General features: G+C 38.5%; 1 protein-coding gene across 2 annotated transcripts; it reads right to left on the bottom strand.

Annotated features, from left to right (window-relative positions):
- Positions 1-34339: 34339 nt before the first annotated feature.
- On the bottom strand, positions 34340-61063 carry LOC139755519 (U8 snoRNA-decapping enzyme-like). Of its 2 annotated transcripts, none has more exons than XM_071673906.1 (6): positions 60949-61063; positions 57070-57360; positions 55132-55287; positions 50386-50541; positions 43160-43270; positions 34340-37206 (listed from the first exon to the last, which is right to left on the bottom strand). In XM_071673906.1, exons 2-6 carry the CDS (start codon positions 57124-57126, stop codon positions 37003-37005), a joined length of 684 nt encoding a protein of 227 aa, XP_071530007.1. In that variant the 5' UTR covers positions 57127-57360; positions 60949-61063; the 3' UTR covers positions 34340-37002. The 2 variants fall into 2 exon arrangements, with proteins under 2 accessions (XP_071530007.1, XP_071530008.1); XM_071673907.1 differs by lacking the exon at positions 60949-61063 and adding an exon at positions 60358-60553.
- Positions 61064-72089: the final 11026 nt, after the last annotated feature.

Below are 72089 nucleotides of genomic sequence, written 5' to 3'. Positions count from 1 at the left end.
GCAATTAAGCAGACACTTGATGGTTGGCATAATTGTGTGTCAGTAATGAAAAAGAGCAATCTTTTTATTCTTTTAAACATTTCTAATGTTTATCCCATAAACTTTTTCATTCACTTTCATCTATTCACTTTATCTCTTCATTGAGGATTTTTATAAAATTTCCCACTTAAAAGTAAAACAATAGATTATGCTTAGCATCTCCCCTACTTTGTTTCTCCAAAAAATGAGAGCTGCTCTTGACTGACTGGTCTGCCAGTGAGTTTATTTGTAGTATTGATTATCTTCATCCACTACCATTAACAGTGCATAGTCATATTTCTCCCCAAACCCTGTTCCAAACATGCATTACTCCTTCCAAACAACATGCTCTTAGGAAGATGCAAAGAAAGAGTGAAAAGAAGTCACAGTAGGAAATTAAGCAAAAATCTTGATAGTGAAGTTTTACAATAGTAATGCAGTGGTGAAGGCATAGAATAAGTGATGAGGCTGTCAATGGAAACACTATATAGGAGTTTTAAAAGTTGTTTGATAAAGAAAGTTTAAGAGATGGGCCCCACAAATGTAGGCCTTTCCTTTCCTAGTAGTGTACAAATATATAAATACAGTCATGGTCCAGCAGTCCACCAGCACTGAAGCCTCAAGCACTTGGGGATTTACCAGGTCTCCAAAGAGCAAAAGTCCTTTTTAGTATATAACATGTAAGTATTTATCTGGAAAAACTGAGAAAATAGTGCATTGGAACCATATAACACATTTTAGTACAATTTGTCAAAAATTTATTAAAATCTTGCTGTTCATATGTTGTATGGAGATTCAAATGACTTTTCACTTTTTGTTTCTCAGGCCCATGTCTACAATACTTTGGAAGAAAGGGCAAGATATTTACCGAAGGAGTTAGTTTTTATTCATTTAAGTCCATATGTAAAGGCACTAAAAGGAAAGTGTTCCATCTTTCAAGGCTGTTGTTGTTGGCTTACTGAAGAGACTCGCAAGTTTTCTGTGAGAACTGAACTTACAGGTTTGAAATTAGCAGTACTAGGTTAAAGATCTCCAGTCCAGTTTCTTTAGGACATTACATTTTTCTCTCCATTTTTTAAGATGCCAATCTCTACTCGTGAGTTTTTTGAGGTATTTATATACCACTCTTTACGTTATTTGTGTGTAACATATGTAAATATATAATGTATAAAACAATTAGCATTTATTGTTGTTACTAAAACTTTTTCCTTGTCTATGCTTCAAACAAGTGTAATGTGAACTACATTTGAGTTTTGTAATATTTAGATGATATGCTGGGGTTTTGACACTTGTTGGATGCCATTATAAGGGCAGAACAAAGGTAAGAAACACAGAAATGATGGAGGAAAAAACTTGTAAGCCAAAATAGCATGGAATCTTAAATCTGCAGTATTTTGGATTTTGCATTCCTTTGGACTATGGATATTCAGACTGGAGATCTTATACCTGTATTAAGGGGGATTCTATCTAGCAATGTAAGTTTGGAGGTACAACTGACAGTACTTGCTTAAATCACTGATATACTTCTAATAAGTAAGAGCACTATTCAAAAACAAAGAAACCTCTCTAATTCAGTTCAACGTAAACTTATCTGAGTGAAAAGTAGATTTCATTATATACCTAATGTAATGATTTAAGTAAATAGGTATGTTTGCATGTAGTAAATGATACCCTAACACCTTAGTGTGCAAAATAAGTTTACAAGCTTAACTGGCTAGAATTTAAAGTTCACATTTCCAGAATTATTGTCCAATTATTCATAAAATCATATATAGAAATCTTCATTGAAAGAAAATATTATCACCTTATTTTCAGGAAGATTTTGTATTTTATGGTATTCGAACTACATGCGCCAGCTTCAAGAATCTAGACTAATTAGCTTTCTATTCAAACTTTTATACCATGTTTGTAAAATGTCATCTTTAGTAAATTATATCCAACACCCAACAACATGGATAACAGCAACTCAGCTAGCTATAATTAGAAGAGTTAGACTGTATCATCTCAGAAACTTTTGCTCAAAGTGTTTTCATAAAACTTAGTCATCAAAAAATCTATTCAAAGCCTAGTGGTTCAGTACACCTTATTTTTTCTTTTAAATGTTAATTTTGTAATGAAGTTTTTATGCCAGAATGAGCTCCTGTACAGACTTATATAGCATGTTTGTGCAAAATAAACCTTGGTTAATAAACAGTGTTACTTCCTATGTCCAAAAGTAGAAACTAAGAAAATTAGAACTAAAATTGGCTGAATCCCCTTTATCATTAAACTGCATTAATAAATTTCTAAAGAAATCTTTACCAAGAGAAGATATCTAGGTCCCTCTAACAGAACTGAATGTGCTTTGAAAGAGATCCTGAAATTTGATTCCTTCTTGAGCCAGCATTTACTTGCTTGTAAAAATTCTGAAGTGCCATTTATAATGAACCAAATGGTTTTGAAATGGACACTATGATTTTGCCATGTTAACCCAGATCCCAGCAGCAACCATCCCCTGGTCACACCCATTCATCAACTACATTTAAAAATTGATTAGTACATGTTCTGATTTGTTATTTTTCACACCTGTGTTGCAGTTTGAGGAGATTTTCATGTATATTACTTGTCTAGGAGTTTTATGAAATGTTTTCAACCTATAGGTTTTAACCAAGACCACAAAAAGAGGAGAGGAGCAAGCAAAGAGTTGGGGATAAGATGGTTGCTGATGCCAGCCTGATGGGTGTACTGCAGTGGACTAGTAATTCTACACATAAGAAATTGAAGGATACATGCATGAAAAATATACCACAATAAATATGCATCTTCTTAACCAACTGTATAAAAGTAGATATACACTTATTTTTGAATGTTTTAGAACTCAGACAACCACTTACATAGCTGCTGACTGGGAATAATTGTCAGCAGCACCATCAAGGTCATTCATCAAAAGTGGATCATTGTCAAAATCATATTAAGTACTGATAAAATTCAGCATAATACAATCTCATTACATTCAGAAACAGTGTTTTACTATATTTTTTTTTTTCAAACTATTCGCCATTTCCCGCATCAGCAAGGTAGCGTTAAGAACAGAGGACTGGGCCTCTGAGGGAACATCCTCACCTGGCCCCCTTCTCTGTTCCTTCTTTTGGAAAAATTAAAAAAAAAAACAAGAGGGGAGGATTTCCAGCCCCCCGCTCCCTCCCCTTTTAGTCGCCTTCTACGACACGCAGGGAATACGTGGGAAGTATTCTTTCTCCCCTATCCCCAGGGATAAACTATATTTACTATATTATGGAATAACATATCCATTATGCCACCTATTGTCAAAGTAAAATACCAACAACCTCACTGATTTGTAGCTAACATACATTAGGTGACTTCAGGTTTCAGTATCAATAGTTTTCTAAATCATAGTGACCATTCAAATTGATATGATAATACTGTTGTCCATTATTCCTTAGCGACTGCCTCAAACCCAACTGATTTTACAACACATAACTCTTGCACACATTTAAGAAAATGCACACTTTCCACACCAATTCAGCCCCCACACCTGAAGCACTCCTGATCCATGCCATCCCTTCTACGAAAGACCAAACAAACGTCTTGTGAGAGACTGCTCAAAAGTCAGCTACAAACAACTTCACACCTAAGCAAGAAAATTATGAAAATCCTACAGAAGGCCAGCAGAAACAATAGCCCAATCACCCTTTACTCCACTATACAGCATATGATACCAAAAAAATTTACATTTTATTGAATTACACTAAATCATGGGATCCATTTCCAGATAAATATGTATTGAGGGACTGTGGGGAATTTTTTTCTCATACGTAATCGCCATTTCCCACAGTAGCGAAGTAGCACCAAGAACAGATAAAGAAAGGCCACGTCCACTTGCATCCATTCATTAGTTGCCATGTATAACACCAAAGCCACAGCTTCTTATTCACAACCAGGCCCCACAGACCTTTCCATGGTCTACACCAGGTGCTTCACATGCCCTGGTTCAGTCCCTTGACAGCACAATGACCCTAGTATACCACATCATTCCAGTGCACTATATCCCAGGCATGTCTTACACCCTCCTGTATGTTCAGGATCACTCAAAATCCTCTTCACTCCATTCTTCCAGCTCCAGTTTGATCTCCCTGTTCTTGTTCCTTCAACTTTTGACACATATGCCCTCATTGTTAACCTTTCCCCACTCATACGCTCTGTCCAAACCATTTCAAAACCCTCTTCTGCTCTCTCAACCACACTCTTTTTATTACCACACATCTCTCTTACCTTTTAATTACTCAGTCAAACCACCTTACCTCATATTGTCCTCAAACATTTCATTTTCAAAGCATCCACACTCCACACACACTAGCATATGCTTTGCATCCATATAATACTGTTTGGACTACTATTTCTTCAAACATACCCATTTTTGCCCTCACAAAAATGTGTGGATCAGGTGTTTGATTTGAAGAATGTATATGAGAAATACTTAGAAATGCAGATGGATTTGTATGTAGCATTTATGGATCTGGAGAAGGCATATGATGAGAGTTGATAGAGATGCTCTGTAGAAGGTGTTAAAAGTATATGGTGTGGGAGGTAAGTTGCTAAAAGCAGTGAAAAGTTTTTATTGAGGATCTAAGGCATGTGCATGCATAGGAAGAGAGGAAAAAGAGGGGTTCCCAGTGAATGTCACTTTGCGGCAGGGATGCGTGATGTCTCCATGGTTGTTTAATTTGTTTATGGATAGGGTTGTTAGGGAGGTGAATGCAAGAGTTTTGGAGAGAGGGGCAAGTAGGCAGTCTGTTATGGATGAGAGGGTTTGGGAAGTGAGTCAGTTGTTGTTTGCTGATGATACAGCACTGGTGGCTGATTCAGGTGAGAAACTGCAGAAGTTGGTGACTGAGTTTGGTAAAGTGTGTGAAAGAAGAAAGCTGAGAGTAAATGTGAATAAGAGCAAGGTTATTAGGTTCAGTAGGGTAGAGGGAAAAGTAAATTGGAAGGTAAGTTTGAATGGAGAAAAACTGGAGGAAGTGAAGTGTTTTAGATATCTGGGAGTGGATTTGGCAGTGGATGGAACCGTGGAAGCAGAAGTGAGTCACACGATGGGGTAGGGGGCAAAGGTTCTGGGAGCATTGAAGTATGTGTGGAAGGCGAGAACGTTATCTCAGAGACCAAAAGTGGGTATGTTTCAAGGAATAGTGGTTCCAACAATGTTATATGGTTGTGAGGCATGGGCAATAGATAGGGTTGTGCAGAGGAGGGTGGATGTGTTGGAAATGAGATGTTTGAGGACAATATGTGGTGTGAGGTGGTTTGATCGAGTAGGTAATGAAAAGGTAAGAGAGATGTGTGGTAATAAAAAGAGTGTGATTGAGAGAGCAGAAGGGTAAGAGAGATGTGTGGTAATAAAAAGAATGTGGTTGAGGGAGCAGAAGAGGGTGTATTGAAATGGTTTGGTCACATGGAGAGAATGAGTGAGGAAAGATTCACAAAGAGGATATATGTGTTGGAGGTGGAGGGAACGAGGAGAAGTGGGAGACCAAATTGGAGGTGGAAAAATGGAGTGAAAAAGATTTTGAGCAATCAGGGCATGAACATACAGGAGGGTGAAAGACGTGCAAGAAATAGAGTGAATTGGAACAACGTGGTATGCGGGGGTCGACGTGCTGTCAGTGGATTGAACCAGGGCATGTGAAGCGTCTGGGGTAAACCATGGAAAGTTTTGTGGGGCCTGGATGTGGAAAGGGAGCAGTGGTTTCGGGGCATTACACATGACAGCTAGACTGAGTGTGAACAAATGAGGCCTTTGCTGTCGTTTCCTGGCACTACCTTGCGTGCATGTGGGGGTAGGGGGGTGTCATTTCTTGTGTGGCGGGGTGACAGCAGGAGTGGATGAAGGCAGCATGTACGAATATGTACATGTGTATATATGTATATGTATGTATACGTTGAAATGTATAGGTATGTATGTGGGCATTTATGTATATACATGTGTATGTGGGTGGGTTGGGCCATTCTTTCGTCAGTTTCCTTGTGCTACCTTGCTAATGCAGGAGACAGCATCAAAGTATAATATATATATATATATATATATATATATATATATATATATATATATATATATATATATATATATCTTTCTTTCAAACTATTCGCCATATATATATATATATATATATATATATATTTTTTTTTTTTTTTTTCCATACTATTCGCCATTTCCCGCGATAGCGAGGTAGCGTTAAGAACAGAGGACTGGGCCTTTGAGGGAATATCCTCACCTAGCCCTCTTCTCTGTTCCTTCTTTTGGAAAATTAAAAAAAAAACGAGAGGGGAGGATTTCCAGCCCCCCGCTCCCTTCCCTTTTAGTTGCCTTCTACAACACGCAGGGAATAGGTGGGAAGTATTCTTTCTCCCCTATCCCCAGGGAATATATATATATATATATATATATATATATATATATATATATATATATATATATATATATATATATATATATTTATTTGCTTTGTCGCTGTCTCCCGCATTTGCAAGGTAGCGCAAGGAAACAGAAGAAAGAAATGGCCCAACCCACCCACATACACATGTATATACACACACGTCCACACACGCAAATATACATACCTATACATCTCAATGTACACATATATATACACACACAGACACATACATATATACCCATGCACACAATTCACACTGTCTGCCTTTATTCATTCCCATCGCCACCTCGCCACACATGGAATACCATCCCCCTCCCCCCTCATGTGTGCGAGGTAGCACTAGGAAAAGACAACAAAGGCCCCATTCGTTTACACTCAGTCTCCAGCTGTCATGCAATAATGCCCAAAACCACAGCTCCCTTTCCACATCCAGGCACCACACAACCTTCCATGGTTTACCCCAGACGCTTCACATGCCCTGATTCAATCCACTGACAGCACGTCAACCCCAGTATACCACACCGATCCAATTCACTCTATTCCTTGCCCGCCTTTCACCCTCCTGCATGTCCAGGCCCCGATCACTCAAAATCTTTTTCACTCCATCTTTCCACCTCCAATTTGGTCTCCCACTTCTCCTCGTTCCCTCCACCTCCGACACATATATCCTCTTGGTCAATCTTTCCTCACTCATTCTCTCCATGTGCCCAAACCATTTCAAAACACCCTCTTCTACTCTCTCAACCACGCTCTTTTTATTTCCACACATCTCTCTTACCCTTACATTACTTACTCGATCAAACCACCTCACACTACACACTGTCCTCAAACATCTCATTTCCAGCACATCCACCCTCCTGCGCACAACTCTATTCATAGCCCACGCCTCGCAACCATACAACATTGTTAGAACCACTATTCCTTCAAACATACCCATTTTTGCTTTCCGAGATAATGTTCTCGACTTCCACACATTCTTCAATGCTCCCAGAATTTTCGCCCCCTCCCCCACCCTATGATTCACTTCCGCTTCCATGGTTCCATCCGCTGCCAGATCCACTCCCAGATATCTAAAACACTTTACTTCCTCCAGTTTTTCTCCATTCAAACTTACCTCCCAATTGACTTGACCCTCAACCCTACTGTACCTAATAACCTTGCTCTTATTCACATTTACTCTTAACTTTCTTCTTTCACACACTTTACCAAACTCAGTCACCAGCTTCTGCAGTTTCTCACATGAATCAGCCACCAGCGCTGTATCATCAGCGAACAACTGACTCACTTCCCAAGCTCTCTCATCCACAACAGACTTCATACTTGCCCCTCTTTCCAAAACTCTTGCATTCACCTCCCTAACAACCCCACCCATAAACAAATTAAACAACCATGGAGACATCACACACCCCTGCCACAAACCTACATTCACTGAGAACCAATCACTTTCCTCTCCTCCTACACGTACACATGCCTTACATCCTCGATAAAAACTTTTCACTGCTTCTAACAACTTGCCTCCCACACCATATATTCTTAATACCTTCCACAGAGCATCTCTATCAACTCTATCATATGCCTTCTCCAGATCCATAAATGCTACATACAAATCCATTTGCTTTTCTAAGTATTTCTCACATACATTCTTCAAAGCAAACACCTGATCCACACATCCTCTACCACTTCTGAAACCACACTGCTCTTCCCCAATCTGATGCTCTGTACATGCCTTCACCCTCTCAATCAATACCCTCCCATATAATTTACCAGGAATACTCAACAAACTTATACCTCTGTAATTTGAGCACTCACTCTTATCCCCTTTGCCTCTGTACAATGGCACTATGCAGGCATTCCGCCAATCCTCAGGCACCTCACCATGAGTCATACATACATTAAATAACCTTACCAACCAGTCAACAATACAGTCACCCCCTTTATATATGTATATTTATCTATATTTATTTTGCTCTGTCGCTGTCTCCTGCATTAGCGAGGTAGCGCAAGGAAACAGACGAAAGAATGACACAACCCACCCACATACACATGTATATACATACACGTCCACACACGCAAATATACATACCTATACATCTCAATGTATACATATATATACACACACAGTACATAATACACATGTACATAATTCATACTGTCTGCCTTTATTTATTCCCATCGCCACCTCACCACACATGTAATAACATATATATATATATATATTTTTTTTTTTTTTTTTTTTGCTTTGTCGCTGTCTCCCGCGTTTGCGAGGTAGCGCAAGGAAACAGACGAAAGAAATGGCCCAACCCACCCCCATACACATGTATATACATACGTCCACACACGCAAATATACATACCTACACAGCTTTCCATGGTTTACCCCAGACGCTTCACATGCCCCGATTCAATCCACTGACAGCACGTCAACCCCGGTATACCACATCGCTCCAATTCACTCTATTCCTTGCCCTCCTTTCACCCTCCTGCATGTTCAGGCCCCGATCACACAAAATCTTTTTCACTCCATCTTTCCACCTCCAATTTGTTCTCCCTCTTCTCGTTCCCTCCACCTCCGACATATATATCCTCTTGGTCAATCTTTCCTCACTCATTCTCTCCATGTGCCCAAACCATTTCAAGACACCCTCTTCTGCTCTCTCAACCACACTCTTTTTATTTCCACACATCTCTCTTACCCTTACGTTACTTACTCGATCAAACCACCTCACACCACACATTGTCCTCAAACATCTCATTTCCAGCACATCCATCCTCCTGCGCACAACTCTATCCATAGCCCACGCCTCGCAACCATACAACATTGTTGGAACCACTACTCCTTCAAACATACCCATTTTTGCTTTCCGAGATAATGTTCTCGACTTCCACACATTCTTCAAGGCTCCCAGAATTTTCGCCCCCTCCCCCACCCTATGATCCACTTCCGCTTCCATATATATATATATATATATATATATATATATATATATATATATATATATATATATATATATATATATATATATATATATATATATATCTTTCTTTCATACTATTCGCCATTTCCCGCATTAGCGAGGTAGCGTTAAGAACACAGGACTGAGCCTTTGAGGGAATATCCTCGCCTGGCCCCCTTCCCCTTCTCTGTTCCTTCTTTTGGGGAAAAAAAAAAATGAGAGGGGAGGATTTCCAGCCCCCCGCTCCATTCCCTTTTAGTTGCCTTCTACGACATGCAGGAAATACGTGGGAATTATTTTTTCTCCCCTATCCCCACGGATAATATATATATATATATATATATATATATATATATATATATATATATATATATATGGTTTGGGCACATAGAGAGAATGAGTGAGGAAAGATTGACCCTCCCACATACACATGTATATACATACACGTCCACACACGCACATATACATATCATACATCTCAACGTATACATATAAATACACACACAGACATATACATATAAACACATGTACATAATTCATACTGTCTGCCCTTATTCATTCCCGTCGCCACCCCGCCATACATGAAATAACAACCCCTTCCCCCCGCATGTGCATTAGGTAGCGCTAGGAAAAGACAACAAAGGCCACATTCGTTCACACTCAGTCTCTAGCTGTCATGTGTCATGCACCAAAACCACAGCTCCCTTTCCACATCCAGGCCCTACAAAACTTTCCATGGTTTACCCCAGATGCTTCACATGCCCTAGTTCAATCCATTGAGGGCCCATCGACCCTGGTATACCACATCATTCCACTTCACTCTGTTCCTTGCACTCCTTTCATCCTCCTGTATGTTCAGGTCCCGATCACTCAAAATCTTTTTCACTCCATCCTTCCACCTCCAATTTGGTCTCCCACTTCTCCTCGTTCCTTCCACCTCTGACACATATATCGTTTTTGTCAATCTTTCCTCTCTCATTCTCTCCATGTGACCAAACCATTTCAATACACCCTCTTCTGCTCTCTCAATCACACTCTTTTTATTACCAAACATCTCTCTTACCCTTTCATTACTTACTCAATCAAACCACCTCACACCACATATTGACCATATCAATACACCCTCTTCTGCTTTCTCAATCACACACTTTTTTTTAACACACATCTCTCTTTCCTTTCATTACTTACTCGAGCAAACCACCTCACACCACATATTGTCCTCAAACACTTCATTTCCAACACATCAACCCTCGTCCACACAACCCTATCTATAGTCCATGCCTCGCAACCATATAACATTGTTGGAACAACTATTCCTTCAAACACACCCATTTTTGCTCTCCGAGATAACGTTCTTGCCTTCCACACATTCTTCACTGCTCCCAGAACCTTCACCCCCACCCTGTGACTCACTTCCACTTCCAAGGTTCCATCCGCTGCTAAATCCACTCCCAGATATCTAAAACACTTCATTTCCTCCAGTTTTTTGCATTCAAACTTACCTTCCAATTAACTTGTCTCTCAACCCTACTGAACCTATTATAATTACCTTGCATTTATTCACATTTACTCAAAGGTATTTCATGTATGGCGGGATGGCGATGGGAATGGATAAAGGCAGCAAGTATGAATATGTGCATGTGTATATATATGTATATGTCTGTGTATGTATATGTATATGTACATTGAAATATATAGGTATGTATATGTGCGTGTGTAGTCGTTTATATATATACATGTGTGTGGGTTGGGCCATTCTTTCTCCTCTGAAGATGTAAAACATAAAAGTGTGATTGAGGCTTAGTATGTTTCACAAGGGCTTATCAGTAATAAGGAATGATTGCCTCTCCTTTTTGCAGCCAAGAAAAAATGACACATTTCATTTCCACTGTATATCAGTGTGGATGTAAGTTGTTTGTATGTTATATCAAGCCTGGATACCTGAATTTAGAGTCTCATAAATGAAATGGTAAAATTCCTTGGGATACCTGAAATTTAGATAAGTGTGGAACATGCCTTATAATGTTTATTTGAAAGAATAAAGTTACCACAGATTACTTCCTTAATTAGTTTTTGAAAACTATAGTCTAGGTAATAGAAAATTACGAAATTCAATGTACAAATCCCAATTAATCCTTGTCCAGATTATTCGTGTGTATGTAAATGCCAGAGGCAACTGGGAATTGTAAAGCCGACAGTATCAGGACTTTCTGTATGAAATGTTAAAATCCAGAATATTTCGCAGGTAATGTGCTGTTTTGGAATTAAAATTTCAGTCTGTATTTATGAGCATACCACCACTAAAGCTGTGTTCAAGGTTTTTGATAACCACATTTCAAAACTGACAGGGTTCGTTTATGGTAGAATAGTACATCTTGGAACTCAAAATGGTTGGGATAACCTGCTAACAAATCTTCAAACATTAATATATCTTGTTAGAGAGTAAAAGATGACTAAGAGCTGTGAATATCTTGCATTTAAACAACACTTACAGAAGAAAAGAGTACAGACTTATGCCTCTTGCATGGTGATGCATGCATAATCCGCACATACATTTAGGCTCCTATCACCACAACTGCCTGTGTTAAGGGCACAATAGAAGTGTATAAATCTTAGCTAATCATTCCTGAATTTTGGTTTGGCTGTCTCTGAAGAGAACTATTTTCTATATGCTTGGCCCAGGAAGAATGAAATGTACACGTAACAACAGTAGGTTCAATAAATGCACACAAGGTAAATTATTACAAAAGATCCCCAGTCCAAATTCCTTGTAACCAAACAGTGTTTGAATTTCAGGGTTTTTTCATATTGTGGATGCCAATTTTCATGGTATGGTTTTCTGACTTTTTTAATACCAGGACTCTTTCCAAGAAAGAGGTCATGGGGTAATTATGAATAAATGAATTTTTAAGTATATCATTTATTTATAATCACCCCAAGAACAATAGTTCTGGTGGTACCCTTTACATTTCTAAAGGCTGCAGTGTTTTCTGAGTCAGCAAGGAAGTGCCAGGAACAGATGAAGAAAGGCCCCAAGTGCTCATATCCATCCTCTAGCTGTCAAGTGTAATGCATCAAAACCACAGCCCCCTATCCACAACCAGACCCAACAAACCTTTCCATGGGTTCTCCTGCTGCTTCTTAAGCCCTAGTTCAGGCCATCGACAGCACATTGCCTACCGTATACCATATCACTCCAGTTCACTCTATCCCTGTATGCCTTTCACCCATCTGCATGTTCAGGGCCAGCACTCATGATGTTTTTCACGCCATCCTTCCAATCCCCTCCACATCAGACAAATATATCCTCTTTATCAACCTCTCTTAACTAATTTCTGTCATATATCCAAAGCATTTCAGTACACCCCTTCAGTTCTTTCAACCACACTCTTTTTATTATCATACCTCTCTCATTCTTTTAATGCATATGTTATCAAACCACCTCACACCATATACTGTCGAACATTCATTTCCAATACATCCATCCTCCACATAATCTAATATACAGCCAATGTCTCAAATCCATACATCACTGGGACTATCATACCTTCAACAGTTCTCATTTGCACCCTCCTAGATAATGACCACTCTTTCCACACAGTCCTTAGTGCTCCTTGAACCTTCACCCCATCACCTACCATAAGACTCGCTTCCTCTTTCATGGTTTCATTCACTGCCATGTCCACTCCAAGGTACCTAAAACACTCAACTTCCTTTACATTTTCTCCTTTCAAACTCACACCCCAACTAAACTGTCCCTCTTTACTGCTAAACCCAGTAACCTTGCTCTTATTCACATTTACTCTCAACTTCCCCCTTTCACAAACACCCACTTCTGGAGTCTCTCACTTGAATCTGTTACCAGTGCTGTGTCATCAACAACCAAAAAATCCACCGTGGATGATTAAACAACAACCTTGAAAATTTTTCTTTGTTCTGTTTTTACACTGGAAAACATGAAATTTGAGGTGGTGCTAAACAGCACACATATGATACCAAAATTTACTGTCATGTTTATAAAAGTACTACGACTACCAGATAGATAAGATGAAGTGTATGAAAATCCAGATCCTAATTGTTCCTATCCATGAGTAATTACAAACATCAAACAAGAAATTGCCAAACCATTAACCTATATTTTCAATAAATCTCTCCCAGAGGGAATAGTACTACAGGACTGGAGACTGGCAGATGTTACTCCTATGGTCAAAAATGGAACCCGTGAAATTCTTGGCAATTAGCCACACATCAATTTTATGTAAATTTCCAGAGTCGATATATAGAGAAAAAATCATAGTCTACCTTAAACAGCATCATCTAAACTATAATACACAATATGGATTTAGAAGGCAGAAATTGTGCCATACAAACCTCCCTCAATTCTATCATAAATTATTCAATACGTGACTAAAGCTACAGATATTATACTTCTAGACTTCCAAAAAAATTTCAACAAAGTTCCCCACAATAAACTGATGCTTTAAGACGAGGCCTTGGGGATTACTGGTCGCACAGAAAACCAGATAAAAGCTTAGTTATGTAACAGGAAGTCATAATAAATGGTGAATCATCATCAAGGTCCTCCATTAGTAATGAGGCCCCCCAGGAAGCCTTCCTGGGACCTATACCTTTCATTATCTATATTAATGACATTGATGTAAGGCTGAGTAGCTTTAGTGTCCAAATCTGCAAGTGACATAAAGATAAGCAATGCCATATTAACAGAAAAAGATAGGTAAAGAGTACAAAAGGATCTAGATAAAGTACCTGATTGATCAAGAAAATGGCAAATGTCAGCTGTTGCACATACAAAACCTCAACAAAAAATTAAATCTTAAACTAATTAGACACAAAATAGAGGACACCCCTTGTGTGAGGGATCTAGTACCCAATTTGAATATGTAGTGCATGCCCCCCCCCCCCCAAAAAAAAAAAAAAAAAAAAAAAGTACAGATACTCTTAAACAGGAAGCAGTGCTGCAAGTGTGATGTTGGGATTTAAATAACTTTCTTAAGTACCGGCACTGATGAAGTGGATTGTCTCTACGAAACATGTCGTGCCACATGTATAGAAAAATTACATTAAATAAAATTGTATGAACTCCAACTGAAGTGTGATTTCACCTTCATATATATATATATATATATATATATATATATATATATATATATATATATATATATATATATATATATATATTATATTTATATATTTTTTTTTTATTTTGCTTTGTCGCTGTCTCGCGCGTTTGCGAGGTAGCGCAAGGAAGCAGACAAAAGAAATGGCCCAACCCACCCACATACACAATGTATATACATACACGTCCACACACGCAAATATACATACCTATACATCTCAATGTATACATATATATACACACACAGACATATACATATATACCCATGCACACAATTCACACAGTCTGCCTTTATTCATTCCCATCACCACCTCGCCACACATGGAATACCATCCCCCTCCCCCCTCATGTGTGCGAGGTAGCGCTAGGAAAAGACAACAAAGGCCCCATTCGTTGACACTCAGTCTCTAGCTGTCATGCAATAATGCCCAAAACCACAGCTTCCTTTACACATCCAGGCCCCACACAACTTTCCATGGTTTACCCCAGACGCTTCACATGCCCTGACTCAATCCACTGACAGCACGTCAACCCCAGTATACCACATCGATCCAATTCACTCTATTCCTTGCCCGCCTTTCACCCTCCTGCATGTTCAGGCCCCGATCACTCAAAATCTTTTTCACTCCATCTTTCCACCTCCAATTTGGTCTCCCACTTCTCGTTCCCTCCACCTCCGACACATGTATCCTCTTGGTCAATCTTTCCTCACTCATTCTCTCCATGTGCCCAAACCATTTCAAAACACCCTCTTCTGCTCTCTCAACCACGCTCTTTTTATTTCCACACATCTCTCTTACTCTTACATTACTTACTCGATCAAACCACCTCACACCACACATTGTCCTCAAAGATATCATTTCCAGCACATCCACCCTCATGCACACAACTCTATCCATAACCCACGCCTCGCAACCATACAACATTGTTGGAACCACTATTTCTTCAAACATACCCATTTTTGCTTTCCGAGATAATGTTCTCGACTTCCACACATTCTTCAAGGCTCCCAGGATTTTTGCCCCCTCCCCCACCCTATGATTCACTTCCGCTTCCATGGTTCCATCCGCTGCCAGATCCACTCCCAGATATCTAAAACACTTTACTTCCTCCAGTTTTTCTCCATTCAAACTTACCTCCCAATTGACTTGACCCTCAACCCTACTGTACCTAATAACCTCGCTCTTATTCACATTTACTCTTAACTTTCTTCTTTCACACACTTTACCAAACTCAGTCACAGCTTCTGCAGTTTCTCACATGAATCAGCCACCAGCGCTGTATCATCAGCGAACAACAACTGACTCACTTCCCAAGCTCTCTCATCCACAACAGACTTCATACTTGCCCCTTTTTCCAAAACTCTTGCATTCACCTCCCTAACAACCCCATCCATAAACAAATGAAACAACCATGGAGACATCCTCCCCTCTCATTTTTTAAATTTTCCAAAAGAGGAACAGAGAAGGGGGCCAAGTAAGGATATTTCCTCAAAGGCCCAATCCTCTGTTCTTAACGCTACCTCACTAAAGCGGGAAATGGCGAACAGTATAATACAATATATATATATATATATATATATATATATATATATATATATATATATATATATATATATATATAATCATCCCTGGGGATAGGAGAGAAAGAATACTTCCCACGTATTCCCTGCGTGTCGTAGAAGGCGACTGAAAGGGAACGGAGCGGGGGGCTGGAAATCCTCCCCTCTCGTTTTTTTTTTTTTAATTTTCCAAAAGAAGGAACAGAGAAGAGGGCCAGGTGAGGATATTCCCTCAAAGGCCCAGTCCTCTGTTCTTAACGCTACCTCGCTATCGCGAGAAATGGCGAATAGTATGAAAAAAAAAAGAAAAAATATATATATATTTCTTTCTTTCGTACTATTCGCCATTTCCCACGTCAGCGAGGTAGCGTTAAGAACAGAGGAATGGGCCTTTAAGGGAACATCCTCACCTGGCCCCCTTCTCTGTTCCTTCTTTTGGAAAATTGAAAAAAACGGGAGGGGAGGATTTCCAGCCACCCGCTCCCTCCCCTTTTAGTCGCCTTCTACGACACGCAGGGAATACGTGGGAAGTATTCTTTCTCCCTATCCCCAGGGATGATATATATATATATATATATATATATATATATATATATATATATATATATATATATATATATATTGTATTATACTGTTCGCCATTTCCCGCTTTAGTGAGGTAGCGTTAAGAACAGAGGATTGGGTCTTTGAGGAAATATCCTTACTTGGCCCCCTTCTCTGTTCCTCTTTTGGAAAATTTAAAAAATGAGAGGGGAGGATTTCCAGCCCCCCACTCCCATATATATATATATATATATATATATATATATATATATATATATATATATATATATATATATATATATTTTTATCTATTATTAATTTTGCTTTGTCGCTGTCTCCTGCGTTACCGAGGTAGCGCAAGGAAACAGACGAAAGAATGGCCCAACCCACCCACATACACATGTATATACATACACATCCACACACACAAATATACATACCTATACATCTCAATGTATACATATGTATACACACAAACATATACAGATGTACGTAATTCATACTGTCTGCCTTTATTCATTCCCATTGCCACCTCACCATACATGAAATAACAACCCCCTCCCCCCTCATGCGTGCGAGGTAGCACTAGGAAAAGACAACAAAGGCCCCATTCGTTCACACTCAGTCTCTAGCTGTCATGTAATAATGCACCGAAACCACAGCTCCCTTTCCACATCCAGGCCCCACAGAACTTTCCATGGTTTACCCCAGATGCTTCACATGCCCTGATTCAATCCATTGACAGCACGTCGACCCCGGTATACCACATCGTTCCAATTCACTCTATTTCTTGCATGCCTTTCACCCTCCTGCACGTTCAGGCCCTGATCACTCAAAATCTTTTTCGCTCCATCTTTCCATCTCCAATTTGGTCTCCCACTTCTCCTCATTCCCTCCACCTCTGACAAATATATCCTCTTGGTCAATATTTCCTCACTCATTCTCTGCATGTGACCATACCATTTCAAAACACCCTCTTCTGCTCCCTCAACCACACTCTTTTTATTACCACACATCTCTCTTACCCTTACATTACTTACTCGATCAAACCACCTCACACCACATATTGTCCTCACACATCTCATTTTCAGCACATCCATCCTCCTGCGCACAACTCTATCTATAGCCCACGCCTCGCAACCATACAACATTGTTGGAACCACTATTCCTTCAAACATACCCATTTTTGCTATCCGAGATAATGTTCTCAACTTCCACACATTCTTCAAGGTTCCCAGAATTTTCACCCCCTCCCCCACCCTTTGATTCACTTCCGCTTCCATGGTTCCATCCACTGCCAAATCCACTCCCAGATATCTAAAACACTTCACTTCCTCCAGTTTTTCTCCATTCAAACTTACCTCCCAATGGACTTGACCCTCAACCCTACTGTACCTAATAACCTTGCTCTTTTTCACATTTACTCTCAACTTTCTTCTTTCACTCACTTTACCATACTCAGTCACCAGCTTCTGCAGTTTCTCACATGAGTCAGCCACCAGCGCTGTATCACCAGCGAACAACAACTGACTCACTTCCCAAGCTCTCTCATCCACAACAGACTGCATACTTGCCCCTCTTTCCAAAACTCTTGCATTCACCTCCCTAACAACCCCATCTATATACAAATTAAGCAACCATGGAGATATCACACACCCCTGCTGCAAACCTACATTCACTGAGAACCAATCCGTTTCCTCTCTTCCTACACGTGCACATGCCTTACATCAATAAAAACTTTTCACTGCTACTAACAACTTGCCTCCCACACCATATATTCTTAATACCTTCCACAGAGCATCTCTATCAACTCTTATCATATGCCTTCTCCAGATCCAAAAATGCTACATACAAATCCATTTGCTTTTCTAAGTATTTCTCACATACATTCTTCAAAGCAAAAACCTGATCCACACATCCTCTACCACTTCTGAAACCACACTGCTCTTCCCCAGTCTGATGCTCTGTACATGCCTTCACCCTCTCAATCAATACCCTCCCATATAATTTCCCAGGAATACTCAACAAACTTAAACCTCTGTAATTTGAGCACTCACCTTTGTCCTCTTTGCCTTTGTACAATGGCACTAAGCAAGCATTCCGCCAATCCTCAGGCACCTCACCATGAATCATACATACATTAAATAACCTTACCAACCAGTCAACAATACAGTCACCCCCCTTTTTTAATAAATTCCACTGCAATACCATCCAAACCCGCTGCCTCGCCAGCTTTCATCTTCCGCAAAGCTTTTACTACCTCTTCTTTGTTTACCAAATCATTTTCCCTAACCCTCTCACTTTGCACACCACCTCGACCAAAACACCCTATATCTGCCACTCTATCATCAAACACATTCAACAAACCTTCAAAATACTCACTCCATCTCCTTCTCACATCACCACTACTTGTTATCATCTCCCCATTAGCCCCTTGTCTTACGCACTTTATTTACCTCCTTCCAAAACATCTTTTTATTCTCCCTAAAATTTAATGATACTCTCTCACCCCAACTCCCATTTGCCCTCTTTTTCACCTCTTGCACCTTTCTCTTGACCTTCTGCCTCTTTCTTTTATACATCTCCCACTCATTTGCTTTATTTCCCTGCAAAAATCGTCCAAATGCCTCTCTCTTCTCTTTCACTAATAATCTTACTTCTTCATCCCACCACTCACTACCCTTTCTAATCTGCCCACCTCCCACGCTTCTCATGCCACAAGCATCTTTTGCGCAAGCCATTACTGCTTCCCTAAATACATCCCATTCCTATCCCACTCCCCTTACCTCCTTTATTCTCACCTTTTTCCATTCTGAACTCAGTCTCTCCTAGTACTTCCTCACACATGTCTCCTTCCCAAGCTCACTTACTCTCACCACTCTCTTCACCCCAACATTCTCTCTTCTTTTCTGAAAACCTCCACAAATTTTCACCTTCGCCTCCACAAGATAATGATCAGACATCCCTCCAGTTGCACCTATCAGCACATTAATGTCCAAAAGTCTCTCTTTCGCATGCCTATCAATTAACACAATCCAATAATGCTCTCTGGCCATCTCTCCTACTTACATACATATACTTATGTTCTTTTTTTTTTTTTATACTTCGTCGCTGTCTCCCGCATTTGCGAGGTAGCGCAAGGAAACAGACAAAAGAAATGGTCCAACCCCCCCCCATACACATGTATATACATACATCCACACACGCAAATATACATACCTACACAGCTTTCCATGGTTTACCCCAGACGCTTCACATGCCTTGATTCAATCCACTGACAGCACGTCAACCCCGGTATACCACATCGCTCCAATTCACTCTATTCCTTGCCCTCCTTTCACCCTCCTGCATGTTCAGGCCCCGATCACACAAAATCTTTTTCACTCCATCTTTCCACCTCCAATTTGGTCTCCCTCTTCTCCTCGTTCCCTCCACCTCCGACACATATATCCTCTTGGTCAATCTTTCCTCACTCATTCTCTCCATGTGCCCAAACCACTTCAAAACACCCTCTTCTGCTCTCTCAACCATGCTCTTTTTATTTCCACACATCTCTCTTACCCTTACGTTACTCACTCGATCAAACCACCTCACACCACACATTGTCCTCAAACATCTCATTTCCAGCACATCCATCCTCCTGCGCACAACTCTATCCATAGCCCACGCCTCGCAACCATACAACATTGTTGGAACCACTATTCCTTCAAACATACCCATTTTTGCTTTCCGAGATAATGTTCTCGACTTCCACACATTCTTCAAGGCCCCCAGAATTTTCGCCCCCTCCCCCACCCTATGATCCACTTCCGCTTCCATGGTTCCATCCGCTGCCAGATCCACTCCCAGATATCTAAAACACTTCACTTCCTCCAGTTTTTCTCCATTCAAACTCACCTCCCAATTGACTTGACCCTCAACCCTACTGTACCTAATAACCTTGCTCTTATTCACATTTACTCTTAACTTTCTTCTTTCACACACTTTACCAAACTCAGTCACCAGCTTCTGCAGTTTCTCACATGAATCAGCCACCAGCGCTGTATCATCAGCGAACAACAACTGACTCACTTCCCAAGCTCTCTCATCCCCAACAGACATCATACTTGCCCCTCTTTCCAAAACTCTTGCATTTACCTCCTTAACAACCCCATCCATAAACAAATTAAACAACCATGGAGACATCACACACCCCTGTCGCAAACCTACATTCACTGAGAACCAATCACTTTCCTCTCTTCCTACACGTACACATGCCTTACATCCTCGATAAAAACTTTTCACTGCTTCTAACAACTTTCCTCCCACACCATATATTCTTAATACCTTCCACAGAGCATCTCTATCAACTCTATCATATGCCTTCTCCAGATCCATAAATGCTACATACAAATCCATTTGCTTTTCTAAGTATTTCTCACATACATTCTTCAAAGCAAACACCTGATCCACACATCCTCTACCACTTCTGAAACCACACTGCTCTTCCCCAATCTGATGCTCTGTACATGCCTTCACCCTCTCAATCAATACCCTCCCATATAATTTACCAGGAATACTCAACAAACTTATACCTCTGTAATTTGAGCACTCACTCTTATCCCCTTTGCCTTTGTACAATGGCACTATGCACGCATTCTGCCAATCCTCAGGCACCTCACCATGAGTCATACATACATTAAATAACCTTACCAACCAGTCAACAATACAGTCACCCCCTTTTTTAATAAATTCCACTGCAATACCATCCAATCCTGCTGCCTTGCCGGCTTTCATCTTCCGCAAAGCTTTCACTACCTCTTCTCTGTTTACCAACTCATTTTCCCTAACCCTCTCACTTTGCACACCACCTCGACCAAAACACCCTATATCTGCCACTCTATCATCAAACACATTCAACAAACCTTCAAAATACTCACTCCATCTCCTTCTCACATCACCACTACTTGTTATCACCTCCCCATTTGCGCCCTTCACTGAAGTTCCCATTTGCTCCCTTGTCTTACGCACTTTATTTACCTCCTTCCAGAACATCTTTTTATTCTCCCTAAAATTTAATGATACTCTCTCACCCCAACTCTCATTTGCCCTTTTTTTCACCTCTTGCACCTTTCTCTTGACCTCCTGTCTCTTTCTTTTATACATCTCCCACTCAATTGCATTTTTTCCCTGCAAAAATCGTCCAAATGCCTCTCTCTTCTCTTTCACTAATACTCTTACTTCTTCATCCCACCACTCACTACCCTTTCTAATCAACCCACCTCCCACTCTTCTCATGCCACAAGCATCTTTTGCGCAATCCATCACTGATTCCCTAAATACATCCCATTCCTCCCCCACTCCCCTTGCTTCCATTGTTCTCACCTTTTTCCATTCTGTACTCAGTCTCTCCTGGTACTTCCTCACACAGGTCTCCTTCTCAAGCTCACTTACTCTAACCACCCTCTTCACCCCAACATTCACTCTTCTTTTCTGAAAACCCATACAAATCTTCACCTTAGCCTCCACAAGATAATGATCAGACATCCCTCCAGTTGCACCTCTCAGCACATTAACATCCAAAAGTCTCTCTTTCGCAGGCCTGTCAATTAACACGTAATCCAATAACTCTCTCTGGCCATCTCTCCTACTTACATAAGTATACTTATGTATATCTCGCTTTTTAAACCAGGTATTCCCAATCATCAGTCCTTTTTCAGCACATAAATCTACAAGCTCTTCACAATTTCCATTTACAACACTGAACACCCCATGTATACCAATTATTCCCTCAACTGCCACATTACTCACCTTTGCATTCAAATCACCCATCACTATAACCCGGTCTCGTGCATCAAAACCACTAACACACTCATTCAGCTGCTCCCAAAACACTTGCCTCTCTTGATCTTTCTTCTCATGCCCAGGTGCATATGCATTCTCCTCACACATGTCTCCTTCCCAAGCTCACTTACTCTCACCACTCTCTTCACCCCAACATTCTCTCTTCTTTTCTGAAAACCTCCACAAATCTTCACCTTCGCCTCCACAAGATAATGATCAGACATCCCTCCAGTTGCACCTCTCAGCACATTAATGTCCAAAAGTCTCTCTTTCGCATGCCTATCAATTAACACAATCCAATAATGCTCTCTGGCCATCTCTCCTACTTACATACATATACTTATGTATATCTCTCTTTTTAAACCAGGTATTCCCAATCACCAGTCCTTTTTCAGCACATAAATCTACAAGCTCTTCACCATTTCCATTTACAACACTGAACACCCCATGTATACCAATTATTCCCTCAACTGCCACATTACTCACCTTTGCATTCAAATCACCCATCACTATAACCTGGTCTCGTGCATCAAAACCACTAACACACTCATTCAGCTGCTCCCAAAACACTTGCCTCTCATGATCTTTCTTCTCATGCCCAGGTGCATATGCACCAATAATCACCCATCTCTCTCCATCAACTTTCAGTTTTACCCATATCAATCTAGGAGTTTACTTTCTTACACTCTATCACATACTCCCACCACTCCTGTTTCAGGAGTAGTGCTACTCCTTCCCTTGCTCTTGTCCTCTCACTAACCCCTGACTTTACTCCCAAGACATTCCCAAACCAGTCTTCCCCTTTACCCTTGAGCTTCATTTCACTCAGAGCCAAAACATTCAGGTTCCTTTCCTCAAACATACTACCTATCTCTCCTTTTTTCTCATCTTGGTTACATCCACACACATTTAGACACCCCAATCTGAGCCTTCGAGGAGGAAGAGCACTCCCTGCGTGACTCCTTCTTCTGTTTCCCCTTTTAGAAAGTTAAAATACAAGGAGGGGAGGGTTTCTAGCCCCCTGCTCCCATCCCCTTTAGTCGCCTTCTATGACATGTGAGGAATGCATGGGAAGTATTCTTTCTCCCCTATCCCCAGGGAAATATACATATATATATATATATATATATATATATATATATGTGATGGATTGCGCAAAAGATGCTTGTGGCATGAGAAGAGTGGGAGGTGGGCTGTTTAGAAAGGGTAGTGAGTGGTGGGATGAAGAAGTAAGAGTATTAGTGAAAGAGAAGAGAGAGGCATTTGGACGATTTTTGCAGGGAAAAAATGCAATTGAGTGGGAGAAGTATAAAAGAAAGAGACAGGAGGTCAAGAGAAAGGTGCAAGAGGTGAAAAAAAGGGCAAATGAGAGTTGGGGTGAGAGACTATCAGTAAATTTTAGGGAGAATAAAAAGATGTTCTGGAAGGAGGTAAATAGGGTGCGTAAGACAAGGGAGCAAATGGGAACTTCAGTGAAGGGCGTAAATGGGGAGGTGATAACAAGTAGTGGTGATGTGAGAAGGAGATGGAATGAGTATTTTGAAGGTTTGTTGAATGTGTCTGATGACAGAGTGGCAGATATAGGGTGTTTTGGTCGAGGTGGTGTGCAAAGTGAGAGGGTTAGGGAAAATGATTTGGTAAACAGAGAAGAGGTAGTAAAAGCTTTGCGGAAGATGAAAGCCGGCAAGGCAGCAGGTTTGGATGGTATTGCAGTGGAATTTATTAAAAAAGGGGGTGACTGTATTGTTGACTGGTTGGTAAGGTTATTTAATGTATGTATGACTCATGGTGAGGTGCCTGAGGATTGGCGGAATGCGTGCATAGTGCCATTGTACAAAGGCAAAGGGGATAAGAGTGAGTGCTCAAATTACAGAGGTATAAGTTTGTTGAGTATTCCTGGTAAACTATATGGGAGGGTATTGATTGAGAGGGTGAAGGCATGTACAGAGCATCAGATTGGGGAAGAGCAGTGCGGTTTCAGAAGTGGTAGAGGATGTGTGGATCAGGTGTTTGCTTTGAAGAATGTATGTGAGAAATACTTAGAAAAGCAAATGGATTTGTATGTAGCATTTATGGATCTGGAGAAGGCATATGATAGAGTTGATAGAGATGCTCTGTGGAAGGTATTAAGAATATATGGTGTGGGAGGCAAGTTGTTAGAAGCAGTGAAAAGTTTTTATCGAGGATGTAAGGCATGTGTACGTGTAGGAAGAGAGGAAAGTGATTGGTTCTCAGTGAATGTAGGTTTGCGGCAGGGGTGTGTGATGTCTCCATGGTTGTTTAATTTGTTTATGGATGGGGTTGTTAGGGAGGTAAATGCAAGAGTCCTGGAAAGAGGGGCAAGTATGAAGTCTGTTGGGGATGAGAGAGCTTGGGAAGTGAGTCAGTTGTTGTTCGCTGATGATACAGCGCTGGTGGCTGATTCATGTGAGAAACTGCAGAAGCTGGTGACTGAGTTTGGTAAAGTGTGTGGAAGAAGAAAGTTAAGAGTAAATGTGAATAAGAGCAAGGTTATTAGGTACAGTAGGGTTGAGGGTCAAGTCAATTGGGAGGTGAGTTTGAATGGAGAAAAACTGGAGGAAGTGAAGTGTTTTAGATATCTGGGAGTGGATCTGTCAGCGGATGGAACCATGGAAGCGGAAGTGGATCATAGGGTGGGGGAGGGGGCGAAAATTTTGGGAGCCTTGAAAAATGTGTGGAAGTCGAGAACATTATCTCGGAAAGCAAAAATGGGTATGTTTGAAGGAATAGTGGTTCCAACAATGTTGTATGGTTGCGAGGCGTGGGCTATGGATAGAGTTGTGCGCAGGAGGATGGATGTGCTGGAAATGAGATGTTTGAGGACAATGTGTGGTGTGAGGTGGTTTGATCGAGTAAGTAACGTAAGGGTAAGAGAGATGTGTGGAAATAAAAAGAGCGTGGTTGAGAGAGCAGAAGAGGGTGTTTTGAAATGGTTTGGGCACATGGAGAGAATGAGTGAGGAAAGATTGACCAAGAGGATATATGTGTCGGAGGTGGAGGGAACGAGGAGAAGAGGGAGACCAAATTGGAGGTGGAAAGATGGAGTGAAAAAGATTTTGTGTGATCGGGGCCTGAACATGCAGGAGGGTGAAAGGAGGGCAAGGAATAGAGTGAATTGGAGCGATGTGGTATACAGGGGTTGACGTGCTGTCAGTGGATTGAATCAAGGCATGTGAAGCGTCTGGGGTAAACCATGGAAAGCTGTGTAGGTATGTATATTTGCGTGTGTGGACGTGTGTATGTACGTGTGTATGGGGGTTGGGCCATTTCTTTCGTCTGTTTCCTCGCGCTAATTCGCAAACGCGGGAGACAGCGACAAAGTATAAAAAAAAAAAAAAAAAAAAAAAAATATATATATATATATACATATATATATATATATATTTCCCTGGGGATAGGGGAGAAAGAATACTTCCCACGTATTCCCTGCGTGTCGTAGAAGGCGACTAAAAGGGAAGGGAGCGGGGGGCTGGAAATCCTCCCCTCAGTTTTTTTTTAATTTTCTAAAAGAAAGAACAGAGAAGGGGGCCAGGTGAGGATATTCCCTCAAAGGTCCAGTCCTCTGTTCTTAACGCTACCTTGCTAATGCAGGAAATGGAGAATAGTGCGAAAAATATATATATATATATATATATATATATATATATATATATATATATATATATGTAGGAAGAGAGGAAAGTGATTGGTTCTCAGTGAATGTAGGTTTGCAGCAGGGGTGTGTGATGTCTCCATGGTTGTTTAATTTGTTTATGGATGGGGTTGTTAGGGAGGTAAATGCAAGAGTTTTGGAAAGAGGGGCAAGTATGAAGTCTGTTGGGGATGATAGAGCTTGGGAAGTCAGTTGTTGTTCGCTGATGATACAGCGCTGGTGGCTGATTCATGTGAGAAACTGCAGAAGCTGGTGACTGAGTTTGGTAAAGTGTGTGGAAGAAGAAAGTTAAGAGTAAATGTGAATAAGAGCAAGGTTATTAGGTACAGTAGGGTTGAGGGTCAAGTCAATTGGGCGGTGAGTTTGAATGGAGAAAAACTGGAGGAAGTGAAGTGTTTTAGATATCTGGGAGTGGATCTGGCAGCGGATGGAACCATGGAAGCGGAAGTGGATCATAGGGTGGGGGAGGGGGCGAAAATTCTGGGGGCCTTGAAGAATGTGTGGAAGTCGAGAACATTATCTCAGAAAGCAAAAATGGGTATGTTTGAAGGAATAGTGGTTCCAACAATGTTGTATGGTTGCGAGGCGTGGGCTATGGATAGAGTTGTGCGCAGGAGGATGGATGTGCTGGAAATGAGATGTTTGAGGACAATGTGTGGTGTGAGGTGGTTTGATCGAGTGAGTAACGTAAGGGTAAGAGAGATGTGTGGAAATAAAAAGAGCGTGGTTGAGAGAGCAGAAGAGGGTGTTTTGAAGTGGTTTGGGCACATGGAGAGGATGAGTGAGGAAAGATTGACCAAGAGGATATATGTGTCGGAGGTGGAGGGAACAAGGAGAAGAGGGAGACCAAATTGGAGGTGGAAAGATGGAGTGAAAAAGATTTTGTGTGATCGGGGCCTGAACATGCAGGAGGGTGAGAGGAGGGCAAGGAATAGAGTGAATTGGAGCGATGTGGTATACTGGGGTTGACGTGCTGTCAGTGGATTGAATCAAGGCATGGAAAGCTGTGTAGGTATGTATATTTGCGTGTGTGGACGTATGTATATACATGTGTATGGGGGGGGTTGGGCCATTTCTTTCGTCTGTTTCCTTGCGCTACCTCGCAAACGCGGGAGACAGCGACAAAGTATAATAAAAAAAAAATAATATATATATATTTTTCTGTCAAACTATTCGCCATTTCCCGCGTTAGCGAGGTAGCGTTAAGAACAGAGGACTGGGCCTTTGAGGGAATATCCTCACCTGGCCCCCTTCTCTGTTCCTTCTTTTGGAAAATTAAAAAAAAAATGATGAGAGGGGAGCTGTGGTTTCGGGCATTATTACATGACAGCTGGAGACTGAGTGTGAACGAATGGGGCCTTTGTTGTCTTTTCCTAGCGCTACCTCGCGCACATGCGGGGAAAGGGGGTTGTCATTTCATGTGTGGCCGGGTGACGACGGAAATGAATAAGGGCAGACAGTATGAATTACATACATGTGTATATATGTATATGTCTGTGTATGTATATATATGTATACGATGAAATGTATAGGTATGTATAAGTGCATGTGTGGACGTGTATGTGGGTGGGTTGGGCCATTCTTTCGTCTGTTTCCTTGCGCTGCCTCGCTAACGCGGGAGACAGCGACAAAGTGTAATAAATAAATAAAATAAATAAATAAATAATACACACACACACACACACACATATATATATATATATATATATATATATATATATATATATATATATATATATATATATATATATATATATATTTCTTTTTTTCTTTTAAACTATTCGCCATTTCCCGCGTTAGCGAGGTAGCATTAAGAACAGAGGACTGGGCCTTTGAGGGAATACAATCACCTGGCCCAATTCTCTGTTCCTTCTTTTGGAAAATTAAAAAAAAAACGAGAGGAGAGGATTTCCAGCCCCCCGCTCCCTCCCCTTTTAGTCGCCTTCTACGACACGCAGGGAATACATGGGAAGTATTCTTAATCCCCTATCCCCAGGGATGATATATATATATATATATATATATATATATATATATATATATATATATATATATATATATATATATATATATATATATTATCCCTGGGGATAGGGGAGAAAGAATACTTCCCACTTATTCCCTGCGTGTCGTAGAAGGCGACTAAAAGGGAAGGGAGCGGGAGGCTGGAAATCCTCCCCTCTCGTTTTTTTTTTTTTTTCCAAAAGAAGGAACAGAGAAGAGGGCCAGGTGAGGATATTCCCTCAAAGACCCAGTCCTCTGTTCTTAACGCTACCTCGCTATCGCGGGAAATGGCAAATAGTATGAAGAGAGCTTGGGAAGTGAGTCAGTTGTTGTTCGCTGATGATACAGCGCTGGTGGCTGATTCATGTGAGAAACTGCAGAAGCTGGTGACTGAGTTTGGTAAAGTGTGTGGAAGAAGAAAGTTGAGAGTAAATGTGAATAAGAGCAAGGTTATTAGGTACAGTAGGGGTGAGGGTCAAGTCAATTGGGAGGTGAGTTTGAATGGAGAAAAACTGGAGGAAGTGAAGTGTTTTAGATATCTGGGAGTGGATCTGTCAGCGGATGGAACCATGGAAGCGGAAGTGGATCATAGGGTGGGGGAGGGGGCGAAAATTTTGGGAGCCTTGAAAAATGTGTGGAAGTCGAGAACATTATCTCGGAAAGCAAAAATGGGTATGTTTGAGGGAATAGTGGTTCCAACAATGTTGTATGGTTGCGAGGCGTGGGCTATGGATAGAGATGTGCGCAGGAGGATGGATGTGCTGGAAATGAGATGTTTGAGGACAATGTGTGGTGTGAGGTGGTTTGATCGAGTAAGTAACGTAAGGGTAAGAGAGATGTGTGGAAATAAAAAGAGCGTGGTTGAGAGAGCAGAAGAGGGTGTTTTGAAATGGTTTGGGCACATGGAGAGAATGAGTGAGGAGAGATTGACCAAGAGGATATATGTGTCGGAGGTGGAGGGAACGAGGAGAAGAGGGAGACCAAATTGGAGGTGGAAAGATGGAGTGAAAAAGATTTTGTGTGATCGGGGCCTGAACATGCAGGAGGGTGAAAGGAGGGCAAGGAATAGAGTGAATTGGAGTCATGTGGTATACAGGGGTTGACGTGCTGTCAGTGGATTGAATCAAGGCATGTGAAGCGTCTGGGGTAAACCATGGAAAGCTGTGTAGGTATGTATATTTGCGTGTGTGGACGTGTGTATGTACATGTGTATGGGGGGGGGGGGGTTGGGCCATTTCTTTCGTCTGTTTCCTTGCGCTACCTCGCAAACGCGGGAGACAGCGACAAAGTATAAAAAAAAAAAAAAAAAAAATATATATATATATATATATATATATATATATATATATATATATATATATATATATATATAAAATCTATGTAGAAGTTCCTTGCAACCTCTGGCGATATGTTCTGGACAACCCTGTGGTTAACAAAATCATGATTGGCAAGATACTGGCATAATGGGAAAAGGGGAGGTTAGGGTTAGTGACCTTTAAGAACATATCTTAGGTACTACAATGAACAAATCAGGATTAAAAGTCAGCATGTTTAACTTCAAAACATGCTTATTCCATGAAAATACAAAGAAATGATATACAAACCAACATGATGAAAGCAGTCACCAGTGATGTCATGCCTCCTTACTCCCACAGAGCAGCTAGTTACTCTGCACAAAAGGCTACCTTGTCTCACATCAACACCAGCTGGTTTTGACACCACCTGCTTAAAATTGTGGTCTGCTTGTGGCCTACACAAGCAGACCCCAGCCATGAGACATTTGCCTAAATGCATGGATAATATTCTGGGGGGTGCAATGGAAAACTGTGGACACTCAAAACTAGATCCTGTGGTTGGTAAAATGGTATAAATTATTCTTACCAGGTATACTAAAAAATGTGATAGGTAAGGGACCTCTGTATATCTTTTCTTTTTTTCATGACTGTCCATCATTTCCTGCAGAGTGAGGTAGTGCCAGGAACAGATGAGAAAGAGTCTTAATTTGCTTATATACAAACTATTATCAGTAACAAATAATGTACTGAACACAAAGCACTCTATCATAGCACAATCAAGCCCCAAAGATCGTTCTGAATTATATGTAATGTAAAAAGGAAGGAAGTATTACACTTGTGGAGCCAAATCTCTTGAACATTCTCTACTGTCACAGAACTTTTTAAATATATGTATGCTTTCTGCATTATCCATATCCTTAGTCATCTTATTCCATTCCTCCACCACTCTCATACTATAAAAGTACTTCTCTCCATTGCTCTATCCCTACTTCTCTCAAGTAACCATTGACTGTCTATGTCATCGATCTGTTTTAAAAACTTAAGAGATTGTGATCAGGTCCCCACTTACTCTTCTTTCTCCCAAGAGAGCCAAATTTAAAGTTTCCATCCTTTCCCTGTAACTCGACTCTTTTACTTCTGATACCATCTTTGCTGTTCATTGTTTGACCTTCAATATCAATTTTCTGTGCTCCTTTAGGTGCAGTGACCAAACTTGAGAAGCACAGTATAGTTTTAGCCTTATGTACAATGTGAACAGCTTGCTAAATATTTCCTTATCTGTATTGTTGAAAGCTATTCTAATTATCATTTTCTTCAATCATAAATCTAATCTTCTTTTGAATGTTTCTGTAGTCATTCCATTTCAATTTTTCAGACCATCTGGTAACACATTAAACAGGTGTTCCAACTTCTTTGCTGGCATGCATGTCTATCTATCTATCTATATCTCTGATGCCCGTTCCCTCTGAGAACTCCCATCAAGGGGGAGGCCACAGCAAAAAAGTCTCCACCTATACCTATCCTTCCATGCTTACCTTGTACACACCATTCCACACATTCTTCCACCATTGCTATTGCTCTTCCTCTAGTACCCTTCCATTTCCCCATGTCATACGTGGTCTTCATCTCAAACTAACCCTTTTAATTCTATTAAAATCTCTAATTATACACTCACAGTCTAGCATTCTTTCCACATGCCCTACCCACCTCAAAGCATTACAATTCACCCACTCTACCACTACACAATTGATTTCCTTTGTATTCCCTGCCATACCACATCCTTATACACCACCTCATTTCTTTCTTCATTCCATCTAATTATACCACATGTCCATGTCTTGGTTGCATAGGTCAGGGTCAAAAGGATTATGATATCCCTTAATTCTTTCTTCAATTCCACACTTACACCTCTATTCTAGTAAAAGATCCAATGACTCTTCTACCTGGTAAAGCTTCCCCCATTATCTTTCCTGCCTTCTCACCAAACTTACCTAAGATAGCTCCTAGATACTTAAATTCTCTCAACTCCTCTAGCCTTTCTCCCTCCACATCTATAACACAGTTTAGAACACTTTCTTCTTTCACTTTATAAGGTTTTGCAAAATCTATACTTTCACTGTATCTTTTCAAACACCATCATTTTACATTTACTCACACTTACTTTCAATCACCTAAGCTTACACACATCAGAAAACACACTTACAACCTTCTGCTATTTCTCTTCACTTTCTGCAAACAACACAGAATTATCCACAAACAGGCTTGTCACCACACTCAATCTCTGCACTGCCTTTTCCTAGTTTGCTTTCACTTCTATCATTCCATGCATATATATATGTTAAAATGCCACACTGACATCACACAGCCCTGCTTCACATCCATATATATACCAAAACTTTTACTCAACTCTCTATCCACTCGCCCTTCCCCATATAGCCTTTACACATCACATAAAGCATTCCACTCGACTCTGTCATAAACTTTCTCCAGAACCATGATGGCTGCATACAGATTCTCACCTTTCATTAGATACTTTTCCACAGTCATTTTCAACAAAAGGATCTGCTCCACACATTCTCTACCATTCCTAAAACCCTCTTGCTCCTCAAATATTCTGCGTTCAGTCACTTCCATCACTCTATCAATTAATATTTGAAAACTTTTTTCCTGGTATACTTAATAGACTTATTCCCCTATAAATGCTACACTTATCCTTTGCACCTTTTCCGCTAAGTAAAGAAACAATATTTCACCCAACCCTTAAGCACAACTTTCTGTTTCCATGCTAATTTACTTATCAAATGCATCCACTCTATCTTCCGAACTTCAGCATTTCAGGTGTAATCCCATCCACTATTCCTTTTCTATCTTCAGCCTCATTACTGCCCTTTTTACACCCCTCCTTCCAATAAGCCCCTGCATTTTTATCCTCTTCCTTCCATCCTTCATACCCATGTACATAGCAAGTCTGTCTCACCTTCACCCACATTTGTTAGTTCAGAATGAATGAAATAACATGAAATAACAACCCCCTCCCCACTCCTGTGCACGAGGTAGTGTTAGGAAGACAACAAAGGCCCCATTCGTTCACACTCAGTCTCTAGCTGTCATGTAATAATGCACTGAAACCACAGCTCCCTTTCTACATCCAGGCCCCCCCGAACTTTCCATGGTTCACCCCAGACGCTTCACATGCCCTGGTTCAATCCATTGACAGCACGTCGACCCCGGTATACCACATCGTTCCAATTCACTCTATTCCTTGCACGCCTTTCACCCTCCTGCATGTTCAGGCCCCGATCACTCAGTCTTTTTCACTCCATCTTTCCACCTCCAATTAGGTCTCTCACTTCTCCTCGTTCCCTCCACCTCTGACACATGTATCCTCTTGGTCAATCTTTCCTCACTCATTCTCTCCATATGACCAAACCATTTCAAAACACCCTCTTCTGCTCTCTCAACCACACTCTTTTTATTACCACACATTTCTCTTACCCTTACATTACTTACTCAATCAAACCACCTCACACCACATATTGTCCTCAAACATCTCATTTCCAGCACATCCACCCTCCTCCGCACAACTCTATCCATAGCCCACGCCTCGCAACCATACAACATTGTTGGAACCACTATTCCTTCAAACATACCCATTTTTGCTTTCCGAGATAATGTTCTCGACTTCTACACATTCTTCAAGGCTCCAAGAATTTTTGCACCCTCCCCCACCCTATGATTCACTTCTGCTTCCATGGTTCCATCCACTGCCAAATCCACTCCCAGATATCTAAAACACTTCACTTCCTCCAGTTTTTCTCCATTCAAACTTACCTCCCAATGGACTTGACCCTCAACCCTATTGTACCTACTAGCCTTGCTCTTGTTCACATTAAATCTCAACTTTCTTCTTTCACACACTGTACCAAACTCATTCACCAGCTTCTGCAGTTTCTCACATGAATCAGCCACCAGCGCTGTATCATCAGTTAACAACTGACTCACTTCCCAAGCTCCCTCATCCCCAACAGACTGCATACTTGCCCCTCTTTCCAAAACTCTTGCATTCACCTCCCTAACAACCCCATCCATAAACAAATTAAACAATCATGGAGACATCACACACCCCTGCCGCAAACCTACATTCACTGAGAACCAATTGCTTTCCTCTCTTCCTACATGTACACGTGCCTTACATCCTCGATAAAAACTTTTCACTGCTTCTAACAACTTGCCTCCCACACTATATATTCTTAATACCTTCCACAGAGCATCTCATTTATTATAAGTACTTTGACAAGCTTTTAATGTTTTCCATCACTCTCTGTCAAATGTAAAAATGTTTCTTCTCTTCAAATGTATTTTAGTCGTGCACAACTGCAAATCCTAGTCAGTATAAAGCAATCTTGAAAAGTATCTAGTAAATCATTATGAAGTAAGTATGAACAAGGGAGACCAGCATATTTATAGTTTCATGGGTAGTCCAACAACAAAAATTTGAATTATGAATAACTAAGCTGATCGTACAACAATTCACATCTGTAGAGAATGACATTATCTATTCTTAAAAATTTCACCCCATTTCCTTCCAAAGCATTCCTTCAAATTTTCATCTCTGTTCACCCCCTTTTCTTCCTCTATCATTCAAAGCCTTATTAGCTTTGGTTACTGAATTCCATTCCTTAAGAGTTACTTGGAGCTTTACCTTCTTAAAATTTCTTCTTGTTACCTGTCCTTCTTTCACCATCATCATACACATATGTAAAAATTGTTGGTTGAGGCATTTGCATATGTATGTGGAAATTTATGGATGAAATGTTGGAAGAAAAGTGTACAATGATGGTGAAAGGACAGGTAACTTCATCTTGTACCATTATGTTGGGGGGGAAAAAAAAACGATGACCTCAAAACTTAGCTTTTTGGAAATCACATCTTACATTTTAACTCTGTATCTTTTCAACTTTTATTCTCAATGCTTATCATTTATGGTCCATGATCTTACCACAGGGAACATATCACTAGCATACATGTCATCTGGCTGTAAAAGATAACATCTAGTCTTCTAACAGACCTTACATCCTGTTTTTTCATGAAATCTAATCCTCTCACAAACCTTATATCCTGCTGTTCTCACATTCTAACAAAACCCTTACATAATGCTCATTCTTAGTCTTATTATATGATGTGAATTATGTTTATCTTTGTTCTTCATATTCATCAGTAACATGTTTTGGTAATAAATACTAACAATTCTTCTATCAACTGGTACACCAAGTGTATATTTTTTCACCTTTATAACCTTTTTGGTCACCGATTCTTACAAGAGATCCTTTTTTACACCCTACCCGTCATATCATATTATCCATCCAAATTAGCTAATCATTCAGTAAACCTTAGATTCACTAAAGAGTACTTCCTTAATCTCATTCTCTTATCCATGAGTCATAAAATTCTAAACTTTAGATTTTGCAAATAGCAGTCGCCAACTGATCTACAATCAACAAATTCCATCATGCATATTTCATAAGCAGGGCAAAGCCTCAAGCACTTCCATTTTCATTTTCATTAGCATCAAACTGAAACTTTATTTCAAACAAAAGCTTCTGCATCTTTCATCATTCTCATATGCAGCTCATCCATTTACAAACTCTATGACCCTTTAAACTTCATTTATCATCAGACTCCACTCAGCTTTCCAACTCACAAAGCTTGCTGTAAGCAGTTGTGAGTTCTGCTCAGCTCCACTTTTAGTCACCTTTTACAAAGCACAAAGATGCTATGGATACATTCATTTTTTGTCCAATCCTCGTACAGATGGGAAATCAAAATATAATGTTAATCCGAATGGTTAAAAATAAGGTGTCAATCACTCTAGATACTTAGCTATAATAAAATAGTGTAAAACCAAAATTGGAGCACCCGTTAATGCATGGAAGAGCTAAAGAGGTTTTCCGAGACTTGGTAAATTCATTGTAAAGTGTAAAGCCTCCACGAAGGACATACTTATTCCAGCTCTTCTGCATAGATGTGAACCACAAATTTCCAAAGGAGAAACAGATAAGGTATTAAAGTAACAGTAACTAATAGCAAAACCAAAATTGGAGCACCCGTCAATGCATGGAAGAGCTACAGAGGCTTTCTAAGACTCGGTAAATTAATTGTAAAGTGTAAAGCCTCCATGAAGGACATACTTATTCCAGCTCTTCTGCATAAATGTGAAACACAAATTTCCATAGAAGAAATAGATAAGATATTAAAGTAACAGTAACTAATAGCAAAAAAACAGTATTACAATTACAAGAATTCAAAGAGCAGATTATATGAAAAATGAGCATAAAAGAAACATGTGAAGATTGAAGTCATCATTATTCAAATGGGTGGAAGTATGCAAAGATGACACAGATATGCAGGACATAAGAGGTGAGAGACTGATGGAAATAGCAAATCAGTTAAACAAAAAAAAAATCAGGTAAGTGTTGGGAAAAAGGTAAAGAATACAAAGGTATGGGTTCAGTGAATAAGGTGATTTGGTCAACAGGTATAAGATTACATATGCTATAAGAGGGATGATTACTCACTACCCACTTGAAATTGTGAAGCTAACTTAGAGGAGGAACAGACAAACATTTCAGTGATGAGTAGACATCAACAAAAACTGAGTAATTAAGAAAGATAAGATATATGAAAGGCATCATCAGGGTATAGACGGTTTTTGTTTTCATTTCAGCTTTATATTCAATTACCAAATATATTCTTTTTGTTAATGTTTACTTAAATGTGGTTACCTTTTGAGCATTTACTCTACTATATATGGGAACAGAATAGGACAACTGTTTACTGTTGACAAATCTAAATTTCTCCTTAAACAGACTCAAATCCAAATGCTGTTGTTGAATAGCCATGGGGTTAAGATTAAAACTGTCTCCGTTATTCTTCAGGTCTAAATCAAAATTACTAACATTACTTTGTTTCTAACATATTGCCTACATACTAATGATGCTCACACAGATTAGAAACATTCGTGCACATCTTACAAACTGATAATATTTAATAAAACTGTTACAAATCTTCAACATAAATAGATATATTTTTACCTTTAATGTGGGTTGAACACATTCATTTCAAACAAGTTTTCCTAATTTAGAATTAGGAAAGCTAACTAAACATTGCTCACATGAACTTTGTTCTCCTCACCCAAAATGAAGTTTGAACACAAACATTCAATGATTTACTTCTACTTTTCTTGTCACCGTCAAAATGATATTCTGAAATGTATCAACAATAATCCTAAATTTCCAATTGTGTTAGCTTTGAAATCACCAAGTTATCGATAAACAGCAGCTGATTTTTGATACCGATACTAGTTTCTAAATCGACAGGATGACATCTTCAAAACAATGAAATGAAACCTTAGTCAGATAATCTGAATTACTGGAAATAGAAAAAAGTTTGGTTGTCTTCACTATAAGAGCCCAAACTGTCTAATTCATGAAAAAAATGCAATATTACATATGGACAATCTTTGCCTAAAAACTGTAAAATTTGAAATAATATCAACTACATCCTAAAATCTACTTGGACCTAATTTAAGATTCTGACTTTTGTAAATAACATCATTAATTTCAGCTTCAGTCAAAATATTTGTATGATACATAGCTAAAAGTAGCTGCTGCTTTGCTGTGCCAATAAACTTGTTGTTCAGGAATGCTGGTAGTCCACTGTACATATTCCGCATTGTGTACAATGGTACACGCACTGTACCAAACACCTGCAAATTAAAGTATGTGTGAATTTTCAAACATCAACCCACTGACTACTATCCTAATATGGGATATTCCATCTCCAGGAGCTGACTGCAAGTATCTCATTTCTAAAATGTCCATGCATGACCACAGGTGTCAATTATTCAGAATTCACTTACTGGCACCTCAAACAGAATTTCCATACATTTGACCAAATTTTTTTTCCGCTTGAGTGGACAGCAACTATCACAATGCTGAAGTATACGATAGACCAACTTCACTTCGCAAAAGCCATATCAGAAAACCCAAATTATTACATGGACTTATTACACATGCTTGAGTTAGACAACTTAGAGAAGGGTGATAGTGGACCGGTGGTAGTGGACCAAGTGCAATTACTTTACACGAAGATGTAGAAGAGCAAAGATAGGAGGAAGAAGTGCATGATAATGACAGAAGCGGTGTGAAGATAATCCTCGTCACAGTGTGAAAAAGGGAGGTGATCTGTCACGTTTGCCATTTGCCTCATGAGCATGGACAGGGGTTGCCAACTTCACTCTTACATAATTTTATTTAGATAGAGGTCTTTGTTCTGTCATTAAGAATTGTGAGGAGCTGGACTATTCATTAGAGAATGTTGCTTGTGATTTGATAAGCATGATAGTGACAGATACAAATCAGTATGATGGTTTTGAGAAGGAAAGACAACCGACATCTCCAAGCAGAAAGCTGTCCAACTTCAGTGATACTACATGAGATGAAATTTTTGTGATGTAAAAAGTGATTAACTAATGATTTTATAATATATACTGAAAAAGAGACTGAAATTGAGAGTGATGAGGAATCAGGTGTTTTTCAGGATTCACGTTTTGAGGCATACAGTTCAACAAGCAATTACTGAAAATAAAAGAATGTAGTGTATAGAGACATTTTATAACAAAGGATGTGTTCTTGAGGAATGTCTGTTAAGCAAAAATTCCATGAAAAAGCGTTCATTATACACGGTACAGTACTTATGGAGGTGCGTCCCTGACAGTGTTAATTCTTACACTAATAAGTGCCATAAAAAGGCTTCCTTCAGTAACAGTATTGGCTCTGCAGATATCATTTTGTCTTTTTATAGATGAAAGAAAGACAATATAAATATCATATGAAATTAAATTCAAACAACATTCACAAGTTTGTATGAGTCTGCAATGTTGTTGATCATGGTTGCTGTGCTCTGACGGAACACTTACGCCTTCATGGCCTGCTTTCCATAGTCTTCAGTGTCACAATGTTATTAAGTATCATCTTAATGATACAGGAAGCTAAACTAAACAACTGATCCGCATGTGCATAACATTCACCAGCCTCAATCTTGCATATCACTTGCAATTTAAGTCTATATCAAGCTCTTTCCTGGGGACCTTGGATGCTTTACCTATACTTGCACTTGCAGGTTGTTTTCTAAAAATCATGAATTCAAAATGTTTTCAAAATACACATGGGAGATTGCTAAAAAAAAAAAAAAAAAAGAGCAACCAAGACTAAACTGATGCCAATTATGGTATCCTGTACACAAGTGGCTTGGAGAATGTAAACAAAGATAGTTGTGGACACATTCCCTGGTTCTTTTTCTTCTACATCTAATGGATTTTCTTCATTTTTGTTTATTAGTGATTATCATATAGTCTACTTTATTACATAAATATTTTTTCAAGTCTGTTAAAAAAATTTCTGTTATATGAGGCTATGTTAAAAGAGGTTTCTCTGTATGTTATTAAATGTACATATATGGTACATATCAAAACATCACTCACTTGCAACAGAAGAAATACCAATATTTTGTAGACAACATGTATATAAGTGTAAGGAAACTATAACATTCATGCAAGGGCGTATATATATTGTGTTGCACAGTGAGGAATGCACTATACATCTGGAGGAGTCAGCTATGGCAACGATCTTAACTTGCCAGCAAATATTCATATGTGACCCTTGTAATATGAGGACAGATCTATCATACTGTCTAAAAGATTAGGTGTTTTGGATAAAAGATCTCATTCTACAGCATCAAACAACAAAACAGTGGGGTATACATAACATACAGGGCTGCTGCAGTCAGTAGGTTAAAGGTAGAATAATAAATGAGTGTGAAACTGTAAAGGAGTATATTATTCATACATTCAAATTTAGGCATAAGTAGGAAGTAATCAGGCATTGGATGAAAACAGAAATGTGATCAATATAACTGAAACAAGCAGTTTCCTGAAAAAAAGAAAGAAAAAGGAAAGGTATTTGTATGGAGCCTTTATGGACCTGGAGAAAGCATATGATGGAATTAAGTAATATCTCATGGAAGGTGTTGTCAATATATGGTCTGGGAGGAAAGCCATTACATGCAAGGAGAAATGTTTACTAAGAGAGTAAGGCATGCATGCAAGGAGGAAGGGAGGGTGAGATGTTTCAAGTGAAGGTGGGTTTGTGTCACAGGTGTTTTGTCACCATGGCTGTTTAATTTGTTCACAAATGGGATGGTGAGGGAGTACAGTATACTGCAGGTGATGGCCTGTAAAGTATATCACCTGCTGTTTCCAAATGATATAACTCTGGTGGCAGATAACATGTGTATGAGAGTATGATTAAAAGGGTTGGCGAGAGAGGAAGATCACCTGTGACTTGGAAAAACCGAGTGAAAGAGTTCTGGTGGGAGAGAAATGGGGGAAGAATGCATGTAATGGTGTATGTGAGACAGGCATGTAAAGAAAGGGATAGAATTACTATATATCAGCAAAATGAATATGTTTAGGAAAACTTGACAAATGTACATTTTAATGTTCTCCCTAATCTGGCCAATCTAGAATCACACTAAGTATTAGTAAGTTGACTATATCCCTACTAGGTAGACTTTAAATAACATATATAGTGAGTCCACTACCAGTGAGGGCTCAGGTAGTAGTGTAATGGCCCCTCGCATGACCCCTACAAATTTAAGGTGTACTCCTGTGACCACTTTCTTGTGTGACTTCACTTACAGCAAAAGGAAGAGCTCAGGTGGTTGTGTGTTGGCCCCTCCCAATACTCCAGCTATTTCAAGGAATATCTTGCCCCTACCTTTAGAGCAATCCTTTAGGTAGGAGGCTGTTGACAGCATCTGAGGAGCATTAAAATGGCATCCAGAACCATCTTACACCATCCATTGTTAGGATTGCTGATCTTACTTTTTGTGTCATCAAAAAGGCATTACTGAGCTAGTCCTGCCATTTTCTCCTTACAAGCACCATATACCTACTCAAACCTCACTTCTTTTCTTTACATACATTCTCTTACCATGCCCTGTCTGCACAATCATTTTTAAATGTAATCATGATGAAGTCTAACAAACCTATGGCCTTTTGTCCCCAACATCATATGGTGCTAAAAATCTCCACAGTTCCCGCCTGACCCTACTGCCAATGAAAGGGAGGGCTCAGATGTTAATAGTGCCAACCCCCTCCTGTGACATTTGCTTCTCTGATAGACCTACCTCTTTTTCTATTCACTAAACCAACATTCGTGGTCTCTCTAGGGAATTTTCTTCCACTGAAAACCTTTTGTCTAGTGTATCTTCTAATATCTTCCTTCTCTCTGGGATCTGGTTGTCTAATGATGTTCTCACAAGTCTCCTTTACAAATCCATATCTCCATACATGACTCCAGTTTATGGGTAAAGACCAGAACTTTTCCTCCTTGGTACATCCCATCCCTAAGAACAGTGACCATTCTAACCCCTATAACTATTGTTATGTTGCTTTGACATCTAGCATTTCCGAAGTCTTTGAGTCCCTCCTTAACTCCCATATCCTCCGACATCTTGCATCTCATAGTCTTCTCTCTGGTGATTTTCTTTCCTATGTTACTAATGTTTAGTCATCATCCCTAAAAGATTTTTGGGGAATCCTATGTAGATGCCCTTGACATACACAAAGCTTTAGCAGAGTGTGGCATCGGGGTCCTTTATCTAAGCTCTCCTCCCTCATATCTAACTTCCTCACTGGCCGATCTACCCCCATGGCTGTCGATGGATCAGCCTCTCCCCTTTTCTTCATCAACAGTGGTGTCCCTAAAGATTGTCCTGTTCCATATACTTTTTCTCCTTTTCATAAACAACTTCCTTCATTCCACAAACAATCAAAAGCATTCATATGCTGACAATTCAACAAAGCATACCTCCACATTCTTCAATTGTGCTCCTTCTTCTCTCTCCTGATCTGCATCTCATCTTCACACAACTTCCTCAATACACTTGGACTTGGACACGATACCTCAGTGGAGTTGACAAAATCTGGATAAGTTTAATGCCTCAAAGATCCAGTTACTGCCCAACCCTCATCAAAAATTCCTCACAACTTTCCTATCTCCTTTTTTGGTTCTGTAATTCCAATTCTTAACCCAATGAATATACTCGGTATTACTGTAACATCCACTCTAACTTGGAAGCCCCACATTACAGAAGTAGCCAAGTCTACCTCTAAGAAACAGGGAGTCCTGTTTAGATGTCAAAATTTCTTTTCTTCTGAAAAGCTTCTTTGTGTATACAAAGGACTGATCCATCCTTGTATGGAGTACTGCTCTTACATCTATGGTGGCTCTATCTCTGCATCCTTACTTGACAGAGATGAAAGCATTCCAAATCATAAACTCTCCCAGGATAACTTCAAAACTTAACCTGTTTCCTCTATACCACAATGGTGGTACACTATCCCTCATCTATAAGTATTACTTCAGTTTATGCTCCCTAGAACTGGCTGCTTGTATGCTCCCACCACTTACTAGACCACACGATACTTGGCTTGCTGCTGCATTGCATGATTACTGTTGGGCTGCTAACAGCTCATAGGTGGGCTGTTTTGATAACCATTTCCTTCCTTACTCCCTGAAGCTTTGGAACTCTCTACCCTTTCATATCTTTCCCAATAACTATGACTTTGCACACAAAGTTCTTAACTTCCTCCAAAATTCATAAATACTTTCCCTTGTCTTTTCTTTTACCTTTTCATTAAACCACAATTCAATTATGCTCTGGCCTTGATGTAGATTTTGTGTTGACAGGAGACTCCAACATAGAGAGAAACAAAAAAAAAATTGAAAGACAAACTCTAGATGCTGATGCCAAAATTTGGGAAAGCATGTATAAAGGGAAGTTTTGAGTTACATAAACAAAAGGATGCCATAAGGTGTAGCAGGGGGAAAAGACAGTATGGTTTGGGTGAGAGTTTCAGTGGGGAGAACCTGCAAGACATGGAATGCATTAAGTACCTGAGAGTGGACATGAGCCTTTGGGTGGAAAATGGAATGAGTGGAAGGAGAGGTCTATGTCTGTTAAGGCAAGATGGGCATATTTGAAGGCATAGTACTCCCTACAGCATTATATGGCTGTGAGTCTAGGGCCCTGAATGGATAAAAAATGAAAGAGGTGGACAGTTTGGAAATGAAATGCCTATAAACACTATGTTGTGTAAAATAGGTTTGTTGTAATATAAATGAGAGTGTAAGTGTGAGGTATGACAGTAAGTGCAGTTAGACTTGGGGAGCTGACCAGGAAGTGATGACAAGGAAAGGAAGATTGCAGAAAGACTGACTAAGAGGATCTTTGTTGAAGAGAAGGAAGGAGCAAGGGGGATGGGAAGACCAAGAAAGATATAGGACAGAATGAAAAAGGTTTTGAGGTATCATGGCCTAAAATTCAGGGCATGAGAGGCAAGCATGGGATAGACTAAACTAGGTTTTTGCAATATATAATTGCAACCTTCCATTTATGGACAGGTAAGGTTGTGGTGAGCTCTGGTTTTGGAGCATTATCCTAAGAATAGATGTGAGGAAGTGACACCATTCTTCATCTGTTCCTGGAATTACCTCACTAAGGCAGGAGAGCACATACAAGCATAAAACACTATCAAATACTGAAACACAGAAAGTATCTATTTCCACTTAAATTGATACTTCAGGATATCTTACCTCAATGCCATATTCAAGAGCAAGTGGACAATTTCTCTCAAGAGAAGTGAATTGGTCAAAAGTCACACGTGTAATGAAGAAGTGTAGGATCATCTTCTTGCTGTGTTCCACCTGCAACAGTGCAATGGGACAGTGAGAAACAGTCAAATAAAATTTTGGATGACTGTAGATACATCATAAATACAGCATGAGGAACTGAAGCTCTGGCACTTGCAGTGTATCACTGACAGAATTATGGACAATTTCATGGTGTCTGATATCTGGTCAAATAAACAAGTAGTGGGAATGTATTAAAATATGGAAACAAATATGCAGGAAAGGCATTCAGGATGATATACAGGTGTTATGTACCAATAAACAAGAGGCACCTATGTTGCCTAGAATCCTGCCACAACTAAAGTAAAGAACCACTTTGCAAAACTTTGAATGCCATGATATTTGTCATTGATTATTACATAATACAAAAACTTCCAATTATTCAGCACTCTTGAGTTATCTATTACACATGCAAATAAAAATCAGATTTTCCTAATCAGTATGCAAATCTATGCAACTACATGGCCTAAAATGTAATCAACTTTGACATCTTCACAGGGGTTACCTATAGAATATCTATGTTACTGTTCTAATTATCATACTAAAAAGAAAATGCCCAGAGACAGACACATATGCATGGGTGATGAAAATGTTCTGCATACATTTTTATACAGGTAGGCCATATTTGCATTGTAAAATTTGCATTTGCAAAGTTTCTATTCCATGATATTTGGCCTTTCATGATAAATACACATTAAAATTTTGAACTTCCAATCATTCTGCACTCAAAATAAATCTAAATTTTCCTAAAAATGCTATACACACACTTTGTCTCTAAATGCCCCAAATTCTAATCATTTTGTGAAATCCCATGGCACCTACAGTGTACGTGTAACTTCTACCATTTACTGTACTTGAGGTATTATACCAACAAAAATGTGTCCACAGAGACTGATAGACAGAGAGATACAAGGGTGACGATATAGTGTCCTGCATGCACTTTACTACTGGTGGGATATAAAGGTTGAAAGAGAAAGAGATCAAGTAGGAAATCTAACAATATATCTCAACATCTATCCCTGGGAATAGAGGAGGAGAAAGAATTTTGCGCATTTATTTCCTGTGTCATAGAGGATAACTAATTGGGGTATGAGTGGGGTACTGGAAACACACCCTTCTTGTATTTCAATTTCATATAAGATAACTAACTGGGGTAGGAGTGGGGTACTGGAAACACACCCTTCTTGTATTTCAATTTCTATGAGATGGTAGAGAAGAAGGAGCCGAGCAAGGAGTGCTCATCCTCCTTGAAGGCTCAGGCTGGAGTGTCTGAATGTGCATGGATAAAACCAAGATGAAAAGAAAGGAGAGAGATAGTATGTTTTAGGATGGGAACCTGAATGTTCTGGCTCTGAGTGAAAAAATCAAGGGTAAGGGGAAAGAATGGTTTGTCTTGGGGTAAGGTCAGAGTTTGGGGTGAGGGTGATAGCTAGAGAAGGGGTAGCACTACTGTTGAAGTAGGAGTTGTGAGAATGTATTAAAGAGTGTCAGGAAAAGAGCTCCAGACTTATGTGGGTAACAACGAAAATGGATTACAAGGGGTGGGTGATTATTAGTGCTTATGCACCTTACCATGAGAAAGAAGAAGAAAGGATAGTGTTTTGGGAGCACCAGTTTTGACACAAGAGATCAGGTATTACTGATGGGTGATTTAATACGAGACTGACTGAGTAATGTGGCTACTGAGGGTATAATTGGGGAGCATATGGTACCTGGTACTGTGAATAATAATGGTAAATAGCTTGTGGAGTTGCGTGCTGAAAAAGGACTGGTGACTGGGAATACCTGATTTAAAAACAGAGATATACATAATCATACATTGGTGAGTAGGAAAATGGTACATTGACATTACTAGAATACAGACTGATTAATAGGCATTAAAAGGAGGTCTTTGGGAAAAAGGAAATGATATGAATGACAAGAGTATGGTGAAAGTGCAATGGGAAAAAAGGCCTGTGTGAAGAAATACCAAGAGAGATTGAGAGTAAAATGGCAAAAGGTGAGAGTTGATGAAGCTAGGGGAGTGGATTAAGAATGAGAGTTATTAAGGGAAGCAGTGCTGACATGCGCAAGAGAAGCATGTCATGCAGAGTGTGGGAAAGGGTCACGAGTGGTGGGATGATAAGGTAAAGTTACTAGTGAAATTCAGGTGTGTATGGGCAGTTCTTACAAGGATAGAGTGCAAATGCTTGGGAGATGTACAAGAAAAAGTGGCAAAAGGTCAAGAGGAAGGTGCATGGGCTGAAAAGGAAAGTATATGAGAGATGAAGTGAACAAACATCAGCAAATGTCTAGGAGAATTAAAAGATGCTTTAGGAGGCTAACTTTGTGAGAAAAGTCAGAGAACACATGGGACCATCAAAGAAGGGGGTAAATATGGTAACAGGAGATTGAGTAATTTGAAGGATACTTGAATGAATTTGATGATAGGGTGGCAGATGCAGGGTGTCTGAGTCAGGGAGATAAACGAAGTGAGTCATGGCAAGTGATTTGATGAAGAGAGAAGAGGTGGTGAAAGTCTTGTAAATGATGCAACGTAGAATGTAGCGGCCAGAATGGATGGTACTGCAATTGAATTTCTTAAGAACAGAGTTGACTGTGTTGCTGACTAGTTAGGATTTTCAATGTATGTATGGATCATGATGAGATGCCTTAGGATTGGCAGAATGCCTGTACAGTGCCATTATCTAAAGATAAGGGGGAACAAAGGTGCCATTGTCTAGAGACAGGGAGGAGAAAGATAAGTGTTTAAATAACATAAGTACAAGTTTGTTGAGTTCACTTTTATCTTTTATGTTGGAGGCTTCAGTCATGAACAAAAGTCCACATCAAGATTGGCCCTTAATTGAAATACAAAGAGAATTACGAAAGGGGAAAAGAAGAGAGAAGGGATAGTTCTTATGAATTTTGGAGGAAATGAAAAAATCTGTCTATTAAAATGTACCAAGTCATAGTTATTGGGAAAGATGTGAGAAGGTAGAGAATTCTAAAGGTTTGAGGAGTAGGTAAAAACAATTACCTAATGGCCTTCCCTTGAGTTGCCAACTGCCACAAAGTAATTATGTGATGCAGCAGCCTGCCAGCTAGTGGTGGGGGCATGCAAGCAGCCAGTTCTCAGGAGCAAAAACCAGTGATACTATATAAAATGGGAAGGTGAACCAAAACTGAGGCTTAGGGCAAGATGGGTCAAGTTTTAAAGACAACCTAGGAAAGTTTATGAGTCAAACCATTTTCTCAACCCAACACTGCCAAATAAGGATGCTGAGATAGAACTACATCAGTTCTGAGAGCAGTACTCCATACTAGGATAAATCAATCCTTTGTATAAAAGGAGCAACTGTTCAGAAGAAAAGAAGTTTTGACATCTAAACAGGACACCCAATTTCTTAAGAGGCAGACTTAGCCATTTCCATAATGTGGGGTTTTCCAATAAAGAGTGAATTTTACAGTCATGCCAAATATGTTCACTGAGTCAAGAGGTGGAATCATGGAATGTCAAATGAGAGATGAGAGTTGTAAGGAGTTCTTGATGAATGGATAGGTAGAAAATGGCCCTTGGAGACATTAAACTTCACTAAATTTCATCTACCCCAATGAGATATCCTGTCCAAGTCTGAGTTTATTGAGGAAGCTATGTCAAGATGAGATGAAGATCGAGTGAGAGGAGGAGCAAAATTGAAGGATGTGGGTGAATACTGTGTTGAGTCATCAGCATATGAGTACATTTGTTTTTTTGTGAAAGACAGAAAATCATTGAAAAAAAGAAGAAAAGTGTAGGGGACAGGACAGAGACTTATGGGACACTGATGCTGATGGAGAAAGGGGGAGGCTAATCCATCAACAACCACAGCGATTATTCACCTAGAGGAAGCTAGATATGAGGGATCAATGTAAGGAAGGGAACCAAAAGAAGGTAGCTTAATGATGACATCCCAATGTCAAACCATCAAAATCTTTGGATATGTCAAGGGCAATAACACGTGACTCCCCAAATTCTTTCAGGGATGATGACCAGACATTAGTAAGATAGGAAAGAATATCACCATTGGATCTCACCTTATGTAAGCCATACTGGTGAACAGAGAAGATGGTGAGTTTCAAGGTGTCTGAAGATGTATGGGAGTTGAGAAAGGATTCAAAAACTTTGGAAATGGTAGATGTCAAAGCAATAGGATGATAGATAAGTCAAAACATTCAACCTTCTATAGGATGGGATATATCAATGCATGCTTCCAAAAAAAAGGAAAAGTTTTGGTTTTCAAACAGAAACAAAGCAGATGAACAAGCATAATGTCCAAGTTCAAAGGCACAGTCTTTCAGTACACAGGGATGGATACCTTCAGGACCATAATCCTTACTTGAGTCCAAAGGGAGAAGTGCTTTTTGGAAAGTCCAAAGAGATTATGGGGAGGGGCATAGTATTAGTAAGAGGACCATCAGGGGGGGGTAAGGAATGTCAGAGTAATCCAAGGTGGAGTTACAGGAGAAGCAAGGCCCCAAGGCTCAGTGTACAGGAGAGACAGCTACTGTACCATCAGAATGGAAAAGTGAGGGAAAGGGAGAGCGACAGAAGTTTTTAAAGATGCCCGTGGCTAAAGACAAGAAAAACCTATTAGTGTTTGACAAGGAGAGGCTAATGCACTTCCTTTGAAAAAAGCAAATGCTTTGCCTTATTGATAAAGTGCTTGCAATGATTATGGGCAGTGATAAAATCTTAATGGCAGTCAGAGGATGGAGAGTTTTTCCAAGCTAAATATGCTTGATCCCTTGCCTGAATGGCCTCAGAACAGGAATGGTTCAAGATGAACCATGGATTGGAAGAAGATGTCTTGGAGGTAGAAGAGATAAATGCCTCCATTCCTGCAAGAATAACCATATAAGAGACAATAATTTACTCAAGGAAAATCAGAAAGGAAGTTACATATGCTATTACAGTCAGCTTTGTTAAAGTGCCAGTATCTATGCTTAAAAGGGGCTGCTTGAGGGGGAGGTGCCATTAAAATAGGTAACATTTATGAAAGTATGATCACATGAACCAATTGGGAGTGAGACTCTGTAGTTACAGCAGGATGGATAAGAGTTGAAAAACAGATCCAGAATATTAGGAGAGTGGTCACAGCAATCAAGAATATATGTAGGGTGGGAGCCAATTTCCTCTAAATCATTGAGAATGAAGAACATGAGGGCTTCAATCCCTCCTATATTCATATGGGAGGAATTCAGCCATTCCCCATGGTGAACATTGAAATCCCTGAAACAGATTTGCAGGAGCTTAGGTAGTCAAAGAAAGATATAAAATCTGGTGCTTGGTTGTGGGTAGGGGGCTGTGGTTCAGTGCATTACACATAACAGCTAGAGAAGGGACGTGAGCAAATGAGGCCTTTCTTTGTCTGTTCCTGGCACTACCTTGCTGATGCAGGAAACAGAAAACAAGTATGAAAGAATGAAAAAAATAACGAAATTTATATGGATGTGGAAAGGGAGCTGTGGTTTCGGTGCATTAATAATATTACATGACAGCTAGAGACTGAGTGTGAACAAATGGGGCCTTTGTTGTCTTTTCCTAGCGTTACCTCGCACACATGAAGGGGGAGGGGGTTGTTATTCCATGTGTGGCGAGGTGGCGATGGGAATAAATAAAGGCAGACAGTATGAATTATGTACATGTGTATATATGTATATGTCTGTGTGTGTGTATATATGTATACATTGAGATGTATAGGTATGTATATTTGCGTGTGTGGACGTGTATGTATATACATGTGTATGTGGGTGGGTTGGGCCATTCTTTCGTCTGTTTCCTTGCGCTACCTCGCTAACGCGGGAGACAGCGACAAAGCAAAATAAATAAAATAGATAAATGAATATATATATGTATGTAATGAAGAGAAATTATGAACAGGACTATGATAATGGAGAAAAAAAGTATTATAAATAAACAGCTTATCATCACAGGTCCTCCAAAAATTGCCGGAAAAATAAACAATGTATAATATTCATGATATAATCATAGTCTTTTCCTATATTTTTCCTGCATACCTCTTTTTGTATAGACTCATTCATTCTGTTTAAAGCAAAAATATCATGCAGACAACTATGACTTACATACATAAAAGAAATAAAAGAAAATGGGGTCTAAAACACTTTTCTAGAAAAGAGCTTTGCATCATTTGAATATGTATCAAAAGTAAAACATATTCACAAAAAAACAGATATTCAAACTGATGTGTATGAATGCAAAATTCAAAATTCAAAAACTCATATGCACACTAATGCATCAAGCAGTGTTAACAGGAGTTTCTCACCAAGAGCAAACAATCTCAGAAGCTTCCAAAAGAAGATCAGGGGTACTACCAAAACATTTGATATTTTTGTTTCTCCTTATGTATAAGTACTCAACCAGTTTCCACTGATGAATTATGAAAAATATAGCCTTTTGATCTATCATAACCCCTCTACACACTGGGGTATCTTTATATCTATGGCAAGGCACAGTGAACCCATTAAGAGAACTGAGCTACAATGTAAGGAGAAGGGGAAAATGATAACAGCCTCAAGTTTCTGAATCAGTTGGACAATATTGCCAGTGAGTAGTTTCTCAGGCGATGCAGCACCAAAGTAACCAGATGCCATGACAAAAAGCTGGGCAAATTGACAGTTGGAAAGAATGTTTAGAAGTACTGTTTGGTGTTGCAGTGAAAGATGGTTGGAACAAACTAACCAATGAGACAGTAATTGCTGGCAGCTTACAAAGGTTTAAAGGGACAATTGATGAAACTGAAAGTCCAGGAGACAAGACCCAACCAATATAGAACTCTCTTCCCACATTGTGCAAATAGGTTAATTACACATTCCTATGTATTTTCTGTTACTTTTGAAAGCTAATCTGTAATTTCATAAAGGAAAAATTTCTTTCAATTTTTTTACTCAGAACATGCAAGCCATTCAGTGATATGGACTCACTCTCACATGCCCCACACAAATCTTACCGACCTTTTCTACCTTTAACAGGAAATTAATAGTAAGTCACAGTTAACATATTAAGAGTACAAAAAAAATTGCATCAGTAAGTTAAAGATACACATATACTTTGTATTTCTTGAAGGTAAACTTTGTAGACTTCTCCCTACCTGAGTACTGTAATAGTCTGTCCAGGTAACAGGATGATCTGTTAAAGACCATCCTATCTCTTCAGCCATTTCTCGGTTTAAACCATCCACTACATCCTCTCCTGGTTTTATCAGTCCACCAGGAAAGCCAAAGGTCCCATCAAACCTTAGATGCATCTGTAACATGAATTAGCCACTGAAGACTATCAAAATACAAGATACTGCATTCAAAAGCTTAAAATGGCATTTAGATGACTCTTTCAATGTATTAATTCTTCAGTCACATGAACTTTGTAATACAATATCTTTAAGTATGAGAGATTTTTTTGTACGTAAATAACATATGAGCTGCAAGGAAACATACATCATCTAATGAAGGTCTAACAGTATGGACCTTATAACACTGAGGCAAGCCAGACACATGAAAACTTACAAGATATAACAGTAATAGGTGCCATCATTAGGGACCATGTCATAACTTTCATTGCATTTTAAGGTATGCTAAAAATATTTTGTAAACATGCTGACTGCTATGTTCTACTTATGTGTGAGATATATAAACCTTATTTAACAAAATGCATCTTGAAGATCTTATGCACAGTTTTTTAAAATGTGTTTGATAAAGAATGTTGTGCACTGTCCAATGGCAATTACACTTTTGTAAAAGTATAATCCCAGCAGAGAAGTTGAAGAAAGAGAGTAACGGTAACAGTAGTACCTAGCTTAGTGCTGGGTTAACATTTTTGAAAAATAAAGTTCAAGATACAAAGTCTAATCTGATCCTTCCAGAGTAGTACTCAAGAGCAAGAAGGGATAGATAAGATAAAGGAGTGGGGGATTAGCTCTAAAAATCAGGAATTACATTAAATTCCGGGAAATACCAACACAGTGAGCCTTCAGACAAAACATAACGGGTATAATTACTGTATGTAAGAAGTGAATTGTGGTACTGCTAGTTTACAATCCTCCAAAGAAATGCAATATCCCACAGCAGGCGTAAACTATGACAAATGAATGAACAAAAGGATAGTGGAGGAAGTGGCATAACACTCTCTCCTTGGAGATGGCAAACTAGTGATAAGGAAGGATTTCAATTAAAGATACACAGAAAAAAATTAAGATTCCATGAAGGTACTGAATCTTGGAAACACAAATTCCTCAAAAGTATAAAGAAGAATTTCCTTTATCACTATGTCAGAGCATGAGAGAACTAAGAGGACTGATATGCCATCTTTACTTGACCTTGTATTTACATACTGTACCAAGGAAATGAAACAAAGAAAGTATGATTATCTTATTGGAAAGAGTGATCAAACAGTGCTTACTTTTGAATATGTGGTGTTGGAGCATGAGGAAGGGAATCAGCAGGGACACAAACAACTGAATAAGTATTATCAAGGCAAATATGAGGAAATTATCAAATTCTTTGAGAGTATTAATTGAAAAAAGGGAGTTCTATAATGAGAATAAACCAATACTATAGGTGGTTCTGCAAAAACTAAAATGAAGGGGTCAGATCATGAGTACCCCTGGTAGCCAACTATCTTGTAAGCTATACCAATATCAGTCCACACACTACATACTTGTGACATTGTCTCCAGCCAATAAACCATGTCATTACCCCTGAATCAATCACAGTTTGTTTGCCTGGATGGGAGTGTCACAAAGCGAAGAGAAAGCCTGCATTGTTTTTTGCTAAAACATCAAAATCTGCTCTAGATATGCTCTTTCTTGGCCTTATATTTCCCAGAAAGGGTTAGAGGTTAAAATTCTAATGCTCTGAAAAATTTATATTTCACAAAAAGGCCTCCTTAGTGCCAGCCAAAAGCCTGGAAGGAATTAGTATAGTCACCACTGACACTTGAAAAAAAAAGATGTACTAGAATAAAAGTTTCTTGAAAAGGCCTCAATTTTGACATGCTAAAAGTAGCTTTTTATACATAAATTATTTCTATGCATGCCCATTATAGGGTTTGACTTTGTCCCAGACCCTGATGGGTGAGCTGCCACATAATATCAATATTCTTAAAACTAAGAAATTCCCAAATCTGAAACAAGCTTGGCCAAGGGATTTTGGGTAATGGAAATTTGATTCCCAACCTGCATAATCTTTGAAATTATAAGGTTAATCACATTTCTAAAAAATTTGAAAAACTAAATTTTGAGGGTTGCAAGGAAACCTTAGTTAAAGAGTTAAGGTAATATACTTACATATCTAAACTATCTAGTAGCCCACACGCACTCAATTGTTTCCATGTATGGTATACAAAAACATGATTAACACACATCATATTCATTATACATGAAGTATAAGCACACTTTTCAAAAAAGTATTTAACTTTTTTAATTCACTGAATGAAAGAGGTTTTTCTTCTGAAACAAACAATACATATGCCAATACAGTAAACCACTGTTACCGGACTCTGCCTGCTTGAAAAGTCACCTTTTGCTATGCTGTAGCACTGAAAGTGTAGTCTCATCAAAGAACTTCTCACACCAAAGGAGCCTACATTTCCCTGCTATAGGAAATAGCACAACCATGGGCTGCAAGAGCCTTTAGAAAAGTCCTGTGGTGATTATCAGTAAATGAAATAAACACAGTAAACCTTATACCTGTGGTAAATTTTCCAGATGAATGTATGCTAAGGCTTACACTTTGTCCCTAACTATGTCACAAATAACTATATGCTCTACTATCTATTTACATACTTTCTGCCCTATGAGTCCTTTCAATCCTTATGTGGCTCCTGAAGCACTCAGGTATTAAAGTGTTGAGTGTGTGTGAGTGCATCTATGTTCAGAGAGTGCACGGCAACTGAGAAGTAAGTGTTCAGTGTCTTCTTTATGGTATATGTATTGTAAGCATGAAGGGTCTTGGGATATGGTGAACTAGTGTTTGTAGTACTTTAATGATGAGTGATGTCCAGAGCAGATGCAGGAAAGTGTGGCTCAAGTTTGTCTGAGGACTGGTTTCTGATGGGTGTATGTCAGGTGGCTTGTTTTTAAAAGTGAGTTGGGAGGTCAAGTGTTTAGTGCTTGTCAGGTTATCTTTGTGTATTTGTTTTGTCAGTGTTGTATATTTACTGGGAATTGTGAGTAGAAACTACTGAAGTGTGAGAAAGGGGTAAGCATTATATCTCTACTTGAGGGTTGTTGGTTAGTTATACTGTGCTTGGGGTAGGAGAGGTCTAGTGCTGTTCCATAGAATTGGGTGCCAAACATGTTAAAATTGGTCTGTATAGGTAAGATCTGTGTCATTAAGAAGGTAAATATTCTACACTAGTTCATATCATCAGTGATCTCTGTGTATGGAATATCCATAAATTTGACTTTGCACAAAGATACGCAAAACAATCACAGTCTTTACACACACATGTAGTAAGTTCTTTGAAGTTTTCTTTTGCCTTTGGGTAGTGTGGGATCAACCATCTTCAGGCAAACTATGACCATTGATTTTATCTAAGCACTTACTTTATAGCATTCAGTAAATCCACACAGTAAATGGGATTTTCCCCTGCTGCTTGCTACCCTGGCAGTGTGCTGTTCTTATTTTTTCTTTTTTCTCTCTAATGTTAGCCGAAACGGCATGGGCAACCGAGGCCCTAATCAAGGCCATCCCATTAACGCTACATATGTATATATATTTTCTTTATCCATATTCCCCTTTTCCCATGTTAGCACGGTAGCATCAAGAGAAAATGACCAAGCCTCAAGAGGGAAGAATGGGTACCTGAGTCAGGTATCCATTTCATCAACCAACCCCTAGAAATGAAGGAAGGGCTGGGTTAACTGTGAACTGACTGCCAGAACCAGGATTTGAACCTAAGCACTCGACCCTGGGCAGCTAGTCAATGCCACAAAAACATTGTCTGAGATGCCAGTAACTGCTTTCTGATTCATTCCACACTATTTCCCTTGTATGTACTCACAAACAGATTCTTACAGCCTGCAAGATTTTTGAAAACCCCAGATCATATATGGCATACTCATGATCAACTGCCAGAAGTGGCCCTCAGAGATATTTGGCACATTAACAGTCAACAGCTTATGGCGGGAAAAGAAACAGCCTTGATTTCACCAGCATCATCTTGAATAGAGCCTCACTAATCCTTGTGGTATGCAGTGAAATTTATATTAAGGAATTCAGCCTGTGGATGAGCAGAGAGCAAAGTTTCATGGAAGAAGGTCAAATAGGTGAGGAGTTGTAGAGAGCTGGAGAAACTAGAGAGAAAAATATGAAATATAAAAGCAAAGATATTGAGGGTACAGATAATTCTGCACCACATAGCTTCAAAGTTGGGAAAATAGGTCCATAAGATGAGAAATACATGTTTTTTGCATTGCAGTAAGTACATACACCACCCAGCGAGTGGAAATAACAAAGGAGATTATAAATGGAGATTTGATCCTGTAAAAGGAAAGCAGTCAGGTTGCAGAAAAGAAGGTCAAAGGAAGAAACAGGCAGATGGTGTTTTACAGAAGGAAAGTTGAATTCAAGACTGCAACTGTTGCATAAATATATGGAGAAAAAGCCAAGCCTTCAAACGTCAAAACATGAGGTAAATTTCTGTTGCTTGAAGTGTCTTCTGATGGCTAGAGGTGATAAATCTTCATGGGTACATCTCATTCTATTAGGTAAAATAATGTCTTAACTCCCCACTAAATAAGTTCATTTAAATGCTTATAGTGCTCAGTCCAAAAAATTAGAAATTTGAATTGAACAATAAACAAAGACAATGGTTCCTCAACAACATTCATAACACTTACCATGACTGCTGCGCGGAACTCTCCAAAATTAGACCTTCCCTCCTGTGGAGCCCAGATACAAGCATGGGCTGCCTCACGATATTCTTTAAAATTCTTCGCCTCTACATATGACATAAGCCCTGTTGTTACAGTGCGCATCTGCAGACATTTTGGGATCTGAAAGTGGAATTATATATACATTTATTACTTACAAAAATGTAATATGACATCACAAGTTTGAATGTCATCACATCAGGTTAGTAACTATCAACTAATAATTCTATTTTCTCTGAAAACAGTTATATAAAAAAAGGAAAAAGAGAATACATTTGTAATATGTACTACACATGCAATAACACTTATGTATCTATTACTGTAAAGATTCTATGAAAGTAAGAAGTAAGATTTTCTGGAACTAAAGTGTCACAAATAAATGCACAGGTTAAGATATTTTTGACAGCATAGGGGAAATGACAAGACTGACCTGACACTCAAAGTAGCAAGAGTAAAAGAAGCTCCATGTGATAATAGTACTGTTCTGTACATGTATTAATATAACATTAAAGTGAAATCTTTACTTTTGGGGGAACAAATTATCTTTTCTGTTGATCATAACAATAGTGGATTCTGTATCTGAGAAAATATCATATGTTTCACAAGTTTGGTCACCTTGCTTAAAGGGGCTCAAAGAACAAACAGAGAGGATCCAAAAATGGAAAACAAAGATGGTGCCAGAATTAAAAAAGGTTGGTTACAGGGAAGAGCCAAAGGCCTTAAATTTGTCAACATACAGGAAAGAAGAGTATGGGTCACCTGATTACAATCTCTAAGTTCTTAAACCAGCCTCATGATGCCGACAATGAACAGTTCTTTGAATGATACAAAGATAGAACAACAGAGGACATAACATGAAATTAAGCATGAAGCTTGTTAAAAAAATAGGACGTTCTTTTTCAATACGTACAAGGGTCACAGATGAATGGAATAAACTTAAAAATAAGACCATCACTGTGAACAGCATACACAAGTTTAAAAAGCTGTTTGATTGTAAAGAAATTATGAGAGATGGGGTCCCAAGAGCATAAACTCCCTCCCTGTCCATAATATACATGTAATCACATTAAGATATTTATAGAGATCGTAAAGCATATGAAGAAAGTTCTGAAAGACAGAAGGCATTAATGGTTGTGATGATTAACAGAAAATGGTAGTCTTTAAAAACCATGGGGGTTAGAAAACTTTTCGCAGAATGGTGCTTTCTTGGGTAAACATAGTACTATATAAAATGCTCATTTGTACATTATCAGTGCTTATGATATATAACTGTCTTCAGTAAAATGCAACAAAATTGGCATGGTTTCTATAGACCAAGTCACTCATGTAGGGCTTTAACCTATACTTTAAAGAAGGGTGATGTCAATTCAGAGGAAAATAAGTAAAACTTAATACTACAAATCCCATAATGAAAAAACCTTAAAAGACAATAATAATGAGTTTAAAGGCATATAATCAATTACTGATTCTGTAGAGAATAATAAACAAACATGAGTATAATAACCCTTCTGCTTGTATCATGAAAAATATTGATTGACCATACTGTAAATGGAATGAAGCTATCCCCATCAAAGAATAAACAGAAGAGATGTGTGTCTTAAAATGGAATCCATAGCTCTCCTTTTCTTAACATAGAGGCCATTGCTCTTCTTGTCTTAACAAAGTCCAATGCTCTCTTGTCTTAACATAAGAGTCCATTGCTCTCTTGTACTGACAAAGATACAGAAACAGAAAAAAGCTGAAGTGGCATATCTGTAACAGCCAGATTTTGTATGACTACACCTCGGAGGAAAATAAATCAACTACATATACTGGAATCAAGAAGATATATGCCAAAAAAAAAATTGATCTTAAACAATCCTGTACCCCTCCTGCAAACTGAATCATTAACTCATCATTACTTACCTGGGGTACTGGCAATTCCTCTAAAGGAATTACACCAGTTTTATTTGCTCCTGACATTCTTGAGTGACTTTCCTTTTCTTTATTACGTACTGAATCTTTCTGGGAAAGAACTTCTTGCTTTCTTTTATTATCTTCCCTTTTCACTAATTTCCTGATGTTTTATGATCAAGTTTTCACATATCAATACTTCTATATATCTTCACTGCTCAATCTGAGAATGCTTGATAAACCGGGAACAAGTGTTTCTTCTGCCTGTTGTAGTATATTACTCTACTTCTCAGCCTTCAGCACCTGGATGTGAAAAAAAAGTACTAACCATAATAAAGTACACCTTTGTTTTCACAAAAATATATATCACTATCATCTTTGATGGAGCTTAACCCCTGAACATATGATTTCCTTTAAATCTAACTTTCAGTTTTTATCCAGTGTCTAATCATCTAATTCTCTTTAGTCTGATAACTTCCAGCAATTACTATGCACATTATAGCCATCAACATCTAAATTCTACTACACAGCTATGCAGTGTAGAACAACACACTCTGTTCATAGAAACATTGGGAGAAAAAACTAGGCGAATATTGGTACAGTATTCTCTGTGTATACAGATGTCTCTCGATAAACCAAGCAATATCGTTCCAAATCTTTATAAGTCAGGCAAAGCGTTTGTTTACAGAGGTCATTGCCTCTGAAAGTGTTTCCCTGTACTTGCTCCAAATGATTACACTGTTTTCTACCAACCAGCAAAGTAGCCCAAACAAGGGATACATGCAGACCTACTAATGATACTCTTTAGCACACTGAATTAAATCCATGAAGTTGGTATTTGTAAATAAATTTGCTCAATACTCCAAAAATCTAACATATATAAAAGCAAGTGTGTGTGTGTGTGTGTGTGTGTGTGTGTGCGTGTTGGACTCTTTAGGGTACTGAGCTCCTCTATCTAATGTGAATCTTTTCCTCAAACATTTTCACATCTTTTGATCAATCAGCAACAGATCTGACACAGTGATACATAGCATGAGGATGGTTATGGGGAGGATTATGACAAAATAGCCACGCAGGTGGGAAGGCAATAATCCTCATTAATCCTGTAACCTAATCATCTATTTGTAATACCAATTTGTACTGTATGAAGAGAGAGTTCTACACAGAAAGTCCCATCTCTTGAATTTCTGTACCATTAAATGACTTTTTGAATCCACTTCTGGTCTAGTATATGTTGGGTTTAGTATACCAAATATCTCCTTATCAATATAACTAAGGTGATTCCAATAGTTCTCAGCAGACAGTCTGCCTTGTTAACAATTTTCCAGACTACAAGTTCTGGCAAAAGATTTGGCATAACATCCATTCCTACATCTTTTCAAACAAAGATGCCCATAGCTTATTTCTTATTCAGCAATAACAGTGAAAATGCCTTCCTTCACTATATCCTGCCTTATTACTTTGCAATTACTTGGATTAAATTTTACTAACTATCTATCTGACCAACTTTGGAGTTTCAATGCTCTTTACTTCTCTCATGAACTTATGATCATCCACAAACATATTCAGGTAAGGGTCTAAGCCATCATGCAAGTCAGTTACATTTACAAAGAGCAGTGGTGCCAAGACTGAACCCTGATGCATGCTGCTGGTGATCCCTACCCATTTTAAGAATGTTCTTGTGTCCTTTGCTTCCTTCCACTAAGGTCACCTGACCCTTATTATTGCCTGAAGATACAGATGCTCAATCAATCAATCTTAATCTTAATCATTCATAGAGGTCAACAAAATTTGTACTGCATGGCTTCCCTTCCCTGAATCTTTGTTGTCTTCCGGTTTGGCAGTTTCTCCTATAAAAGTAGTCACACATTTGTGTTTTTAACATCTATTCCAGGGTTTTATAGGTCAAACTTGTCTGTAATCTCATGCAATTTTCTGATCACCTTTCCAAACTCTTTCACTAATCCCTCTACCAAAAGGCATGTTATGGAGTAGCTGCTCCATAAGTCATGTGATTTTTCAATGAATTCTGCCATCATTTGAAATCCTAGCTGATATCTGATTCCAGCAATTACCCTCAAGCATCACTTGCAGCCTATCTATACAGGTGGAGAAATTATTGTGCACCTCAGTCACTCAAAAATCACGAATGGGGATGCACATGTATCAACTTGACGGGATGAAACTCAAAAGCGCCTACCAATGAATGATACATTGGGAAAGTGATGAAGAGGAAAACCTGTATAATCATTTATAGCCTTCAGTTAATCAAAAACTGCCAGAGAAGACATCTTCAACCTACTCCTAGCTTCCTAACAGCTTAGAATTCACAAATCATGAGTGTCAGTCCAGAAGCATTCACAGTTGATACAAAGAAATGCTTTTAAAAAATGTGAAATGGAATGGCAGGGCAAAATAAGAAAACCAAGAAAAATGCTCAGGCAGCACCAACTTGAAAAAAAAAGGCTTTTACATTTGCAAAACCAACATTTCTCTCCTATTTGTTATGTAAGCATGACAGCATTCGTACATAATGGAGGAGGGCTTAGATATCAACTTTCAGATTAAAAGAATAAACCAAACACCTTCACTGGCATTAGGAAAGCACATTGTAATCTGTTTTATATGAAGACGAAATCCCAAAACTCACATAGGGGATATCCATAATGTCTACGTTAAGGTACTGTCTAACAAGGGTGGTCTGTGTCTTTCAAAAAGGTTCCATGTCCCTTTACCTAGATTTTAATGCCTTTTAAGCTTAATCTGACATATTCACTCATTGGCATCTGATTCATATTGATAAACGGAGAAACAAAATGTTTAATGATGATTTAATCCCGCAATTGGATTAAGAGCCTTTTCTTTGGGGAACAATTTTTAAGATCATAACTTTCCCCTGATTTGTAATCATTACTATTTTTAATTAAAATCTTATTCTGTAATTCATGAAGTCATGGATGAAGTGTGTTTGGGAGTCATGACTGTGATTATCAGTTTAAAACTTTAGCACAAAATTCAACTGACAATGCTGTTGTGTTTACAAGTAGTATTGACATTCCTCTAAAAAAGAAAAGCAATTTAGATTCATCATAAGACATAAAGGGTCCAATTAACAATAAGGTAAAACTGTCGATATTCTACACTATAATATTGCTTGTACTCTCTTTGTACATCAATTTAAAAACAAAGCTACAAAGGGTCCATACAACTCACAAGGGGAAGACTTGACTTTGGTCATTTATAGAACACTAGCTCTTTTTTAATATCCTAACACTAAACACCAGGATGACTGAAAATTACCTTGGGATACTGTAGACATCCCTCCTATTCTAGTGTTCTAGCAGACAGATTTTGACAAAAGTCGTACCAGTAGATTCCTTATACCATGACCTCTTGATAGAGAGTACTTTCATGCACAATATCCCTCTACTTCAAAGCAATGCTCATTTTGTGAGGACTTCCTTATGTATGAGGAGGAGGTGCTACACGAAACCCTGAACTAACTCTACAGAATGCCAAGACTTCAATGGTGCAACTTCCGTCAAAATTTACCGACTAGAACATGAGCAACCCTTGTTCATATATATATATATATATATATATATATATATATATATATATATATATATATATATATATATATATATAAAACACCTGAAACAGAGCAGCCATATCTCAAAAGCTCAGAATGATACAGGAGCTTCTAGTACTTCAGCCTATGTTCAAAAGACATTTTGAACACCGTGTTGACCCGTCCTCGGACCCCCTTATCAACCAATCTTTATAAACTAACAAGTTCAAATTTTCCCCGAATCATTGAGTACAAAAACTACCTATAAAGTGTCACTCACAGAGAAGAGAGAAAATATGAGCTGTCAATCGCTTACTTACCAGATAAAGGAATATATATCACAGCACAAGACCTTCTGCAGTCAACGCCCAACACACACACAATGTTTACGTCTGGCAGTGACAACCCGGCCCGACCACCGGTGGATCAGCTGATGAGAGATAACACACATACTAGATATTTCCACACCAAATTCAACAGCTTTGTTTGACTCGTTAAAATAAAAAGAATTTCTATTCTTCATATCATTTGTATATGTTAACATGTCTCTAGAGTTTAAAGAAAAAATGGATTTGCTATATTAGGGAAAAAAAAATATTAGGAATATGGTCATCTTCGAGTGTAGCTTTTGGTTGAATTTTTAGAAGCAAGTTGTTTTATGGTTCCCGAGGCCTTAAATGGTATAAAAGCACTATTACTGGTGGAATTGGGATGGTGAGGGATAGGTAGAGAGTGTAAGTGAACTACATCTACGAGGTGATTCGAGTCCCATGGTTTGGTACCGTAGATTTCCAGTCACTATGGCTACGGTACATCAAGCTGATGGACAGAAGATTGCAGTGACATCCTGCATTGATTGATTATTGAAAATAATCTTATTCGTCATCAGTAGCGTATTTCTTTAACTATAAAACGATGAACCATTCAAAGATATGTTCATGTGTCACAATAACATACCTCTAAATATTCTATATTTATATAGTATGTTGGCTTCCTTTAAAAAACTACGCAAAAAGTATCACATATTTCTCTTGCTTCTAATGAACCATATATGTAGTGAAAGTGTAAAAAGTTTTAAGAATTTTTCTGTTGTCTCTTTTTGTCCCTGCCATGTCATTAAATCAAATCCCAAACACACAATACTCTCATGAGTTATATACATTGAGTATACGTATTCTTACATAGCTTTAACACCTTCAAATACTGTTTCGTTTTTATTTGGTGATCATATATTACCGAGACCAACCCTAATGAAAAATCCATTTAACCATCTAACCTCCTCATCTTTGGGTATTTCGAATACAGCACACTTTTATCTTGGGTGGAATATTACAATAAAGTTGCATGCTGTTGCAGTAGACTTGAGTCTTAAGGTCTGGGGATAGCATGAGGATCAGTAAATGCTGAGGCAAAATACAAATGGCTACCAGTAGTACAGTAACCTGGTTGTGGTCTACCCTGGTGACCGGCGAGGTGATTGCTGGAGTCAAAAGTTCAAAATAGTAATAAAAGAAATATCTCTCCTTACCAATGACCAGATTGTGGTGTTCTGATTTAAGATAACAACTCAGTTTTGCTATCGTGTTCAAAGACCTGCTACACCGCTGTCACACGTATGAGGTTCTCCATGAGTATTTTTCAGACACAAAAAAGTTGGGGTATTTTTTGTAAGTGCGTTTGTTAAAAGCAAACATAATAACTGGTAGTTTTACATCAATAATATCTATCATATTACAAGAGTAACACAGCAACAACAATGATCCCTTAACATGAAGGCACTGATAATGTCCGGCCGTCTTTGCCATAAACACATACTTCCCATTACGAGGAAAAATAGAATAATCTAGACCTTAATGTCAAATAACATTGCGTGAGATATCACTTCGCGAATTCATTGTATATTTCACAAAGCAAAGGAAGCAGAGGCGTCCTTTTAAAGAATTGATCCTTACATGGTTAACTTCATCATTCGATAGCCTCGTATAAGGCCAATTCCCTCCTCGGGTTTAATTAATATTCTTGGGAAATGACTAACTATAGAGAATAAAGTAAAAGTAAGTAACTCAACCATGGCAACGAGCTCTCCATCCATTAGACATCCCTGTCTTTAACTCTGTATATCCGTACATACATGTACTGCATGGAGACAAGTGTACCATTCAGCGTCCTTATTATTTTTATCTATCTACATCTGTGAAGCCCGTTCCCTCCAGCAACTCCCATGAGGGGAGGTGGCCACAGCAAAAGAGCTTCCACTTTTCTCTGTCCTTATATGCCTCTCTTGCCTCGAGTTACTCCGTAGCAGGATTTGGGCGATGATTGAGTTATTGTCTCAATTTTCTCCACTAAGATGTGTGTGACGTAGGTGTCGCCTTGATTAAGGTTAACAACGCTGACGAAAAGAATCAAGAAAACTCTCCTTAAGTTAATATAATTTCTTGTGTTCTTCATTGTTGTTCTACACGTGTTCCCTTTACAATAGTCAGCCAACAGAGGCTACAATCTCTTAGAATTAAACTTGTGGAAAATAAAGCAAGTATATCTGTGTCAATAGCACACTGTTGTGTAAGTGTTGGCTGATAACCTCCAAGCACTGATGAGGTAAGTGGTGCATATAATTACATTGAAAATGATTGATGTCCATGGTAAGTTGTTACAACAAAATAGTTCTTGGTATTACATATATATAGTAATTTGGGGCACTGATGGTTGATCCAATGAGGCACTACTTCCGTGAGGCCAGGATAATGAAGCATGAATGACCATACAGGAGAGAAACCACTCGAATGTTCACATTGCCAAAGAACTTTCTTTCTGATAAGTGGTCTGATGCCGCACCTGATTATGTATACAGGAGAAAAGCCACTCAAATGTTCACACTACAAAGCCCATCTTCCAGAGAAATACTGTAGTGGAACACAGACTATTCATACAGGGGAGAAACTCTATAAAAGTTGACCGTGTCAGAAGACTTCCTCTTGGAGGAGTGGTCAAATGCAGCACATGACTTTTTTCTAGAGAAAAGCCTAATTTATGTTCACAGTGCCAAAATGCCTTCACCAAGATCACCTATTTAATGAGGCACATGAACACTCAAACAGAAAAGAAGCCATATAGATGTTTACAATGCCAAAATGCCTTTTTACTAATACTCATTTCATGAAGGACATGAATAGTCACACTGGAGAATATAAATGGATATGTTCAAGTCATTCTCCTTGAGTAGTGGTGTGGAACATGACTATCTGTACAGAAGCCACATGAATGTTCACGATGCTCAAAGGCCTTCTTCAAGAACAATGATATGGGAAGGCACACAATTACTCATGCAGATAGAGGCCATACAAATAATTTAGTGTAAAAAACTTTTCCTGAAGATTCATTCAATGCAGCACGTAAATATTCACCCTGTAAAAAAACCATATAAATGTTCCCATTGTCAAAATTCCCTTTTCCAGAGAAGTACTGTAGTGAGCCACATGACCAATTACACCAGAGAGTTATCATAAGTGTTCACATTGTCAAAAGACTTTCTTCCAAAAAAAGTTCACGGGGGAAACTATATTAGTGTTCAATTACCAAAGACCTAAAATAGCAACAAAGAAAAGTACACAATAATTCATAAAGTTCACTGTGTTAAATGATATTAAATAAGTAGTTTGATACGTCACATGACCTCATGCAGGTGAGAAGCCAGATGAATATTCCCAGTGCCTCATGACCATTGATTGTAGGAAGTGTGTACTGAAACATATTACTGTTTAAATTGGGGAGAATTTGAAAATGTGTTTACTTCGCCAAGAGTCTTTCAGCCAGAAATCATTTAGCCCAGCATGTGAAAGTTTGCACACACGAGAAGCTATCCACATGGCCATTGATTACTCTGGTCAAGACTTCCAATTTAAAACTGGTGTCATGCCACAGTTCCTGCCATGGTGAGCAACAGTTTGACAAGCTGCCACCCTGCAAACAAATACCTAAGGATATTTTGATGTCTCACTTGCTATTAGAGAAATTCGGTAGTCTTGAAGAAGTGAAATTGTAAGTTAGTAATGAGGCAAGATGTACCATTAACCAGAAATGGCCAATCATATGTAAAGGCTCCTATGGATGAAATTTTTTCAGAAAAGTTTTGAACTTTATGTAGAGCTTTCCTGCTAAAGTTAAAAAAAAAAATCCTGCCATTAAGTCAGGGAAGAAACAACTTATACAACAGTCAGTGAATATGACCACGGATTCCCAAAGTATACAAGATATCTATCATATGCTCATGAAGAACACTGTCATCTTCATTTTCCTTTTCCATGTGTTGATCTTTTTTATCAAAATCAGTTTGTTTGTATCTACCGATAGCTCTACATCAATAGAAAATTAGATGGTTACATAGTTTTATTTTACTGCTGTTTTTACTCATATATACAGTGTACAGCATGCAAGAAGCCTCCATTTAGTAAAAGTTGTTCCAGTGCTGATGTATGGATATGAAATCCAAATGTATACTTATGTCATCTTCATTTTCCTTTTCCATGTGTTGATCTTTTTTATCAAAATCAGTTTGTTTGTATCTACCGATAGCTCTACATCAATAGAAAATTAGATGGTTACATAGTTTTATTTTACTGCTATTTTTACTCATATATACAGTGTACAGCATGCAAGAAGCCTCCATTTAGTAAAAGTTGTTCCAGTGCTGATGTATGGATATGAAATCCAAATGTATACTTATCAGGATAGGTCAGAAATAAGAACAACAAAGATGAATAACTTGTGCAGTGTAGTTGGAAGTAGGATAAAACGAATGAAGAAGAGAAGGTTATAAGGTGGGAAAACAAGAATAGAAAGGGGCTTTGACGAAAGTCTCCCGATAATATGATCATGTAGAACGTGTGCCAGACAATACTTTGGTCACGAATATATGTAGGTGTACCTGCACCCAAAATTTGGAGCCTAATGCTGTGGTTCAGTAGTGAATGAGTAACAAACAGACATAAATGCACAAACACTTAAAAATCTTATACAGATAGTAGCTTGAAATCTTGCCCAGATTCTGAGACCTGGAGGTGCTATGGTTCATCTGTGAAAGAGTAACATACAAATGCACAAAAACTTAAATATATTGATTAGATTTAGGCTACAGTAGCCCTATTCCCTTTAGTACACCCAATAAAACATCTAGAATGGGCCCATTTACTGCTACTTTAAAATGTCTATTCATTAGAAATTTCTTGGTTCATCCACCGAATTCACTTTGATTGTTATGTATTGCTACCTTTTCCAACAGAAATCTGTTTGTGCTTTACTCAATGCCTTAAAGAAAAAATCCATTTTCTAAATATCCTTGTAATGACTTAGTGGTAGCGTGTCTTTTCCTTGTCTTTGATTATAGTTGTTAATCTTGTGTTTTAATACATCACTTTCAAAATCTCTGATCATATGTGATGTTAGGCTGACTGGTTTGTACTACTTTGGGTATTTGTTTAGGCCCACTTTTTTTTATATCAGTTGTACATGTGCAGTTTCATGAGTATCTGCTGTATTGTTTTGATGGTGGCCATCTCTCGATAGTAGCATCATCAGTTTTGCTACTGAAATTTTGTCTGTTTTAAAAACATATCAAATTCCATTGTTTCTAATGACGAATTCTCTCTAAGAAGGCCTGTTGTTTCAAGGTGTCTTTTTTTATTACTTCAATATTCATTACAGTATTCTCACCTTACTAATTAAATAATTGATCATTAAACTTAAGTTTTCTCCTCTCTACTGATTTAAACTGATCAGTTAGGAATTTCCATATTTTCTTTGGGTAACTTTCATTCCTTGTTTTGTTTGTACGAACAATGCTTAAAGGTTCTCTTCCATGTTTTTACTTAATTACTCCTCATTCGGTAGTTGCTTTCTTGCAAAATTCTGTTATATTATTGTCTGCATTTCCTATTTTTTCTTACTTGTGCTAATTTTTTACATCACATTTTGTTTTCAATTTTAACAAAATGGAAGTTCAAATTACTCATTCTTGTAATATGTTCCATTGCTGTGTCATATTTGTCTTCATTTATTTCCTTATCAATTACTTCCAGTACAAATAAACCTCAAACCAACAAAAGACAATACTAAATGACTGAATTTTCAAATGATAGTTGCACTCTTCAGACATTGTTAATAAAAGCAAGCATTTCAAATATTATCGTTTATTCAAAGAATAGTCAGCCACCATCAGTTTCTGGTAACAATAGTTACATATAGTATGCCAATAACATAATTACTGATGTCTTTCTATAAAATCAGCTGTACGCTTATGTAAATTTATAATAAATGTAAAACACCTAAATGTGTTCAGGATTTTTTTATTGGTTTTTATAACTTGATGTTGACATCTTTAATGATCATGACAGTTAATATGCTTACTACCCATATAACCAACCAGGAAAGATTAATATTACTGATGATCAGGATGCTATTTTCTACATACTTCCACCTACAATTTCATTGTTTATTTGATATGTCCAAAGCAAAAGAGATGTGGAATTATAAAAACTTTGAAAGTAAAACACCTGTTAATAAGGTTAATTTTGTAAAGTCTTCAATTGCCTACCAGAAAAATCACTGCCCTAATGCTTTCCATGTTCAACAAAAATTGGTAATATAGAAAATTAGAAGAAATCTATGACTTATTTGAAATTATGTTGTACTTTAATGCTACTGGTACTGATCTGAATTACTTTTTCTTCAATGCACATTGTGTATGGGAAAATTAAAGTACATCAGTAGGTGCAAAGCAGAAAAAAATTACACTATAGTTAATCAAAATACTTTAGTGTTTTATTAGTGTTCAGTATAGGCACTAAGTTAGGATTATTCTGACAATGCACAAATATAGGTAAACCTAAGAAAGCTAGGTGGCTGTCATCCCATTGACTGATGGTGAGCCATATATGGCTCATATATATACAGATGCCTCCAGCAGTAGACTGTGAGTGTGCCATATATAATCTAGGGTCTTAAAAAAACCTGGGCAACATAAACAGCAAAGTAATGAGTCCAGAAGCAACTACGGCAATTCAGGCAATGTTTCCACATTCTTCGCCCATATTTTTTCAACTCAGTTGCTCAAAAACCATCAAAATGCTGTGGGGGATAGTGTATCATTTTTGCACTGCCCAGGCAGCAAAGTTATTTAGACAATGCAAACAGATTTATATAAATAATGTAACATACTATAGGGAATTATAACACAGTTGTATAATGTGTATAAATCACACCTTGGGGTGATGCATAGAGGAATGTCTTTGTCATCTTTATTCTACCCAAACTCACATATGTCAACCCAGCTTGGTCCTCCTCACTAACAGCTACATGTCTGTTCTCCAGGCGCTACTTTGCTGAAGCAGGGGGTTGTGTCAGGAATGGATGAAGGCAAGTATGAATATGTACATGTATATACATGTATATATGTTGGAAAGGATCACAATTTTGCGCATGATCAAGATATTCCTATGAGTCCACGGGGAAAATTAAACACGATAAGTTCCCAAGTGCACTTTCGTGTAATAATCACATCATCAGGGGAAACACAAGATAGAAATATAAGTCAGTTGATATACATTGAAGAGACGAAGCTAGGAAGCCATTTGGTATATATATATATATATATATATATATATATATATATATATATATATATATATATATATATATATCAGTGCATTATACATGACAGCTAGAGAGTGTGAACGAATGTGGGCTTTGTTGTCTTTTCCTAGTGCTACCTCGCACGCGTACGGGGGGAGGGGGTTGTCATTTCATGTGTGGCAGGGTGGCGACAGGAATGAATAAGGGCAGACAGTATGAATTATGTACATGTGTATATATGTATATGTCTGTGTTTATATATATGTATACATTGAGATGTATAGGTATGTATATGAGCGTGTGTGGATGTGTATGTATATACATGTGTATGTGGGTGGGTTGGGCCATTCTTTCATGTTTCCTTGCGCTACCTGGCTAGCGCGGGAGACAGCGACAGAGTATAATAAAATAATAATAATATTAATAATAATATATATATATATATATGTGTGTGTGTGTGTGTGTATGTGGGTGTTTATTTAAAGATATGTGTATATGAGTGGATGGACCAATCTTCATCTGTTTCCTGGTGCTACCTCTGATGCGGGAAACAGTGATTATGTATAATGAATATATAAATATAATTTCTTTTTTCAGAAAACATCTCTCAAATGGTAAGACAGAACTTTTTTCTTATTTAAATTTGCTTCACTGAGGGCATGCTAAACATCTAGAGTAGCTGCAGTCATAGGGATAATACAGTATTAACTTCCTGCTGGAGGTAGGAAACTTGGTAGCCTCAGTTATGACAGCAATGTAACAGCACACCATAATGAACAATGATACAATAGTAAAACATAGGTCAAAGTAAACACATCTGGTTTCTATTACTTTATGTACTGATGCATACAAGTATGGCCAGCACTTGGACTACAGAATACTACTCTTCATTTATCTTTATTAACCACAACCAGATTGTGACCAACTTGTGAAGAATGTTTGCTTGAAAATGTATACCAAATATCAATATTTTGGTTATGTCAAAAGGGATTGATTAGTTGGTCAAACATCAGTAACTTTAAATATTTGCCTCATTTGATGTGCAAGAGGAATTTTAATGTTAAAATTAGTTGCAATTCTTTTTTTCAGAAAAGTATACCTCTAGTCATAATTCATTTTGATAAGACAGGCATCTTTTGATACACATAGCCAAAGGCCACAAAATTAATTGGTACTTTTGTTTTTCTAGTCATTCAAGTGACAATGGCACAAAGTGTGTTGCAATGTATGAAAATACATTTAAATATCAACCTAAATAAATAAGAATGTCTAGTCTGTAAAAAAAATACATACAAAACTTTCATAAGAGATAAATACTTTACTGTAGTTAAGAATGATTATAAATGCCACAGAGAAGTACTTTCATTTAAGGGTACTGTGAAAATACCAGGTAAAGTAGGTCTGAGTTTGATAAATTCAGAAGCTGTATAGATGCATTCATCTGGCTTGCATGGTATGAGACACCACATCTGTATCATCCATATGTGGGTACTGTAACCAAACCTGAGAAAATATTATTGGATTTTTCATTGATAGAGGATATGTGAACAAGCAAGCATAGAGAAATATTCTTAGCTTCATCATATATTCCAGGAAGTAAAACCATATGGAGCTACAATCATCCATACAATCCCCTCTGTGAAATGTAAAAGTAAAATGTTTCCTGATTTCATCATCAATAGATCATGAGTGCTTATTAAATAAAAATGTGATGAATTATTCTGATTTAGTGAAATTCAAATTTCATGACATGTATGGAGTATATTCATTCAGAGCAATTTTGGAACGAGATTACTTTTACATCCTGTCTCGGGTCAGCTGACTTGCAATCAAAACATGACCACATTACCCAAAACGTTAATGCACTCCAAAGAAACTAGCTAGTATGGGAGAGAAATAATATCACAGTTAGTGAACTTTCCACAAATTTGCTTCATTGCAGAGTTCTGGCATGGTAAATTACTGTCAATCATTTAATTTTCCTGGAAAACAATTAATTCCCAAGAAAGTCACTTTTACCTCTGTACAAAACTTGCCTAAAAGGAAGACATAAAATATAATTATCATTATGGCGCATACTGAATCATTTTCTTAATCTGAAAATTTAACATTAAAGATATTGTGGTCCACAAATTAACCCTGGTGTTGTACCTTTATTTCACATATTCTGAAAATTATACAAATAACAGTATACAAATTTACAATAAATAAGATGATGCTAATATATACACAAAATAACAAATTTCTGTAATCCACAAGGAAAATAACATTTAATACGTGCAAGGAATGCACTGGTACAGTTTTATCATCTAGCAAAATTCAGTGAATTGAGAAATCATGCAAAGTATGTCAATTAGATTATTCACAATTACAAATTAAAGTATATATATATATCATTTTATTTTACTTTGTCGCTGTCTCCTGCGTCAGCGAGATAGCTTAAGGAGGTGATAACAAGTAGTGGTGATGTGAGAAGGAGATGGAATGAGTATTTTGAAGGTTTGTTGAATGTGTTTGATGATAGAGTGGCAGATATAGGGTGTTTTGGTCGAGGTGGTGTGCAAAGTGAGAGGGTTAGGGAAAATGATTTGGTAAACAGAGAAGAGGTAGTAAAAGCTTTGCGGAAGATGAAAGCCGGCAAGGCAGCAGGTTTGGATGGTATTGCAGTGGAATCTATTAAAAAAGGGGGTGACTGTATTGTTGACTGGTTGGTAAGGTTATTTAATGTATGTATGACTCATGGTGAGGTGCCTGAGGATTGGCGGAATGCGTGCATAGTGCCATTGTACAAAGGCAAAGGGGATAAGAGTGAGTGCTCAAATTACAGAGGTATAAGTTTGTTGAGTATTCCTGGTAAATTATATGGGAGGGTATTGATTGAGAGGGTGAAGGCATGTACAGAGCATCAGATTGGGGAAGAGCAGTGTGGTTTCAGAAGCGGTAGAGGATGTGTGGATCAGGTGTTTGTTTTGAAGAATGTATGTAAGAAATACTTAGAAAAGCAAATGGATTTGTATGTAGCATTTATGGATCTGGAGAAGGCATATGATAGAGTTGATAGAGATGCTCTGTGGAAGGTATTAAGAATATATGGGGTGGGAGGCAAGTTGTTAGAAGCAGTGAAAAGTTTTTATCGAGGATGTAAGGCACGTGTACGTGTAGGAAAAGAGGAAAGTGATTGGTTCTCAGTGAATGTTGGTTTGCGGCAGGGGTGTGTGATGTCTCCATGGTTGTTTAATTTGTTTATGGATGGGGTTGTTAGGGAGGTGAATGCAAGAGTTTTGGAAAGAGGGGCAAGTATGAAGTCTGTCGTGGATGAGAGAGCTTGGGAAGGGAGTCACTTGTTGTTCGCTGATGATACAGCGCTGGTGGCTGATTCATGTGTGAAACTGCAGAAGCTGGTGACTGAGTTTGGTAAAGTGTGTGAAAGAAGAAAGTTAAGAGTAAGTGTGAATGAGAGCAAGGTTATTAGGTACAGTAGGGTTGAGGGTCAAGTCAATTGGGAGGTAAGTTTGAATGGAGAAAAACTGGAGGAAGTAAAGTGTTTTAGATATCTGGGAGTGGATCTGGCAGCGGATGGAACCATGGAAGTGGAAGTGAATCATAGGGTGGGGGAGGGGGTGAAAATTCTGGGAGCCTTGAAGAATGTGTGGAAGTCGAGAACATTATCTCGGAAAGCAAAAATGGGTATGTTTGAAGGAATAGTGGTTCCAACAATGTTGTATGGTTGCGAGGCGTGGGCTATGGATAGAGTTGTGCGCAGGAGGGTGGATGTGCTGGAAATGAGATGTTTGAGGACAATGTGTGGTGTGAGGTGGTTTGATCGAGTAAG

Source organism: Panulirus ornatus, chromosome 19, assembly GCF_036320965.1.
Source record: "Panulirus ornatus isolate Po-2019 chromosome 19, ASM3632096v1, whole genome shotgun sequence".
NCBI classification, from domain to species: Eukaryota; Metazoa; Arthropoda; class Malacostraca; order Decapoda; family Palinuridae; genus Panulirus; species Panulirus ornatus.
Note: the sequence above shows the minus strand (reverse complement) of the source record. Positions and strands in the feature narration are given on the sequence as shown.

What these genes read in the sequence shown, in the direction of transcription:
- LOC139755519 (XM_071673906.1), bottom strand. Translation starts at nt 57,126, where the DNA reads ATGTCAGGAGCAAATAAAACTGGTGTAATTCCTTTAGAGGAATTGCCA. An exon ending in AGGAATTGCCAGTACCCCAG is followed by an intron (nt 55,288 to 57,069) that starts GTAAGTAATGAT and finishes TTCCACTTTCAG; the next exon opens with ATCCCAAAATGTCTGCAGAT. An exon ending in AGTTCCGCGCAGCAGTCATG is followed by an intron (nt 50,542 to 55,131) that starts GTAAGTGTTATG and finishes TTCATGTTACAG; the next exon opens with ATGCATCTAAGGTTTGATGG.